This window comes from Lactuca virosa, chromosome 3 (assembly GCF_052849685.1).
Source record: "Lactuca virosa cultivar CGN04683 chromosome 3, Lactuca_virosa_CGN04683_v6, whole genome shotgun sequence".
Lineage (NCBI taxonomy): Eukaryota > Viridiplantae > Streptophyta > Magnoliopsida > Asterales > Asteraceae > Lactuca > Lactuca virosa.
This window is the reverse complement of record NC_136428.1, coordinates 435,944,778-436,016,866: the sequence shown is the minus strand read 5'-3', so window position 1 is coordinate 436,016,866 and position 72,089 is coordinate 435,944,778. Positions and strand designations below refer to the sequence as shown.

General features: G+C 41.6%; 2 long non-coding RNA genes across 2 annotated transcripts; both read left to right on the top strand.

The window, feature by feature from the left end:
* Positions 1-45,897: 45,897 nt before the first annotated feature.
* LOC145163235 (uncharacterized) lies at positions 45,898-47,314 on the top strand. Its single transcript, XR_013739664.1, has 4 exons — positions 45,898-45,954; positions 46,037-46,287; positions 46,445-46,525; positions 47,140-47,314. It is a non-coding gene; the product is annotated as an uncharacterized LOC145163235 (long non-coding RNA).
* Positions 47,315-47,753: 439 nt separating this feature from the next.
* LOC145163234 (uncharacterized) lies at positions 47,754-48,883 on the top strand. Its single transcript, XR_013739663.1, has 5 exons — positions 47,754-47,995; positions 48,084-48,148; positions 48,238-48,359; positions 48,483-48,598; positions 48,743-48,883. It is a non-coding gene; the product is annotated as an uncharacterized LOC145163234 (long non-coding RNA).
* The last annotated feature ends 23,206 nt before the right edge of the window (positions 48,884-72,089 follow it).

Here is a 72,089-nt window from a genome sequence, read left to right as displayed (position 1 = left end):
GGGTGGTTGGGATACATCTCATAAATCAGGAGCACGTGTGTATGGGTGTGTGTGTTTATTTGGCCGGAAAAAGTCGTTGCCGCTAAGCGCCACAGCCGGCCACCACGGTGTGGATGTGTGTGTGTGTGAATGTGTGTGATAGTTAGTGTGTGTGTGTGTGTTTATGTTTGGATTAAACATTGTAATTGTAATTAGCTTTGATTAATAATAAAAATAATATTAACCACCACTGTAAGGTGGTGGCCGCCGCCATGAGCCGCCATTGACCACCACAACCCGAGGTGGTAGTGGGTGGTGCCCCACAAGCAAAATCCTAATGGACCTAGAAAAACCCTAATGGGCTTAAAGATTAATTTTGGGCCTATTGGGCCATGGTTGGGTGGAAACCCTAATTAGGGTTTAGAAAACCCTAATTATGAGTAGTTGGGCCTTGGACTTATTGGACCCACTTTTGGGCCATTGAGATTGGATTGTGTATTAAGCCCAATTTCTCCATATCATTTATCTAGTAGAGTAAAGGACTTAATGGATTAAGTTCTTAATGGGTTAAGTAAGAAACACTTAACCCTAATCGTCATTTTATGTGAAACCCTAATTTCACATGGGCCGTAAGTTGGGCCTTTCTATTGGGCTTTGGTAATTGGTTTATTAATGGGCCATCCAAGAATAATCAAATGGACTAGAATAGTTAGTTGGGCTTAGGGTAACGCGCATATGAAGGATTTGGCCTAATTTGGAAAATTGGGCCATAGATGGGCCATAGTTTGGGCCTAGATGGTTGTATGATATTGGGCCCTTAGAATGAGACATGTTAGACTGGACTGAACAATTAGGCCTTAAGGGAAGTCCATGTAGAGGTTTGGGCCCAATTTGGAAAATTGGGCCATATGTTGGGCTTTAAGCCATAGTTGGACTTTTGAGCCTTTTGGATTGGGCCTTGGGTTTGAATCAAGCCAAGTTAGGGGTAGAGTAGTCTTTGACCCCCCAAGCATGGACTTATGATTTTTGTGTTGGGACCCAATTATTAATTGGGTGATGTTTGATATTGACAGTTCGAGAATCTGTCAACCAGCAGCTGGGATTATGTCTACGGGACTTCAGCAGTGTGAGGTGAGTTACCTTCCAGTAGCGATGGGTCTACGGCCACAATGTCGGTCCACCAGTAGGAGTTGTATTTTAGATGATTGTCCTTGTGATATTCATCTAGGTTTGCTGCAAGCTAATATGTTTTATGTTCTAGCATGTTATGATGTTATGTGATAGTGGTAGTAGGGGGTGAAATAGTCCCCGTTTACCGGTTGATAGGACCGAAGGGGTAGTTTAGTACCCAGCCATGCTAGCCAGATTATGATGTATGTGATATGATATTATGTGGTAGTAGTAGGGGTGAAATAGTCCCCGGTTACCGGTCGACAGGACCAAAGGGGTAGGCCAACACCCAAATATGCTAGGCAATATATGATTTATGTTTATATGCTAGGGTTTTATGTGGTAGTGGTAGGGGGTGAAATAGTCCCCTCTTACCGGTTGAAAGATACCGGGAGTCCAGCTCCTGGTTACCGGTTGAAAGATACCGAAGGGGTAGGCCAACACCCAGATATGCTAGGCAGTCACCGGTCGAGAGGACCGAAGGGGTAGGCCAGCACCCAGATATGCTAGGCAAGTTCACCGGTCGAGAGGACCGAAGGGGTTGGTCGGGCACCCAGATATGCGTGGAAGTATGTATGTTATATGATTGTATGATATGTGGTATGATGGGGGAACTCACTAAGCTTCGTGCTTACGGTTTACAGTTTTGGTTTCAGGTACTCGTTTTCAAAGGAAAGGAGTCGGCTTGATCGCAGCGCATCACACTATGTTTTCCGCACATGATATCTTTGGGATTACACTCTGATATGGTTTTATGATAATATGTTTTGATTATTGATACTTTGGTTTTGACATGAGATATTAATATGAATGTTTTTATACTGATGGTTCTATATAATAACTTAATTAAAACGAAATTTTTGGTCTTGAATTTTAGGATGTTACAAGTTGGTATCAGAGCCTTGGTTTGAGGGATTCGGGCACAATCTCGGGTGTGTCTGTACTCAAACTAAGGACTTGGTATGAAAATTTTCAAAAGTAAAACCATTTTATAAAAAGGAGTTTGAAAAGAATTTGTAAAGAGAAAAGGACTTTGAAAAGAACAAGGTGTGTGATGCGTGCAATCAGCCGAGCTCAAGTAAGTTTTCCCCAAGACACCCATACATGTTATGATGTGTTATGTTATGATATGATTATGAGAACTGCATGCTAGATTAGCGCTAAGGATCTAGGAAGGATGCCTTATGTGCCTATTGTATGTGCTTTTAGACTTGCATGCTAGTACTGATCAGTCAGTGATAGGATGACCTGTTTAGGTTATGCCTGATTGTATGAGCCTTTGAATTGCATGTACAGATTCCTGATTAGAGGATAGAAAGTTTGATTGGAATATGATGGTTAAATTTTCCATTGTCTGAATGTTGCTTGTTTTGTGCTTTGTGGGACTCTTAGTAATGTGATTTAGCTATTAAGTGAATATGCTAAGTCACATGTGGCACAGGCTGGATAATCTTAGAGTGATAGATTTGACCCTATTGCGCAGCTCTTGTTTGAGTCCAACCGTTCTAGGGATGAGTCTTTTACTCGAAGGATTATCTGATCTCTGTTGCATGTGGCTATATTCATAAGGTAGCTAGTTGACACTACTGGGAATCTTTCAGCAGTTGAGGACTGGGAGAGTACGGGAACCCAGGAAAGCCTAGGATATGTTTCAGTGGGTTAGTAATGAGGCTCAGTGAGACTTAGGAGTACCAGTTGAGGAAGTGACTTGGAGGATCCGAGAGGATTGCTGAGGAAAGTATGGATAGGTGTGGAAGGTAGTATTGGGCTCGTACTACTGAAAGCACAGGATACATACTCGAATCGGTGAGAGTCTTGGAGAATCTGAGAAGCTTCGGGGAGAATTTTGTGACCCGGTTTGGGGACATAAGATGTCCTAGTTGTTGCAGCTTAGCCATTGGCAAGTGAGCTAGTGAGCATGGCAGGGTGTCAGGCCCTGAAGGATATGATTTCCAAGAAGTTGCAGATGCGAGATCGATTTGGAGAACACTGGAAAGAGAGGTTCATGCCAGGTGCGTATAGTAGAGGGTCCCGAGAAGAGACCCATGACTTCTGATCATCGGGTGAAAGGACAGCATGGCCGGAGTCAGTGCAACGGGTACAGGAAGGTGCACAAGGGAGTTTGTCACTCCAAGGGTTTAGGCTGCTATAGATGTGGCAGGGTTGATCATGTCAGCTGAAGGTGATCTGTATTCCTCCAGATATTACGGGTATGTCATCTTCAACTGCTACTAGATGGATGTAGGGAATACGTATCTCTTTGGAATTGCGAGTGAGTTTGGATAAGTCAGACCTTAGGTCGGTTTCCTGCTAGTGTTCGGGTTATCAAGGATCATATATGCCATCATGCAAGCCGAAAGGTCCTTGATGAACCCATAGAGGGCTGCATCTAGCGGAGTGGATTCCGCGTGTACCGTCATCATTTCGGATCTTTGTCGAGATCTGTGCAGGAGTATTATTTAGAGGATACTCGTTCAGGTTTAGAGTGATAGTTCTCCAGTGAAGTCAGCGTTCATGGGTTCTATCATTGTTCAGGTGTGGTGGACAATTGTCTATGGATGAACTTTGGAGTTCAAGGCACTACCGTTGCTAGGACAGGACTGGTAACATAAAGATAGTGGAGTCAGTTGCGAGTGTTAGACGCATGGGTGTTCGGTTGTTTGATGTGTAAGAGAATTTCATTTCTCGCGTGGGCTATGTTCGGTTAGAGTTCAGTGGTGCTGCAAAATTGGAAGTTGGAACGAGGATTCGTCAGCCAGAGTGAAGATTAAGGCCTCCAGTTGTTAACATGGGAGGCAGATTGAGGTGTCAGACTGGATCAGATTTCAAGAGTACACATAAAGACTTCCAAGGATGGGAGATCTCAAGGTTTAATCGGTGATTAAACGCTAGCATTGGCAGGCACAAGTTGTCATCAGTGGGGTATTAGAAAGCGAGAAGGATTGGGAATCCTTCAATTCTCATGTACTGTGAAGAATTAGTTGAATCTAAGTGGGGGAGAGACTTTTTATAAAGTTCTCCAACTGTGAGTTCTGGTTGCGCAAGGTGCAATCTCTTGGGCACCTTGTCAACCAGAAGGGTATTCTGGTCGATCCGGCTAAGATAGAGGTCGTGATGCAGTGGGAGATTCCTAGATCTCCAACTGAGATTCGAAGTTCCCTGAGTCTAGCAGGTTATTATTGGATATTTATGCGGGACTTCTCCGAGATTGAGGTTCCTTGACTCTACTGACCAAGAAGTCGGTGGCCTTTTACTGGAGGCCGAGCAGCGAGCAGCCTTCGATACTCTCAGATAGTGGTTGTGCGAGGCACCGATTCTCACCCTGCCAGAGGGTGTAGATGATTTCGTGGTTTACTGTGACGCTTCGATCACGGGCATGGGTGCGGTACTGATGCAGCGGGGTCACATGATAGCAGGTTTCAGGAACCAGGTTAGAGCTCCAGTTAGGACTCAAGTTTAGTTATGTGTTAGGTCGAGTGTGTATTCGGCCGTTATGGAAGTGTTGTAAGACTGCGGGTGTAGCCGTAGCATTCACTAGCGATCAGATAGTATGGAAAGTGTTGTAAGACTACGGGATAAATGTAGCATTCACTAGCAGGCAGTTAGCATGGAAAGTGTTGTAAGACTACGGGGGTAGCCGTAGCATTCACTAGCGGTCAGATAGTGATAGAATGTTGTAAGACTGCGGGTGTAGCCGTAGCATTCATGAGGTTGGCAGACAGTGATAGAGTGTCGTGAGACTGCGGGTGTAGGCGTAACATTCACTAGGTTGGTAGATGGCATGAACGTGTTGTTAGAATGCGGAAGGAACAGTAGTACCCACCAGTTAGGGTTTAGCAGCGAGGATATGGAAATCCACGGATTGGATTACGGAATTACCCAGAGGGATTAGCTCTGGTTGAGCCAGCGATAGGACCGTTAAAACGCCACTACAGATATGAAATCAGGGAAGCAATGGACCGTATGAGGTCGTTTGTGATCTAAGGCTACCATTGGTCAGGTAGCAATCACTTTTAGCCTTGGATTTGGTGACGCCAGGGTTTGACGCATGGACCCGACCGGTTAGATCAGGATGTTGCTAGAGCCATAGTGGTAAGATAACTAATGGCAACCATTGACAGACAAGGATTTCATTCAGAAGTCGCATGGAGCGACTGCGTGTGAGTCTTTTGACTCCGCAATCAGGCTGGAACCCGGTATTTCAAATGATTGGCGAGCGAATTAAGACCTAGGAGGTCTCGGTAGCTTTTGGAAAGCGGCCATGAGGCAACATACTGCTTCAGATAGTTCGGTGTTCGGGCAGTTTCAGCGTTTAGGCAGTGTTAGTATTTGTGTAGCAGGTTGCAAGTACAAACGGAATAGTTGGTTGATTGGGAAGTGACAAGTCAATCACAACGGGATTATCTGAATTTGGTCAAGTATAAGTGATCTGCAGGGATAATTGGGTATGTGACCCTGATTTATAGTGGGAACCTCGAGTTATTGGAAGTTGAGTAGCCGGTTGAAGGATAAAGTGGACTAGATTCAACAATAATGATTCAGTATGAGTGTACTATCAGGAATCAGACCATCTCAAGACAGCAGATTTCAGACGGAGTAAATGTGAACTTATTGCAAGGAATTCGTTCATCTGTGGATTTTAGGGCATTACGAGGATTGGTCATGGCTACCCTGGGAAGGCTAGGGTGTGCCCAGGATGGTGACCATGTTACTAGAATGATTGGGTGTGTAAGTAATGGTAAGGAATGATTTCGAGGACGAAATCTAATTTAAGTGGGGGAGAGTTGTAACACCCTGTTTATTTAATAAATAAGTAGATAAAATTTATGAAAGAGTAGTAGCCCTAAAATCCATATTATTCAGTGAGATGTTGGTTTTGGGAGCTAACTGTTATAATTTTAGAACTTGGGGGTTAAAAGTGTAAGTTCGGGACTAAATTGAAAAGGATTTCGGAGGTCAGGGTGCGTTCGGTAATTTATGGACTTAAATTGAAAAGATTTGAAGACTTATATGTTTATTGGTAATTTAGGGATCTATTATGAAAGAAATTTATGGGATCAGGGCTTAAAAGGTAAGTTTTGGATTCAGTTGTAAAGATTTCTGAAGGCATGGTTAAAAGTGTAAAATATGGATTAGTTTGAAAGAAAGGAGGGGCTTAACTTGTCATTATGGGGCAAAGTTTCGTGAGTCAGGTATATAACCCAACATCACCGGGTGCCAAACCCTAACCCTAAAGATATGATGTCGGCTGTCACCCCACTCCCTTTCATCCTCCAGCCGCCAACCTTATGACTCCCACCGGTGCCACCATACTTCCTCCACCACCGCCGCTAAGGCCTCAAACCTCCGAGCCCGACCACCTTGCTTCCTCCTACTGCCGGGAGGTCCATTGGCGAGTAAGTCGGAGCAAGGAATGCCAACGAGAGGGCTGTGGATCTCCTCAGTCACCGCCCAGCCGAGTTCATCCGTCGCTGCGCCGCCAAGCCCGCTGCCGCCTCCATCTATGTTGGAAACAGAAGACTGACGACTTCAGGGGCTGTTATAGGCCATAGTCGAGTCATTCACTGTTGCATCGCCCTTTCATGCTCATCACCGTAGACGCCGTTGTTGCCGCTAGCACAACCATTTCCGGCGCCGCCTTGCGGTTGTTTCACCGGAAGCCGCTGCCAAACCCTAGTCGTCACCTCTGCCGCCTTCTCATGTCGTTGTACCACTGTAGGACGTCATGCTGCTGTCGGACCTCCGTGAACCACCAGGTGGGTGGTTGGGATACATCTTGTAAATCAGGAGCACGTGTGTATGGGTGTGTGTGTTTATTTGGCCGGAAAAAGTCGTTGCCGCTAAGCGCCACAGCCGGCCACCACGGTGTGGATGTGTGTGTGTGTGTGAATGTGTGTGATAGTTAGTGTGTGTGTGTGTTTATGTTTGGATTAAACATTGTAATTGTAATTAGCTTTGATTAATAATAAAAATAATATTAACCACCACTGTAAGGTGGTGGCCGCCGCCATGAGCCGCCATTGACCACCACAACCCGAGGTGGTAGTGGGTGGTGCCCCACAAGCAAAACCCTAATGGACCTAGAAAAACCCTAATGGGCTTAAAGATTAATTTTGGGCCTATTGGGCCATGGTTGGGTGGAAACCCTAATTAGGGTTTAGAAAACCCTAATTATGAGTAGTTGGGCCTTGGACTTATTGGACCCACTTTTGGGCCATTGAGATTGGATTGTGTATTAAGCCCTATTTCTCCATATCATTTATCTAGTAGAGTAAAGGACTTAATGGATTAAGTTCTTAATGGGTTAAGTAAGAAACACTTAACCCTAATCGTCATTTTATGTGAAACCCTAATTTCACATGGGCCGTAAGTTGGGCCTTTCTATTGGGCTTTGGTAATTGGTTTATTAATGGGCCATCCAAGAATAATCAAATGGACTAGAATAGTTAGTTGGGTTTAGGGTAACGCGCATATGAAGGATTGGGCCTAATTTAGAAAATTGGGCCATAGACGGGCCATAGTTTGGGCCTAGATGGTTGTATGATATTGGGCCCTTAGAATGAGACATGTTAGACTGGACTGAACAATTAGGCCTTAAGGGAAGTCCATGTAGAGGTTTGGGCCCAATTTGGAAAATTGGGCCATATGTTGGGCTTTAAGCCATAGTTGGACTTTTGAGCCTTTTGGATTGGGCCTTGGGTTTGAATCAAGCCAAGTTAGGGGTAGAGTAGTCTTTGACCCCCCAAGCATGGACTTATGATTTTTGTGTTGGGACCCAATTATTAATTGGGTGATGTTTGATATTGACAGTTCGAGAATCTGTCAACCAGCAGCTGGGATTATGTCTACGGGACTTCAGCAGTGTGAGGTGAGTTACCTTCCAGTAGCGATGGGTCTACGGCCACAATGTCGGTCCACCAGTAGGAGTTGTATTTTAGATGATTGTCCTTGTGATATTCATCTAGGTTTGCTGCAAGCTAATATGTTTTATGTTCTAGCATGTTATGATGTTATGTGATAGTGGTAGTTGGGGGTGAAATAGTCCCCGTTTACCGGTTGATAGGACCGAAGGGGTAGTTTAGTACCCAGCCATGCTAGCCAGATTATGATGTATGTGATATGATATTATGTGGTAGTAGTAGGGGTGAAATAGTCCCCGGTTACCGGTCGACAGGACCAAAGGGGTAGGCCAACACCCAAATATGCTAGGCAATATATGATTTATGTTTATATGCTAGGGTTTTATGTGGTAGTGGTAGGGGTGAAATAGTCCCCTCTTACCGGTTGAAAGATACCGGGAGTCCAGCTCCTGGTTACCGGTTGAAAGATACCGAAGGGGTAGGCCAACACCCAGATATGCTAGGCAGTCACCGGTCGAGAGGACCGAAGGGGTAGGCCAGCACCCAGATATGCTAGGCAAGTTCACCGGTCGAGAGGACCGAAGGGGTTGGTCGGGCACCCAGATATGCGTGGAAGTATGTATGTTATATGACTGTATGATATGTGGTATGATGGGGGAACTCACTAAGCTTCGTGCTTACGGTTTACAGTTTTGGTTTCAGGTACTCGTTTTCAAAGGAAAGGAGTCGGCTTGATCGCAGCGCATCACACTATGTTTTCCGCACATGATATCTTTGGGATTACACTCTGATATGGTTTTATGATAATATTTTTTGATTATTGATACTTTGGTTTTGACATGAGATATTAATATGAATGTTTTTATACTGATGGTTCTATATAATAACTTAATTAAAACGAAATTTTTGGTCTTGAATTTTAGGATGTTACAAGTTGGTATCAGAGCCTTGGTTTGAGGGATTCGGGCACAATCTCGGGTGTGTCTGTACTCAAACTAAGGACTTGGTATGAAAATTTTCAAAAGTAAAACCATTTTATAAAAAGGAGTTTGAAAAGAATTTGTAAAGAGAAAAGGACTTTGAAAAGAACAAGGTGTGTGATGCGTGCAATCAGCCGAGCTCAAGTAAGTTTTCCCCAAGACACCCATACATGTTATGATGTGTTATGTTATGATATGATTATGAGAACTGCATGCTAGATTAGCGCTAAGGATCTAGGAAGGATGCCTTATGTGCCTATTGTATGTGCTTTTAGACTTGCATGCTAGTACTGATCAGTCAGTGATAGGATGACCTGTTTAGGTTATGCCTGATTGTATGAGCCTTTGAATTGCATGTACAGATTCCTGATTAGAGGATAGAAAGTTTGATTGGAATATGATGGTTAAATTTTCCATTGTCTGAATGTTGCTTGTTTTGTGCTTTGTGGGACTCTTAGTAATGTGATTTAGCTATTAAGTGAATATGCTAAGTCACATGTGGCACAGGCTGGATAATCTTAGAGTGATAGATTTGACCCTATTGCGCAGCTCTTGTTTGAGTCCAACCGTTCTAGGGATGAGTCTTTTACTCGAAGGATTATCTGATCTCTGTTGCATGTGGCTATATTCATAAGGTAGCTAGTTGACACTACTGGGAATCTTTCAGCAGTTGAGGACTGGGAGAGTACGGGAACCCAAGAAAGCCTAGGATATGTTTCAGTGGGTTAGTAATGAGGCTCAGTGAGACTTAGGAGTACCAGTTGAGGAAGTGACTTGGAGGATCCGGGAGGATTGCTGAGGAAAGTATGGATAGGTGTGGAAGGTAGTATTGGGCTCGTACTACTGAAAGCACAGGATACATACTCGAATCGGTGAGAGTCTTGGAGAATCTGAGAAGCTTCGGGGAGAATTTTGTGACCCGGTTTGGGGACATAAGATGTCCTAGTTGTTGCAGCTTAGCCATTGGCAAGTGAGCTAGTGAGCGTGGCAGGGTGTCAGGCCCTGAAGGATATGATTTCCAAGAAGTTGCAGATGCGAGATCGATTTGGAGAACACTGGAAAGAGAGGTTCATGCCAGGTGCGTATAGTAGAGGGTCCCGAGAAGAGACCCATGACTTCTGATCATCGGGTGAAAGGACAGCAGGGCCGGAGTCAGTGCAACGGGTACAGGAAGGTGCACAAGGGAGTTTGTCACTCCAAGGGTTTAGGCTGCTATAGATGTGGCAGGGTTGATCATGTCAGCTGAAGGTGATCTGTATTCCTCCAGATATTGCGGGTATGTCATCTTCAACTGCTACTAGATGGATGTAGGGAATACGTATCTCTTTGGAATTGCGAGTGAATTTGGATAAGTCAGACTTTAGGTCGGTTTCCTGCTAGTGTTTGGGTTATCAAGGATCATATATGCCATCCTGCAAGCCGAAAGGTCCTTGATGAACCCATAGAGGGCTGCATCTTGCGGAGTGGATTCCGCGTGTACCGTCATCATTTCGGATCTTTGTCGAGATCTGTGCAGGAGTATTATTTAGAGGATACTCGTTCAGGGTTAGAGTGATAGTTCTCCAGTGAAGTCAGCGTTCAGGGGTTCTATCATTGTTCAGGTGTGGTCGACAATTGTCTATGGATGAACTTTGGAGTTCAAGGCACTACCGTTGCTAGGACAGGACTGGTAGCATAAAGATAGTGGAGTCAGTTGCGAGTGTTAGACGCATGGGTGTTCGGTCGTTTGATGTGTAAGAGAATTTCATTTCTCGCGTGGGCTATGTTCGGTTAGAGTTCAGTGGTGCTGCAAAATTGGAAGTTGGAACAAGGATTCGTCAGCCAGAGTGAAGATTAAGGCCTCCAGTTGTTAACATGGGAGGCAGATTGAGGTGTCAGACTGGATCAGATTTCAAGAGTACTCATAAAGACTTCCAAGGATGGGAGATCTCAAGGTTTAATCGGTGATTAAACGCTAGCATTGGCAGGCACAAGTTGTCATCAGTGGGGTATTAGAAAGCGAGAAGGATTGGGAATCCTTCAATTCTCATGTACTGTGAAGAATTAGTTGAATCTAAGTGGGGGAGAGACTTTTTATAAAGTTCTCCAACTGTGAGTTCTGGTTGCGCAAGGTGCAATCTCTTGGGCACCTTGTCAACCAGAAGGGTATTCTGGTCGATCCGGCTAAGATAGAGGTCGTGATGCAGTGGGAGATTCCGAGATCTCCAACTAAGATTCGGAGTTCCCTGAGTCTAGCAGGTTATTATTGGAGATTTATGCGGGACTTCTCCGAGATTGAGGTTCCTTGACTCTACTGACCAAGAAGTCGGTGGCCTTTTACTGGAGGCCGAGCAGCGAGCAGCCTTCGATACTCTCAGATAGTGGTTGTGCGAGGCACCGATTCTCACCCTGCCAGAGGGTGTAGATGATTTCGTGGTTTACTGTGACGCTTCGATCACGGGCATGGGTGCGGTACTGATGCAGCGGTGTCACATGATAGCAGGTTTCAGGAACCAGGTTAGAGGTCCAGTTAGGACTCAAGTTTAGTTATGTGTTAGGTCGAGTGTGTATTCGGCCGTTATGGAAGTGTTGTAAGACTGCGGGTGTAGCCGTAGCATTCACTAGCGATCAGATAGTATGGAAAGTGTTGTAAGACTACGGGATAAATGTAACATTCACTAGCAGGCAGTTAGCATGGAAAGTGTTGTAAGACTACGGGGGTAGCCGTAGCATTCACTAGCGGTCAGATAGTGATAGAATGTTGTAAGACTGCGGGTGTAGCCGTAGCATTCATGAGGTTGGTAGACAGTGATAGAGTGTCGTGAGACTGCGGGTGTAGCCGTAACATTCACTAGGTTGGTAGATGGCATGAACGTGTTGTTAGAATGCGGAAGGAACAGTAGTACCCACCAGTTAGGGTTTAGCAGCGAGGATATGAAAATCCACGGATTGGATTACGGAATTACCCAGAGGGATTAGCTCTGGTTGAGCCAGCGATAGGACCGTTAAAACGCCACTACAGATATGAAATCAGGGAAGCAATGGACCGTATGAGGTCGTTTGTGATCTAAGGCTACCATTGCTTAGGTAGCAATCACTTTTAGCCTTGGATTTGGTGACGCCAGGGTTTGACGCATGGACCCGACCGGTTAGATCAGGATGTTGCTAGAGCCATAGTGGTAAGATAACTAATGGCAACCATTGACAGACAAGGATTTCATTCAGAAGTCGCATGGAGCGACTGCGTGTGAGTCTTTTGACTCCGCAATCAGGCTGGAACCCGGTATTTCAAATGATTGGCGAGCGAATTAAGACCTAGGAGGTCTCGGTAGCTTTTGGAAAGCGGCCATGAGGCAACATACTGCTTCAGATAGTTCGGTGTTCGGGCAGTTTCAGCGTTTAGGCAGTGTTAGTATTTGTGTAGCAGGTTGCAAGTACGAACGGAATAGTTGGTTGATTGGGAAGTGACAAGTCAATCACAACGGGATTATCTGAATTTAGTCAAGTATAAGTGATCTGCAGGGATAATTGGGTATGTGACCCTGATTTATAGTGGGAACCTCGAGTTATTGGAAGTTGAGTAGCCGGTTGAAGGATAAAGTGGACTAGATTCAACAATAATGATTCAGTATGAGTGTACTATCAGGGATCAGACCATCTCAAGACAGCATATTTCAGACGGAGTAAATGTGAACTTATTGCAAGGAATTCGTTTATCTGTGGATTTTAGGGCATTACGAGGATTGGTCATGGCTACCCTGGGAAGGCTAGGGTGTGCCCAGGATGGTGACCATGTTACTAGAATGATTGGGTGTGTAAGTAATGGTAAGGAATGATTTTGAGGACGAAATCTAATTTAAGTGGGGGAGAGTTGTAACACCATGTTTATTTAATAAATAAGTAGATAAAATTTATGAAAGAGTAGTAGCCCTAAAATCCATATTATTCAGTGAGATGTTGGTTTTGGGAGCTAACTGTTATAATTTTAGAACTTGGGGGTTAAAAGTGTAAGTTCGGGACTAAATTGAAAAGGATTTCGGAGGTCAGGGTGCGTTCGGTAATTTATGGACTTAAATTGAAAAGATTTGAAGACTTATATGTTTATTGGTAATTTAGGGATCTATTATGAAAGAAACTTATGGGATCAGGGCTTAAAAGGTAAGTTTTGGATTCAGTTGTAAAGATTTCTGAAGGCATGGTTAAAAGTGTAAAATATGGATTAGTTTGAAAGAAAGGAGGGGCTTAACTTGTCATTATGGGGCAAAGTTTCGTGAGTCAGGTATATAACCCAACATCACCGGGTGCCAAACCCTAACCCTAAAGATATGATGTCGGCTGTCACCCCACTCCCTTTCATCCTCCAGCCGCCAACCTTATGACTCCCACCGGTGCCGCCATACTTCCTCCACCACCGCCGTTAAGGCCTCAAACCTCCGAGCCCGACCACCTTGCTTCCTCCTACTGCCGGGAGGTCCATTGGGGACTAAGTCGGAGCAAGGAATGCCAACGAGAGGGCTGTGGATCTCCTCAGTCACCGCCCAGCCGAGTTCATCCGTCGCTGCGCCGCCAAGCCCGCTGCCACCTCCATCTATGTTGGAAACAGAAGACTGACGACTTCAGGGGCTGTTATAGGCCATAGTCGAGTCATTCACTGTTGCATCGCCCTTTCATGCTCATCACCGTAGACGCCGTTGTTGCCGCTAGCACAACCATTTCCGGCGCCGCCTTGCGGTTGTTTCACCGGAAGCCGCTGCCAAACCCTAGTCGTCACCTCTGCCGCCTTCTCATGTCGTTGTACCACTGTAGGACGTCATGCTGCTGTCGGACCTCCGTGAACCACCAGGTGGGTGGTTGGGATACATCTCGTAAATCAGGAGCACGTGTATATAGGTGTGTGTGTTTATTTGGCCGGAAAAAGTCGTTGCCGCTAAGCGCCACAGCCGGCCACCACGGTGTGGATGTGTGTGTGTGTGTGAATGTGTGTGATAGTTAGTGTGTGTGTGTGTGTGTGTGTTTATGTTTGGATTAAACATTGTAATTGTAATTAGCTTTGATTAATAATAAAAATAATATTAACCACCACTGTAAGGTGGTGGCCGCCACCATGAGCCGCCATTGACCACCACAACCCGAGGTGGTAGTGGGTGGTGCCCCACAAGCAAAACCCTAATGGACCTAGAAAAACCCTAATGGGCTTAAAGATTAATTTTGGGCCTATTGGGCCATGGTTGGGTGGAAACCCTAATTAGGGTTTAGAAAACCCTAATTATGAGTAGTTGGGCCTTGGACTTATTGGACCCACTTTTGGGCCATTGAGATTGGATTGTGTATTAAGCCCAATTTCTCCATATCATTTATCTAGTAGAGTAAAGGACTTAATGGATTAAGTTCTTAATGGGTTAAGTAAGAAACACTTAACCCTAATCGTTATTTTATGTGAAACCCTAATTTCACATGGGCCGTAAGTTGGGCCTTTCTATTGGGCTTTGGTAATTGGTTTATTAATGGGCCATCCAAGAATAATCAAATGGACTAGAATAGTTAGTTGGGCTTAGGGTAACGCGCATATGAAGGATTGGGCCTAATTTGGAAAATTGGGCCATAGACGGGCCATAGTTTGGGCCTAGATGGTTGTATGATATTGGGCCCTTAGAATGAGACATGTTAGACTGGACTGAACAATTAGGCCTTAAGGGAAGTCCATGTAGAGGTTTGGGCCCAATTTGGAAAATTGGGCCATATGTTGGGCTTTAAGCCATAGTTGGACTTTTGAGCCTTTTGGATTGGGCCTTGGGTTTGAATCAAGCCAAGTTAGGGGTAGAGTAGTCTTTGACCCCCCAAGCATGGACTTATGATTTTTGTGTTGGGACCCAATTATTAATTGGGTGATGTTTGATATTGACAGTTCGAGAATCTGTCAACCAGCAGCTGGGATTATGTCTACGGGACTTCAGCAGTGTGAGGTGAGTTACCTTCCAGTAGCGATGGGTCTACGGCCACAATGTCGGTCCACCAGTAGGAGTTGTATTTTAGATGATTGTCCTTGTGATATTCATCTAGGTTTGCTGCAAGCTAATATGTTTTATGTTCTAGCATGTTATGATGTTATGTGATAGTGGTAGTAGGGGGTGAAATAGTCCCCGTTTACCGGTTGATAGGACCGAAGGGGTAGTTTAGTACCCAGCCATGCTAGCCAGATTATGATGTATGTGATATGATATTATGTGGTAGTAGTAGGGGTGAAATAGTCCCCGGTTACCGGTCGACAGGACCAAAGGGGTAGGCCAACACCCAAATATGCTAGGCAATATATGATTTATGTTTATATGCTAGGGTTTTATGTGGTAGTGGTAGGGGGTGAAATAGTCCCCTCTTACCGGTTGAAAGATACCGGGAGTCCAGCTCCTGGTTACCGGTTGAAAGATACCGAAGGGGTAGGCCAACACCCAGATATGTTAGGCAGTCACCGGTCGAGAGGACCGAAGGGGTAGGCCAGCACCCAGATATGCTAGGCAAGTTCACCGGTCGAGAGGACCGAAGGGGTTGGTCGGGCACCCAGATATGCGTGGAAGTATGTATGTTATATGACTGTATGATATGTGGTATGATGGGGGAACTCACTAAGCTTCGTGCTTACGGTTTACAGTTTTGGTTTCAGGTACTCGTTTTCAAAGGAAAGGAGTCGGCTTGATCGCAGCGCATCACACTATGTTTTCCGCACATGATATCTTTGGGATTACACTCTGATATGGTTTTATGATAATATGTTTTGATTATTGATACTTTGGTTTTGACATGAGATATTAATATGAATGTTTTTATACTGATGGTTCTATATAATAACTTAATTAAAACGAAATTTTTGGTCTTGAATTTTAGGATGTTACAAGTTGGTATCAGAGCCTTGGTTTGAGGGATTCGGGCACAATCTCGGGTGTGTCTGTACTCAAACTAAGGACTTGGTATGAAAATTTTCAAAAGTAAAACCATTTTATAAAAAGGAGTTTGAAAAGAATTTGTAAAGAGAAAAGGACTTTGAAAAGAACAAGGTGTGTGATGCGTGCAATCAGCCGAGCTCAAGTAAGTTTTCCCCAAGACACCCATACATGTTATGATGTGTTATGTTATGATATGATTATGAGAACTGCATGCTAGATTAGCGCTAAGGATCTAGGAAGGATGCCTTATGTGCCTATTGTATGTGCTTTTAGACTTGCATGCTAGTACTGATCAGTCAGTGATAGGATGACCTGTTTAGGTTATGCCTGATTGTATGAGCCTTTGAATTGCATGTACAGATTCCTGATTAGAGGATAGAAAGTTTGATTGGAATATGATGGTTAAATTTTCCATTGTCTGAATGTTGCTTGCTTTGTGCTTTGTGGGACTCTTAGTAATGTGATTTAGCTATTAAGTGAATATGCTAAGTCACATGTGGCACAGGCTGGATAATCTTAGAGTGATAGATTTGACCCTATTGCGCAGCTCTTGTTTGAGTCCAACCGTTCTAGGGATGAGTCTTTTACTCGAAGGATTATCTGATCTCTGTTGCATGTGGCTATATTCATAAGGTAGCTAGTTGACACTACTGGGAATCTTTCAGCAGTTGAGGACTGGGAGAGTACGGGAACCCAGGAAAGCCTAGGATATGTTTCAGTGGGTTAGTAATGAGGCTCAGTGAGACTTAGGAGTACCAGTTGAGGAAGTGACTTGGAGGATCCGGGAGGATTGCTGAGGAAAGTATGGATAGGTGTGGAAGGTAGTATTGGGCTCGTACTACTGAAAGCACAGGATACATACTCGAATCGGTGAGAGTCTTGGAGAATCTGAGAAGCTTCGGGGAGAATTTTGTGACCCGGTTTGGGGACATAAGATGTCCTAGTTGTTGCAGCTTAGCCATTGGCAAGTGAGCTAGTGAGCGTGGCAGGGTGTCAGGCCCTGAAGGATATGATTTCCAAGAAGTTGCAGATGCGAGATCGATTTGGAGAACACTGGAAAGAGAGGTTCATGCCAGGTGCGTATAGTAGAGGGTCCCGAGAAGAGACCCATGACTTCTGATCATCGGGTGAAAGGACAGCAGGGTCGGAGTCAGTGCAACGGGTACAGGAAGGTGCACAAGGGAGTTTGTCACTCCAAGGGTTTAGGCTGCTATAGATGTGGCAGGGTTGATCATGTCAGCTGAAGGTGATCTGTATTCCTCCAGATATTGTGGTTATGTCATCTTCAACTGCTACTAGATGGATGTAGGGAATACGTATATCTTTGGAATTGCGAGTGAGTTTGGATAAGTCAGACCTTAGGTCGGTTTCCTGCTAGTGTTCAGGTTATCAAGGATCATATATGCCATCCTGCAAGCCGAAAGGTCCTTGATGAACCCATAGAGGGCTGCATCTTGCGGAGTGGATTCCGCGTGTACCGTCATCATTTCGGATCTTTGTCGAGATCTGTGCAGGAGTATTATTTAGAGGATACTCGTTCAGGGTTAGAGTGATAGTTCTCCAGTGAAGTCAGCGTTCAGGGGTTCTATCATTGTTCAGGTGTGGTCGACAATTGTCTATGGATGAACTTTGGAGTTCAAGGCACTACCGTTGCTAGGACAGGACTGGTAGCATAAAGATAGTGGAGTCAGTTGCGAGTGTTAGACGCATGGGTGTTCGGTCGTTTGATGTGTAAGAGAATTTCATTTCTCGTGTGGGCTATGTTCGGTTAGAGTTCAGTGGTGCTGCAAAATTGGAAGTTGGAACGAGGATTCGTCAGTCAGAGTGAAGATTAAGGCCTCCAGTTGTTAACATGGGAGGCAGATTGAGGTGTCAGACTGGATCAGATTTCAAGAGTACTCATAAAGACTTCCAAGGATGGGAGATCTCAAGGTTTAATCGGTGGTTAAACGCTAGCATTGGCAGGCACAAGTTGTCATCAGTGGGGTATTAGAAAGCGAGAAGGATTGGGAATCCCTCAATTCTCATGTACTGTGAAGAATTAGTTGAATCTAAGTGGGGGAGAGACTTTTTATAAAGTTCTCCAACTGTGAGTTCTGGTTGCCCAAGGTGCAATCTCTTGGGCACCTTGTCAACCAGAAGGGTATTCTGGTCGATCCGGCTAAGATAGAGGTCGTGATGCAGTGGGAGATTCCGAGATCTCCAACTGAGATTCGGAGTTCCCTGAGTCTAGCAGGTTATTATTAGAGATTTATGCGGGACTTCTCCGAGATTGAGGTTCCTTGACTCTACTGACCAAGAAGTCGGTGGCCTTTTACTGGAGGCCGAGCAGGGAGCAGCCTTCGATACTCTCAGATAGTGGTTGTGCGAGGCACCGATTCTCACCCTGCCAGAGGGTGTAGATGATTTCGTGGTTTACTGTGACGCTTCGATCACGGGCATGGGTGCGGTACTGATGCAGCGGGGTCACATGATAGCAGGTTTCAGGAACCAGGTTAGAGCTCCAGTTAGGACTCAAGTTTAGTTATGTGTTAGGTCGAGTGTGTATTCGGCCGTTATGGAAGTGTTGTAAGACTGCGGGTGTAGCCGTAGCATTCACTAGCGATCAGATAGTATGGAAAGTGTTGTAAGACTACGGGATAAATGTAGCATTCACTAGCAGGCAGTTAGCATGGAAAGTGTTGTAAAACTACGGGGGTAGCCGTAGCATTCACTAGCGGTCAGATAGTGATAGAATGTTGTAAGACTGCGGGTGTAGCCGTAGCATTCATGAGGTTGGCAGACAGTGATAGAGTGTCGTGAGACTGCGGGTGTAGCCGTAACATTCACTAGGTTGGTAGATGGCATGAACGTGTTGTTAGAATGCGGAAGGAACAGTAGTACCCACCAGTTAGGGTTTAGCAGCGAGGATATGGAAATCCACGGATTGGATTACAGAATTACCCAGAGGGATTAGCTCTGGTTGAGCCAGCGATAGGACCGTTAAAACGCCACTACAGATATGAAATCAGGGAAGCAATGGACCGTATGAGGTCGTTTGTGATCTAAGGCTACCATTGGTCAGGTAGCAATCACTTTTAGCCTTGGATTTGGTGACGCCAGGGTTTTACGCATGGACCCGACCGGTTAGATCAGGATGTTGCTAGAGCCATAATGGTAAGATAACTAATGGCAACCATTGACAGACAAGGATTTCATTCAGAAGTCGCATGGAGTGACTGCGTGTGAGTCTTTTGACTCCGCAATCAGGCTGGAACCCGGTATTTCAAATGATTGGCGAGCGAATTAAGACCTAGGAGGTCTCGGTAGCTTTTGGAAAGCGGCCATGAGGCAACATACTGCTTCAGATAGTTCGGTGTTTGGGCAGTTTCAGCGTTTAGGCAGTGTTAGTATTTGTGTAGCAGGTTGCAAGTACGAACGGAATAGTTGGTTGATTGGGAAGTGACAAGTCAATCACAACGGGATTATCTGAATTTGGTCAAGTATAAGTGATCTGCAGGGATAATTGGGTATGTGATCCTGATTTATAGTGGGAACCTCGAGTTATTGGAAGTTGAGTAGCCGGTTGAAGGATAAAGTGGACTAGATTCAACAATAATGATTCAGTATGAGTGTACTATCAGGGATCAGACCATCTCAAGACAGCATATTTCAGACGGAGTAAATGTGAACTTATTGCAAGGAATTCGTTCATCTGTGGATTTTAGGGCATTACGAGGATTGGTCATGGCTACCCTGGGAAGGCTAGGGTGTGCCCAGGATGGTGACCATGTTACTAGAATGATTGGGTGTGTAAGTAATGGTAAGGAATGATTTCGAGGACGAAATCTAATTTAAGTGGGGGAGAGTTGTAACACCATGTTTATTTAATAAATAAGTAGATAAAATTTATGAAAGAGTAGTAGCCCTAAAATCCATATTATTCAGTGAGATGTTGGTTTTGGGAGCTAACTGTTATAATTTTAGAACTTGGGGGTTAAAAGCGTAAGTTCGGGACTAAATTGAAAAGGATTTCGGAGGTCAGGGTGCGTTCGGTAATTTATGGACTTAAATTGAAAAGATTTGAAGACTTATATGTTTATTGGTAATTTAGGGATCTATTATGAAAGAAATTTATGGGATCAGGGCTTAAAAGGTAAGTTTTGGATTCAGTTGTAAAGATTTCTGAAGGCATGGTTAAAAGTGTAAAATATGGATTAGTTTGAAAGAAAGGAGGGGCTTAACTTGTCATTATGGGGCAAAGTTTCGTGAGTCAGGTATATAACCCAACATCACCGGGTGCCAAACCCTAACCCTAAAGATATGATGTCGGCTGTCACCCCACTCCCTTTCATCCTCCAGCCGCCAACCTTATGACTCCCACCGGTGCCGCCATACTTCCTCCACCACCGCCGCTAAGGCCTCAAACCTCCGAGCCCGACCACCTTGCTTCCTCCTACTGCCGGGAGGTCCATTGGCGACTAAGTCGGAGCAAGGAATGCCAACGAGAGGGCTGTGGATCTCCTCAGTCACCGCCCAGTCGAGTTCATCCGTCGCTGCGCCGCCAAGCCCGCTGCCGCCTCCATCTATGTTGGAAACAGAAGACTGACGACTTCAGGGGCTGTTATAGGCCATAGTCGAGTCATTCACTATTGCATCGCCCTTTCATGCTCATCACCGTAGATGCCGTTGTTGCCGCTAGCACAACCATTTCCGGCGCCGCCTTGCGGTTATTTCACCGGAAGCCGCTGCCAAACCCTAGTCGTCACCTCTGCCGCCTTCTCATGTCGTTATACCACTGTGGGACGTCATGCTGCTGCCGGACCTCCGTGAACCACTAGGTGGGTGGTTGGGATACATCTCATAAATCAGGAGCACGTGTGTGTGGATGTGTGTGTTTATTTGGCCGGAAAAAGTCGTTGCCGCCAAGCACCACCGTCGGCCACCACGGTGTGGTTGTGTGTGTGTGTGTGTGTAAATGTGTGTGATAGTTAGTGTGTGTGTGTTTATGTTTGGATTAAACATTGTAATGGTAATTAGCTTTGATTAATAATAAAAATAATATTAACCACCACCGTAAGGTGGTGGCCGCCGCCGTGAGCCGCCATTGACCACCACTACCCGAGGTGGTAGTGGGTGGTGCCCCACAAGCAAAACCCTAATGGACATAGCAAAACCCTAATGGGCTTAAATATTAATTTTGGGTCTAATGGGCCATGGTTGGGTGGAAACCCTAATTAGGGTTTAGAAAACCCTAATTGTGAGTAGTTGGGCCTTGGACTTATTGGACCCACTTTTGGGCCATTGAGATTGGATTGTGTATTAAGCCCAATTTCTCCATATCATTTATCTAGTAGAGTAAAGGACTTAATGGATTAAGTTCTTAATGGGTTAAGTAAGAAACACTTAACCCTAATCGTCATTTTAAGTGAAACCCTAATTTCACTTGGGCCTTGAGTTGGGCCTTTCGATTGGGCTTTGGTAATTGGTTTATTAATGGGCCATCCAAGAATAATCAAATGGACTAGAATAATTAGTTGGGCTTAGGGTAAGTCCCATATGAAGGATTGGGCCCAATTTGGAAAATTGGGCCATAGATGGGCCATAGTTTGGGCCTAGATAGTTGTATGATATTGGGCCCAGAGAATGAGACATGTTGGACTGGACTGAACAATTGGGCCTTAAGGGAAGTCCATGTAGAGGTTTGGGCCCAATTTGGAAAATTGGGCCACATGTGGGCTTTAAGCCATAGTTGGACTTTTGGGCCTTTTGGATTGGGCCTTGGGCTTGAATCAAGCCAAGTTAGGGGTAGAGTAGTCTTTTACCCCCCAAGCATGGACTTATGATTTTTGTGTTGGGACCCAATTATTAATTGGGTGATCTTTGATATTGACAGTTCGAGAATCTGTCAACCAGCAGCTGGGATTATGTCTACGGGACTTCAACAGTGTGAGGTGAGTTACCTTCCAGTAGCGGTGGGTCTACGGCCACAATGCCAGCCCACCAGTAGGAGTTGTATGTTAGATGATTGTGCTTGTGATATTCATCTAGGTTTGCTGCAAGCTAATATGTTTTATGTTCTAGCATGTTATGATGTTATGTGATAGTGGTAGTAGGGGGTGAAATAGTCCCCGGTTACCGGTCGATAGGACCGAAGGGGTAGTTTAGTACCCAACCATGCTAGCCAGATTATGATGTATGTGATATGATATTATGTGGTAGTAGTAGGGGGTGAAATAGTCCCCGGTTACCGGTCGACAGGACCGAAGGGGTAGGCCAGCACCCAAATATGCTAGACAATATTAGACTTATGTTTATATGTTAGGGTTTTATGTGGTAGCGGTAGGGGTGAAATAGTCCCCGGTTACCGGTTGAAAGATACCGAAGGGGAGGCCAGCTCCCGGTTACCGGTTGAAAGATACCGAAGGGGTATGCCAGCACCCAGATATGATGGGCAGTCACCGGTCGAGAGGACCAAAGGGGTAGGCCAGCACCCAGATATGCTAGGCAAGTTCACCGGTCGAGAGGACCGAAGGGGTAGGTCGGGCACCCAGATATGCCTGGCAGTATGTATGTTATATGACGGTATGGTATGTGGTATAATGGGGGGACTCACTAAGCTTCGTTCTTACGGTTTACAGTTTTGGTTTCAGGTACTCGTTTTCAAAGGAAAGGAGCCGGCTTGATCGCAACGCATCACACTATGTTTTCCGCACATGGGATCTTTGGGAGTACACTCTGATATGGTTTTATGATAATATGTTTTGATTATTGATACTTTGGTTTTGACATGAGATATTAATATGAATGTTTTTATAATGATGGTTCTATATAATAACTTAATTAAAACAAAATTTTTGGTCTTGAATTTTGGGATGTTACAATGAGTGTGGGTTTAATCCAATACTCAAATCCCCATTTCAAGATTACTCATGAACGTTGCAGCAAATCATTGCTATGTCTAAACACTTAGACAATCTACAAGCCAATTCATGAAAGTCTTGATTTACTACTTACTTCCAAAGTATGATTTCCTAATTAAAATATCTATCTAATCACTAAAACTAATATTATCCTTCAGACCAATGCTCCTCGCATGTTGAACATGCTTAATCCTACCCAGACCCTTTGTGAGGGAATCAGCAGGATTCTCTTCTGATAATACCATCTTGGCGACGAGGAGTCCTTCTTCTTGATGTGTTTGAGCCATAAGAACTTTCCTATGTGCACATGCAAACCCTAATTGCTTGGATCTAGGTTTCTCTAATTGAACATGCATTGAATCCAAGACTTGCAATGCTAGATCTAATGTAATATATTGAATCTAATCATGTGAAATCAGATCTGAAAGAATATCTTGAATTACTTGCTTGATACTTCTTCTTCTTGGAGCTTAGAGTCACAATTGTCACTCCTCTAATGGCTTACAAACACCAACTAGCAAGAAGATGATCTTGATAGAGAGGGAGGAGGGATAGAAATCGGCCCTAGGGTTCCTTGGCTTGCAAGAGTGCCGATTTCTCCACCCCAAGGGTTCTATTTATACTATGAGCTATTAGGGTTTCTCCTTTAACCCTAATTGAATGACTTAGGCCCTAAGCAATCCAAGATCCTTCTAGATACAAGGCTTGGACGAATTTAAGGTTCCCAAACCCTAAATTTCGTCCACCCCAATATCCATAAGGATACATAGCCCAAAAATACAACTATCACACATTTGACAGTTTATGCCCTTTATTCAATTAACCTCTTTAAGTCACCAAATTAATTCTCAATTAATATATGACTTATATTAATCAAATAATATTATTATTCCTTAAATATATATTATTCTCATAATATATTAATAATATCTCTTCTCTCTTAACAAATCATCTTGTCAAGTTGCTATGGTGAAGGCAACCCAAAAGGACCATGCATAACCGGGTCAAGTACTTACCAAATATAGTTACAGCCTTAGACACTAATCCAACAGTCTCCCACTTGGATAAGTCTAGTAACTATATATGCAAACACAATCCGATTAGCAATCGTAGCTCTCAAAGACGCTGTCAACTCTGATCTTATCAGTATCCTGTCCTTTAGATAAGGGATCGTATAATCCTCTGTTCTAGATATCGTGCGGACAATTACATGGAACATGGTCATACTTATTGTCCTGCAATTTGTTTCTCGATCTCAGATTCATTTGACATAGAACTTAATCGAACACATCAATTTAGTTCTGACCGGGCCCGGCACATAAGTCAAATCAAATCATCGAGGGGCCCTGATATCACTTTTACCCTCTTAGTAAGCGGATCTGCTGGGTTTAAGACTATATGATATTACCATCTTGTGATCAAATTACACACAAAAATACGTTTATTATCCACTAATCAAATTACACACAACAATACGTTTTATAACATCAAGTTACTAATGCGTTTGCGTATTATCAATGCATAACCAATTAACAAACAATAAACTATATATCTTGGTTTTAAGACTATATGATATTACCATCTTGTGATCACTCGTGATAAAATGCATGAAGTGATTCCAACAAGTGCGGGTTTATTCCAATGCTCAAATCACGTTCATAAGCACTCATGAACGTTGCAGCAAACCTTTGCAATGTCTAATACACTTTAGACAATCTACACACCAATTCATGACAGTCTTCATTCATACCTACTTCCAACATATGAACGACTGTGGACTATTCAAATAATTCGATTATTATCAAATAATTAATTACTCAGGAAGTCAAAACATGCAAAATGAAACAATAGTTAAACAATTAACATAAGACAGTAGCTTTACTTATAAATAATACTCCTTTATTTAATCATCAAATGTCAATTACATTTATCTATTACACGTTTCCAAACTATCTAATCTAAACTAATATCGTCCTTTAGCCCAATGCCCCTAGCGTGCTGCAAATGCTTAACCCTGCTAAGTCCCTTCGTAAGCGGATCTGCTGGGTTATCCTCTGACGATACCCTCTTTACCACGAGGTGTCCTTCTTCTACTTGATGTCGAATAAAATGATATTTTCTGTCGATATGTCGAGATCTACCATGATCCCTCGGTTCCTTGGTCAAGGCAACCGCTCCTTCATTATCACAGAAAATTTCCATAAGCTCCTTTATGGTATGCACAACTCTAAGATCACCAATGAAGTTCTTCAACCACATAGCCTCCTTTGACGCTTCGCTCGCTGCAATGTACTCTGATTCGCACGTTGAATCAGCTAATGTTTCTTGCTTGGAACTTTTCCAAGTCACCGCTCCCCCATTAAGGGTAAAGACCCAGCCCGACTGCGAACGGTAGTTGTCCCTGTCGGTCTGAAAGCTGGCGTCACTATACCCTCGTACCTTTAAGTCATCACTCCCTCCGAGGACTAAAAACCATTCCTTGGTCCTCCGAAGGTACTTAAGTATATTCTTGACTGCAATCCAATGAGCTCTACCTGGGTTCCCCTGATATCTACTGACCATGCTCAAAGCAAAGGCCACATCAGGGCGAGTACAAGTCATAGCATACATGATTGAGCCAACTGCGGAAGCATAGGGTATTCGGCTCATCTTAGCTATCTCGGCTTCTGTACTCGGGCTTTGAGTCTTACTCAATTTGGCATTACTCTGTATCGGTAGTTCTCCCTTTTTCGAGTTTTCCATACTAAAACGTTTTAGTACCTTATCCAAGTAAGTATTCTGACTAAGTCCTATTAGTCTCTTACTTCGTTCTCTCACTATCCTTATTCCTAAAATATAGGAAGCCTCTCCGAGGTCCTTCACAGCGAAACACTTCCTGAGCCAGGACTTAACCTCCTGCAGAGTCGGGATGTTGTTTCCTATGAGCAGTATGTCATCGACATACAAAACGAGAAAGCTAACTATACTCCCACTGGCCTTGACATATACACATGATTCATCTTTACTTCGTACAAATCCAAACTCTTTGACTTTCTCATCGAAGCAAAGATTCCATCTGCGAGACGCTTGCTTAAGCCCATAAATGGACTTCTCAAGCTTACACACTCTATTGGGATGCTTTGGATCGACAAAACCCTCTGGCTGAGCCATGTAAACATCCTCAGCCAACTTCCCATTAAGGAAAGCGGTTTTTACATCCATTTGCCATATTTCATAGTCATGAAATGCAGCAATGGCTAGCATCACCCTAATAGTCTTTATCTTCGCAACTGGTGAGAAGGTTTCGTCGTAGTCAACTCCAGGAGTCTGAGTGAAACCCTTCGCAACCAATCGCGCCTTATAAGTGTGCACGTTCCCATCCACGTCGGTCTTCTTTTTGAAGATCCATTTGCACCCGACCGTCTTACGACCTGGTACATTGTCAACCAAATTCCAAACTTGGTTGTCATACATGGACTGAATCTCACTGTCCATCGCCTCTTTCCATTTTACAGACTCTGGGCCTGCCATGGCTTCCTTATAGCTATTAGGTTCATCTATATTTATTAGTGTACCATCACTAATATATGTGTCCCCTTCGGTAGTAATATGAAAACCATAAAACTGGGGTTGAACTCTAACTCTTTCGGAACGGCTAAGAGGTAAGGACTCGTCAATTTGTTCAACTGGAGTTTCCTCCTCGGGTTGAGCACCATTGTTAGAGGTTCCTTCATCGCTAGATTCTTGAATCTCTTCAAGATCGACTTGCCTCCCACTGTCTCCTTGGCTTATGAGTTCTCGCTCTCGGAAAACCCCTATCCTCGCAACGAAGACACCATTGTCACTCGGCCTATAGACGAGATATCCAAAGGATTTCTGTGGGTAGCCGATGAATATACATCGCTCACTACGAGGTTCGAGATTGTCGTGAGTTTCTTGTCTTACGAAAACTTCACAGCCCCAAACCTTGATATGTGCCAACGAGGGAGCTTTCCCTGTCCACATCTCGTGAGGTGTTTTGGCAACCTTCTTTGTGGGTACTAAATTAAGGATATGGGCGGCAGTCTCTAAGGCATACCCCCATAATGAGATAGGTAGTGAAGCACGACTCATCATGGAACGAACCATGTCTAGCAAGGTTCGATTACGCCTCTCAGCTACACCATTCAATTGTGGTGTCCTAGGTGGCGTCAATTGTGAAACTATTCCACATTCCTTGAGGTAGTCGTGGAATTCAAGCCTTAGGTACTCTCCACCTCGATCAGATCGAACCATCTTGATTTTCCTGCCCAATTGATTCTCCACTTCTTGTTTAAACTCTTTGAACTTTTCAAAGGTTTCTGACTTGTGCTTGATTAAGTAGATATACCCATATCTGCTATAATCATCTGTGAAAGTCACATAGAAGCGATTTGCATCCCTTGTGGCGGATCTAAAGGGTCCACATACATCTGTATGTATGAGATCCAATAAACCCTCACCCCTCGCACAAGTGCCAGTGAAGGGTGACTTTGTCATCTTTCCAAGTAAACAAGATTCGCACGTGTCATCTTCCCTAAGGTCGAACGACTCCAACACTCCATCCTTTTGGAGTTGGGCTATGCGCTTCTTGTTGACATGTCCAAGACGACAATGCCACAAGGATGCTTTATCCATACCATTGGAAGAATCCATACACAACACATCATTTCCTAGGTTATCTACAACCATAACAGTTTCATAAATTCCATTACAAGGCATTGCTTCAAAATATAAAACACCATTTAGATAAGCATAAATCGAACCATTCTCATTATTAAACGAATATCTAAATCCTTGTTTAAATAAACCATGAAAAGAAATGATGTTTCTTGCCATATCTGGCGAGTAGCAACAATTATTTAATTCTAAATTCAAACCATTCCTAAGCTCTAAAGAATACACTCCAATCTTGGTAACAGGCGACGTTCTTCTGTTTCCCATGATCAGATTTATTCTTCCAAGCTCTACATCCCTATTTCTTCCTAGTCCCTGCAAATCAGAACAAATGTGGTAACCACACCCTGTATCAAGAACCCAAGAAATAGCATGAGATGAATCATTAGATTTAATTGTGTAAATACCAAAGAAAGATGGCTTGATCTTCCCATCCTTGATGGCTTGCAGATATTCCGGGCAGCTTCTCTTCCAATGCCCTATTTTGTGGCAATGGTGGTACTCTGCCTCCTTTGGGTTTGGGTTGGGCTTAGCAGGACCAACCTTGGTCCCACTAGAAGAGGAACCATTTTGGGACTTTCCTTTGTGGTGGTTCTTTGAAAAAGCCTTCCTCTTCTTGCCCCTTCCCTGTCCAATAGCCAAAACAGGAGCAACGGGTGGATTGGGAGTTGGTGCAACAGACTTGTCCTTGAGGTTGCTCTCAGCAGTCCTCAGGAGCCCTTGGAGTTTGTTTAGCGTGACCTCTTCTTTGTTCATGTGGTAGGTCATCCTGAATTGGTTGTAGCATGAGGGCAAGGAGTGAAGAACAATGTCGATAGCCAAATCTTCCCCAAAGTTGACATTCAACTTGCGAAGACGATCAACATACCTTTGCATCTTTTGCAAGTGCACAGTAAGAGACTCTCCACTTCCCATTTTAGCAGTAATCATATTCGTTATGATCTCATAGCATTTTTGCCTCGCGCTTTGGTGATACCTCTCCATCAAGTCTAGATGCATCTCATAAGGATACATGTCCTCATAGGACTTTTGGAATTCTGAGTTCATAGTGGATATCATGATGCAATGGACTTTCGTTGCATCACGTTCATGGTTCTCAAAGACAGGCATTTCTTCAGTAGTAGCAGTTTCTGGATTGACCTTCTCGAGCTTCTCATCGAGAACATACTCTTTGTCCTCGTAACGTGCGATCGTGCGAATGTATCTTATCCATTCGCTAAAGTTCGTTCCATCGAAAGTCACTTTTTGACAAAGGCTCATTAGGGGAAATGAGCTAGCAGTAGCGTTGTTTGCGTTAGACATCTACAAATAGAAAGGAACAAAGTTTGATTAGAATAAGTCCCTAATTAACACCCAAAAAGAAAATTAGGGCTAGGACCCAACAACATTATTTACATATTAGAAAAGGGATGCCGTAATCCAACATGCAAATAATTTGGAGGTAAGTGAATGACAATTCACTAATTCTTCACCATGAAAAACATAAGCTTTAAGTTTTAAATGTATTAAGAATTCCTAGATTTCTTTGAGATTCATTGAACCTTTCAATGGCATGTTTAAATCTCGATATGCCCCTCTTGTTTGTGACTGGGATGCCGAGGATCACAAAGTGGGTGTGAATAACCATGCAAATGTACATGGTGCCCTTATTGTTACAGTTACCTATTCAATATGCTGGTTAACCACACACGCTCCATTGAACTTTAACAAACAATGAGTCACCCTTTGCCACCTTTTCTTAGAACCCAATTAATGTGTCGGTTAACCACACGCGCTCCATTAATGTCTTAGCAAGGGTACAAAGTGTAATTTCATGGGATTGCATCAATTCACTTTTCCTAAAGTAACTAAGAATAGGAATTTTATAAAACATGTTTAGTTACTTTATATAGATTCATTATACTTATTAATGAGAGGAGGTTTGCCCTATCCTACCCGTTCGGCTAACGACCCTCCACCAGTCAAGCAAGCGGTGGGTGTGAATGTACACCCATTAAGCGCCATTTTATAGGCAGCAACCTTATACCCACCTTATAGACCGGCTTCGTGAATGAGGCCTACTAACGGTAAGACTAGCATTTTAATTATACATATATATATATATATATTAAGCTTGTAATAATATCATAGTATAGAGTTGAATTTTAAACTTGTAAAATTCCAGGGATTGAAATTTAAATTATTCAAATTAAACATTTAATCACAAAATATAAATTTCAAAACTTGAGGACAAGTTTTGAACTTTTTCAAAACATAAGGATCAAATAGCAAATAATATAAATCAACAAATTATATTATCTCAATTTGATCTTATTTAACATTATTTGCATGACAATTTACCAATTCAATTCAAATAATCAATCAAAATCATATAAGGAAATTATTATTCAACTAATTGGCAATTATCTTTTATTTGGTCAAGAATATACTCATATATATGATTCAAATCGGATTTTAATGACCCAAAACAGTTGAGGCAAGTATCCTCAAGAAAACCAGCAAGAAATCCCGAAACTACCTCACTCTGACGCTCGAACTCGCCGAGTTCCTCTATGGACTCGCCGAGTTTGAGCTACTCGTCGAGTCCACGGTGGAACTCGCCGAGTACAGCAGTCAGAATCACAAAAATCGAATTTTGTAAGCAACAAGCAATCAACCAATGCATCAATTCAATAGAAATCAATCAAAGCTCTGATACCACTGATGGGTTTGAGCCATAAGAACTTTCCTATGTGCACATGCAAACCCTAATTGCTTGGATCTAGGTTTCTCTAATTGAACATGCATTGAATCCAAGACTTGCAATGCTAGATCTAATGTAATATATTGAATCTAATCATGTGAAATCAGATCTGAAAGAATACCTTGAATTACTTGCTTGATACTTCTTCTTCTTGGAGCTTAGAGTCACAATTGTCACTCCTCTAATGGCTTACAAACACCAACCAGCAAGAAGATGATCTTGATAGAGAGGGAGGAGGGATAGAAATCGGCCCTAGGGTTCCTTGGCTTGCAAGAGTGCCGATTTCTCCACCCCAAGGGTTCTATTTATACTATGAGCTATTAGGGTTTCTCCTTTAACCCTAATTGAATGACTTAGGCCCTAAGCAATCCAAGATCCTTCTAGATACAAGGCTTGGACGAATTTAAGGTTCCCAAACCCTAAATTTCGTCCACCCCAATATCCATAAGGATACATAGCCCAAAAATACAACTATCACACATTTGACAGTTTATGCCCTTTATTCAATTAACCTCTTTAAGTCACCAAATTAATTCTCAATTAGTATATGACTTATATTAATCAAATAATATTATTATTCCTTAAATATATATTATTCTCATAATATATTAATAATATCTCTTCTCTCTTAACAAATCATCATGTCAAGTTGCTATGGTGAAGGCAACCCAAAAGGACCATGCATAATCGGGTCAAGTACTTACCAAATATAGTTACAGCCGTAGACACTAATCCAACACTTCTACCCAATGTATGATGAAGTAGTATTTATGTCGATATGTCTGGATCTTCCATGATCCCTTGGTTCCTTGGTCAAGGCAACCGCTCATTCATTATCACAAAAAATCTTCATGGGCTCCTTTTGTTGGATTAGTGTCTAAGCCCGTAACCATATTTGGTAAGTACTTGACCCGGTTGTGCATGGTCCTTTTGGGTTGCCTTCACCAAAGCAACTTGACTGGAGAAATAATAAAGAAAGAGGTTATTATGGTTTATTAATATATTATATGAATAATATATTAAAAGAGAAATCATATTTATTTAGTTAGCATTGGTCGAGAATTAATTAGGAATTAATTTTGTGATCAAAAGAAGTTAATTGAACTAGGGGGACTGAACTATAATAATGTGATAGTTGAAAAGTAGGGCAAAGGATGCCCTATATGATAGGGTGGACGAATTCAAGGGGATAAGGCCTTAGAATTCGTCCATGATAAGGTTTCTAGGGTTATCCTTTGGGCTGCTTGGTGGCTAAGCAACCAGATAAGGATAAGGACTGAAACCCTAATTCCTACACCTATATAAAGACCCCTTGGCATAAGAAATTCAGCCACTTGAGACCTAGGGTTCCTAGAGCCGAATTTCATACCTCCCCTCTCTCTCTCTTACCTCTCCATTTGCTCTTGGTGTTTGTGAGCCATCAGAGGTACTACACTTCTGGTACTTGCTTTCAAAGACAAGAAATTCAAGATGCAAGTTGTTATTAAAACATAACGACAAGAGGTATGTATTCCATTCTCCTCATGATTTTCAAAATTACCTAGGAGCATGTTAGGTTTCTTTTGTGTTCATAATGTTGTATAACTAATAGTGAAAACATAGATCCGGATCTAGGGTTGCATGCACACATATGATTGTTTGTATAAACACATCAGTGGTATCAAAGCTTTTGGTTTTGTTTTCAAATAGATTTTATACAAAAGTATAAATTTGACATATTAGGGTTTATTGCAAATAAACCCTAGGGACTTGATTTTCGAAATTAGGGTTTCTAAACCCTAGATTTTGAAATTTTGATAGGGTTTCCCAAACCCTTTCCTTAGCCTCCAAGATTTCGAATTGAGGGTTATCCAACCCTAGGGTTTTCGAAATTGCCTCCTCCCCAAGATAAGATTCCTAAATTTAAGGGATTTTGATAATGTCATATCTTGTAATTATCCCTTTAATTGTTTAATATGGTAATTAAAGATTTTTTGAATTATCCCATCCCAATTTTCGAATTTTAGGGGATTTAAGGGATTATTTTAAATTAATTGTTAATTTAATAGATAATCTTTCAAGATTTGATATTTCAAATTAATTGTTTCATTTTGGGATAATTATTAAATCAAAGTTTTAAATATTTAAAGTTTTAAATTAAAAGTTTTAATTTTCAGAAATTTTAAATTTGATTAAAACCCTAATGGTTTGAAATGTTTCAAAACTTGTCCTCAAGTTTTGGAATTTAAATTTTAATTAAAAGTTTAATTTTAAAATGTTAAATTCTAAAACCCTAATTTGTGAAAAGTTTAAATTGCACCCTTATGGTTTTATTAAATTAATTAAGTGTATAATTAAAAGAGAGTTAATAAATCCATAATGATATGGTTTACATTTAATTAAAAGAGTAGATTGTTAAACTAAACCACATAGTATTTTAAAAGTGTAAAACACACCCTTATACTATATATAAAATTAAAAGTGTAATATTATATATATATATATATATATATATATATATATATATATATATATATATATATATATATATATATATATATATATATATAACTTAAAATGTCATTCTTACCGTTAGTAGGCCTCATTCACGAAGTTGGTCTATAAGGGGTGTTTAAGGAAGCGGCATGTAAAATGACCGTCATTGGGTATCCACTCTTACCCACCGCACTCTTGACTAGTGGAGGGTCGTTAGCCGAACGGGTAGAATAGGGCAAACCCTTTCCATTAAAAGTATAATGAATTATAAAGTAACTAAATGTTTTATAAAAATCCCAAATCTTAGTTACTTTAGGCAAAAGTGAATTTGATGCAATTCCATGAAATTACACTTTGTACCCTTGCTAAGACGTTAGTGGAGCGTGTGTGGTTAACCAGCACACTAAATGGGTTCTAAGCAAAGGTAGCGAAGGGTGACTCGATGTTTGTCATAGTTCGGTGGAGGGTGTGTGGTTAACCGGCACATCGAATAGGTGACTGTAACATTGGGGGCACCATGTAAGTGTGCATGGTTATAAACACCGTGTTTTATGATCCTCAGCATCCTAGTCACAAATCGAGGGGCATATCGAGATTTAAACATGCCATTGAAAAGTAAAATGAATCTCAAAGGATCTAGGAGTTTTCAATACATTTAAAACTTAATCTCCTTTTTCATTTTTCATGATGGAAAATTAGTGAATCGTCATTCACTTACCTTCAAATGTTCTGCAATTTGGGATACGTCATCCCTCTCCCAAGTTGTAGAGTATTGTGTTGGGTCCTAGCCTTAATATCTCATTTGGGTGTTTTATTAAGGACTTAATCAATCAACTAACTTGAATTTTCTCCCGTTTTGTAGATGTCAAAGTGTGACAACTATGGTCTTCCTAAATCCCTTGGAACAATCTTTCCACATGAAGATGATATTCCACGATTCGATCGAGGAGCAAGAGATCATGCTTCACTTCCTCTACCTCCTCCAATTCTTCTCCCTGACCCACAAGTTCAAAGGCTTGAAAAGTTCAAGCTCACTCAAGCCCTTTTCGCAAGTAAACATGAAGAAGGAAAGTCAGTGTGTGCACACGTCTTAGAGATGAAGTCACACATTGATAGGTTAAGAATGTTGGGAGTCGTTGTCTGTAAGAAGCTGGCTGTTGACTGGGTTCTTCAATCGCTTCCCAACTCATATAGTGAGTTCGTAAGAGAGTATTATATGATAGCCCACGACGTGACCCTCATCGATCTCACCTATTTGCTTGTTACCGCTGAATCAGCAATGATTTGGCGCACTGGAGAAGCAAAGTTGATTGGTGGATCTGCCTTCCAAACCTCCATGGACATAGGCAATGGCAACGAAAGGCATGCCATGGTCGAAAAGTTTGATCATAAGAGAAAGGCAAAGTCTGAGGTAGTTCCGTGTGCTGTTCCAAAAGAGTCAATTTGCTTTTATTGCCAAGAGAAGGGGCATTGGAGACGAAGATGTCGTGTCTACCTGAGAGATCTAAGAGATAGGAGAGTCAAGACATATGGCTCTACTTCAGGTAAAATCCATTAACTAACTCTATAAGTTTCTATTTTTGATTCTTGATACATTATGTGATAAGATTGCATTTTTGGATGTTTTGTAGAATCGAAGAAAAGAGAGGAAGCTTAAATGAAGAAGTGAGTTGAGTCTGATCGCGAAGAAATGGATTTCAATCGCATGATTCGATGATTGGATTTTTGGAGCTGCTACTCTTAGAGTTATGATAGATTGCTTATGAATATGTAATAGCGTAGTTTTCATTTGATTTGCATTTTAAGGACAAGTTTTTCCGCACATTTTATAAATAAAATAAATTTTGTTTTGTCTTATTTATATTTCCTTGCAATGGAAATTGTGAAAATTTATGTCTGTGTGTTTCGATTATAAGCAATATTAAATGGATATGATTCTTAGTTATGGTAATGTCATAATTTTCTAAGTAAGGAAAGATTCCCATCGCCCAAGTTTCAATTGGACAGAAGCTTGGAATCATATGATTTGAATCATGTGGTGTATGGAAATCTTGGTACTTAGAAATTTTAAGGCTAATTCCTTGGCAAAGAGTCAAGTGAAGGACTAGGAGATCGAGTTCACAATGTTGTACACTGGTCAAGTCCACCATAAATAACAATAACATTATTCGTCATGATTTACTAAAAGTCTAGTAAATGTGGTTATACTTACAAGATTAAGTGTAATTCTGAATCATTGAAAAATTTCAATGGATGGCAGAACGAATAAGTAGAATCAATGAAGGCAGAAAGATAAAAAGTTTATCCAATCTAAGAAGAAGGGAGAGTACTTTTGTATCATGTTTTATGATCATATTGGTAATCGTAGGAACCATATTACAATTCATCCTCTAAGGAGACCTTAGTGCACTAGTTTGGCTAAGAAGAGGAATCGAGAATTGTAGTAATGGTTAAGTCAATAATATGTCTCGTACTTCGTTCCAAAATCAAGTCTTACAGTCATACTCCAAGATTGTGAATATTTGATATAGACACACACTAACTCTTGAATATTTGTTTTGTCAAGAAATGTTTCTTGATAAAAGAATCTAATATGTCAAGAGGTCAATGAGAGTCTAAAGATCTTGAAAAGTTTCAAGAACTAATCGAGAGTAAACTTGCTGTTAATTACTAGCACACGACTTGAGCTTTTTAACCTATCGTGTTGACATATTTTATTTCTATGCCATTCCAGTAAAGTTACTTATGCATATGAGTTCTACGAGTTCTCAATCGATTGCATAAGGGCAAACACCTTGTTGAATGAAAGTACATTGACTAGCATAGGTGAGCTGCTAAATAACTTGGAAGCAATGGTGGGACCCTTGATGGCAAGAAATTAAGAATGAAAAAGTTATGTCCATAAGAGTTTGGATTTGTCACAAACATTATCTTATGATTATGGTTATAACAAATTCGCATGGATAAGAAAACATGCACCATAAAATCTAAGTATCATAAGGTTTCTCTCCTTCATGAAAATGATTGTGAGGAAACGCTTTCACTAAGAGAGATTTTAAGGAGATAGCGATTATGTAAATTGCATTCTCGAATTCGATTATGATTACATCATCCCTCTTCATAATTTGAATTGTGAGATTTGGCGATTAGTCTGAACATTCGGAACTTAGTAATATAAGTTCTGAATTAGTTTAGACACACATGTGAGCTATCTAAGGAAAGGTGTATGAGTTTGAGAAGCTTAGATAAAGGCTTATCGAAGCACATCATATTGGAAATATGAACTTTTGAAGTTAATAAGTATTGTCTTCCAGAAGTCCAACTGTTTTCTAATACATGTCAAAGCTAGTGGGAGCATAAATTTTATGCTGGAATGGATAAAATCATCATGTCAGTGGGAGCATGATTATTATTTTAAGTATTGCGAGTTGGCAATATTAATTATAGAAAAACAAAAGTTTCACTTTGCAAAGTTGCAGGGGTTGAAAAGTTGTTTTTGCTATAATTAAGGGAGAGAATGTTATACTTCGTTTCCAATCTAAAAGCTTAGATCGAGAAATTTTAATTGAATTTAGTCAAGGATATATTTATTGCATTCTCAAAGTTTGATTATGATTACGACATCCCTCTTCATTGTTCAAATTTTGAGAACACGGCAAATAGGAACATTATGACAATATTATAGCAAGAAGCTGATAAAGTATCACGTTTTTCATTATGAATCGTATCCCATACGCTTCGGGTATAGGATCGATTGCATATGCTGTAATATTCGATCGTTTTAAATTTTTTTCCAAATGTCTAGGGCATTTAAAGGGAAAAAGGGAATAGAACCGGATTTGACTAAAATAATTAAACAATTGTTAAGGACAATCTAAGGATTGGTCGCTTGCGGACAATTGGAAGTATAGTCATAGATAGACCATATTGTCATTATTATGAATAGATAAGATTTTATTTAGAATGAGTTGTCATATGGCAAATTTGGAAATGTTTCCTTATTGGGAGTTGGACGTTAAGAATCTATGTCTAGATTAGAAACTTCTATGCAAGAAGAATGTTCAAAGAAATGTACTTTGAATGTGAGACTTCATGACTATGGAATTGTCTTGTAACAATCTCCACTAGAGCACTTTGTAATTTCATTGGCAAAGTCTTGGTGACTTTAGCGCTGTGATATTACGAAAGGATTGTTGCATAAAATGTTGAAATCTAACATATTCTAGTAGTGGCGAGAATTTGTATTCTTACACTAATTGATTAGGATTAGGAACTGTGAAATGTGCATCATTGGAAATGTGTTAATTTGATCTATTTTATGAAGTTAGGACCATAGGAAAACATAGTGTGCATGCTAAGAGCATGGGACAACTATTATTGTGATTCAAGTAAGAAGTTGATTAACCGAAACAAAAAATAATGAGTAATCAATATGGTGATTAAATAAAAAGTGTTTTATTTATACTCAAAAGTTTGGGGCCATATGGGATTAGTATTATTCTTGTGTTTCACTTTGCATGTTTTGACTTCCCGAATAATAAGATTATTCAAACCCTCCACAGTCACTCATACTTTGGAAGTAAGTATGAAAGAAGACTGTCATGAATCCGTCTGTAGATTGACTAGAGCGTTTAGACATAGCACATGTTTGCTGCAGAGTTCATGAGTGCTGCTATAAGATTAGAGTATTGGATTAAACCCATGCTCACTTGGATCGCTTCATGGATTTTATCACGATTGATTGGTGAGACGGTTATATCTTATATTCTTGAAACCAAGATGTGTGAGTTGTATCTTGCGAGTCGGTTACACGTTGACAATATGTAAACGCACCAGTAACTTGGTGTTATAAAACGTATTGTTGTGTGTGATTCATTGAGTGAGTACAAGCGAGCATTGAGTCGAAGTTTATCCGTTGATTTTAACCAAAGTGGGATAAAAGCGATATCCGTGGGCCCCTCGATGATTTAGTGATGACACCCTAAGCGCTTGGCCAAGTCGGGACTAAGTTGATGTGTTCAACTGTAGTCTATTGTCAGTCATCATAAATCGGAAATCAGGAAACAACACGTGAAGAGAGAGTATGATTAAAATCCATGTCTCAGTTAATATGATATCTAGAATTGAGGAATATATGATCCCTTATCTAAAGGACAGGTTACTGATAAGATAAGAGTTCGACAGCGTCTTTGAGAGCTACGATTGCTAATCGGATTGTACTTGCATTTATAGTTACTAGACTTATCCAAGTGGGAGACTGTTGGATTAGTGTTTAAGCCCGTAACCATATTTGGTAAGTACTTGACCCGGTTGTGCATGGTCCTTTTGGGTTGCCTTCACCAAAGCAACTTGACTGGAGAAATAATAGAGAAAGAGGTTATTATGGTTTATTAATATATTATATGAATAATATATTAAAAGAGAAATCATATTTATTTAGTTAGCATTGGTTGAGAATTAATTAAGAATTAATTTTGTGATCAAAAGAAGTTAATTGAACTAGGGGGACTGAACTATAATTATGTGATAGTTGCAAAGTAGGGCAAAGGATGCCCTATATGATAGGGTGGACGAATTCAAGGGGATAAGGCCTTAGAATTCATCCATGATAAGGTTTCTAGGGTTATCCTTTGGGCTGCTTGGTGGCTAAGCAGCCAGATAAGGATAAGGACTGAAACCCTAATTCTTACACCTATATAAAGACCCCTTGGCATAAGAAATTCGGCCAATTGAGACCTAGGGTTCCTAGAGCCGAATTTCATACCTCCCATTTCTCTCTCTCTCTCTCTCTCTCTCTCTCTCTCTCTCTTACCTCTCCATTTGCTCTTGGTGTTTGTGAGCCATTAGAGGTACTACACTTGTGGTACTTGCTTTCAAAGACAAGAAATTCAAGATACAAGTTGTTATTACAACATAACGACAAGAGGTATGTATTCCATTCTCCTCATGATTTTCGAAATTACCTAGGAGCGTGTTAGGTTTCTTTTGTGTTCATAATGTTGTATAAATAATAGTAAAAACATAGATCCGGATCTAGGGTTGCATGCACACATAGGATTGTTTATATAAACCCATCACCTTTATGGCTGGCACAACTCCAAGGTCTCCAATAAAGTTCTTCAACCATATAGCCTCCTTTTCCGCTTCGCTCACGGCTATATACTCTGACTCACATGTTGAATCAGTGATGGTCTCCTTCTTGGAACTTTTACAAGTTACTGCTCCTCCATTGAGTGTAAACACCCAACAAGACAGAGAACGAAAGTTGTCTCCGTCTGTCTAAAAATTGGCGTCACTATAACTAGTAACTCTCAAGTCATCATTGCCACCAAGTACAAGGACCCACTCCTTAGTCCTTCACAGATACTTAAGAATGTTCTTAACTGCTATCCAGTGAGCTTTACCCGGGTTCACTTGATATCGACTGACCATGCTCAAAGCAAAAGCCACATCAGGCCGAGTACATGTCATAACATACATGATCGAGCCAACGGCAGAAGCATATGGAACTCGACTCATTTCTGCCATCTCGACATCAGTACTCGGACTCTGAGTCTTACTCAGCTTGGTATTGCTCTGGATTGGTAACTCTCCCCTCTTGGAAGTCTCCATGCTAAAACGCTTCAACACTTTATCCAAGTAAGTACTTTGACTAAGTCGAATTAGTCTTCTACTCCTATTTCTCAAAATCCTTATTCCCATAATATAGGCAACCTCTCCTAGATCCTTCATGGCCAAACACTTTCCAAGCCATGGCTTAACTTCCTGCAAGGTTGGAACGTCGTTTCCTATGAGTAGTATGTCATCAACATACAGTACTAGAAAGCTAACTATACTCCCACTAGCTTTGACATATACACAGGAATCATCCTCACTCCTAGAGAAACCAAAGTCTTTGACTTTCTCATCGAAGCAAAGATTCCATCTGCGAGAAGCTTGCTTCAATCCATCGATTGATTTCTCAAGCTTATACACTCTATTGGGGTATTTAGCATCCACAAAACCCTCTGGCTGACTCATGTAAACATTTTTGGCCAAATTTCCATTAAAGAAAGCGGTTTTGACATCCATCTACCATATTTCATAATCATGAAACGCAGCTATGGCTAGCATAACCCTAATAGATTTGATCTTGGCTACTGGTGAGAAAGTCTCATCATAGTCAACCCATGGGGTTTGAGTAAAGCCCTTCGCAACCAGTCGTGCCTTGAAAGTTTGCACATTTCCATCCATGTCGGTCTTCTTCTTGAAGATCTATTTTCACCCAACTGTCTTTCGACTTGGTACATTGTCAACCAAGTTCCAAACTTGATTGTCATACATGGACTGGATCTCCCTATCCATTGCCTCTTTCCATTTAGTAGACTCAGGACTCGCCATGGCTTCCTTGTAGCAAGAAGGCTCATCCAAATTTACTACTGTACTATCACTGATAAACGTATCACTGTCCGTAGTAATATGAAAACCATAAACTCCGGTCCTATTCTAACTCGAGTGGAACGCCTAAGAGGTAAAAAATCGTCTATTGGTTCAACAAGAATTTCTTCCTCGGGTTGAGTGCTAGTTTTAGAGGTTCGTTTGTTGCTTGACTCTTGAATTTCTTCAAGACCAATTATACTCCTACTGTCCTCTTTGCATATGAGTTCCCTCTCACGGAAAACTCCCCTTCGTGCTACGAAGACCACGTTCTCACTACGTCTGTACAACAAGTATCCAAAGGACTTCTGTGGGTAGCCGATGAAAATACATCGCTCACTTCGAGGTTCAAGCTTGTCGTGAGTCTCTCGTCTAATGAAAACTTCACAACCCCAAGCCTTGATATGTGCCAACGAGGGAACCTTCCCTGTCCACATCTTGTGAGGCGTTTTGGCAACATTCTTTGTCGGGACTAGATTAAGGATACGGGCGACAGTCTCTAAGGCATACCCCTAGAACGATATCGGAAGTGAAGCTCGACTCATCATGTAACAAACCATGTCCAACAAGGTCCGATTACGCTTCTCAGCCATACCTTTAAGATGTGGTGTCCTAGGAAGTGTCAGTTGTGAAACAATTCCACATTCCTTGAGGTAGTCGTGGAACTCGATACTAAGATACTCACCACCCCTATCGGATCTGAGCATCTTGATCTTCCTGTCCAATTGATTTCCGACTTCATGTTTGAACTCTTTCAACTTTTCAAAGGTTTCTGACTTATGCTTGATTAAGTAGATATATCTGTATTTGCTATAATCATCGGTAAAAGTCACATAAAATTGATTCACATCCCTTGTGGTAGATCTGAAGGGCCCACACACATCGGTGTGTATGAGATCCAACAATCCCTCACCTCTTTCACACGAACCTATGAAACGTGATTTAGTCATCTTTCCAAGCAAACAAGACTCACATGTATCATCCAAACTTAGGTTAAATGATTCCAACACTCCATCCTTTTGGAGTTGGTAAATATGCTTCTTGTTGACATGTCCAAGACGACAATGCCACAAGCATGCTTTGTCCAAACCATTAGACGAATCAATGTGCAACACACTATTTCCTAAATTGTCTATAACCATCACAGTTTCGTATACACCATCACCAGGCAATGCTTCAAAATAAAATACACCAATATAATAAGCATTAATAGATCATTCTCATTATTAAAAGAATATATAAAACCTTGTTTATACAAACCATGAAAAGAAATAATATTCCTCGTCATTTCTAACGAGTAGCAACATATATTTAAGTCTAAACATAATCCACTACTAAGCTTTAAAGAATAAACGCCGATCTTGGTAACAAGTGATGATCTCCTATTGCCCATTATCAAGTTCATCTTCTGAAGCTCCACATTCCTACTTTCTCTTAGTCCCTACAAGTCAGAGCAAATGTGAAAACCACATCCTGTATCATGGACCCAAAAATTTGAATGCGATGAATTTTTAGACAAAATACTATAGATACCTATCGAGGCAGGCTTATTCTTGCCATCCTTAATGTCCTGCAGGTACTTGGGGAAGCTTCTCTTCCAATGCCCCTTGACTTGGCAGTAGAAGCACGTTGCATCCTTTGGATTTGAGGAAGGGGGAGCAGAATTGGTTTTTCCTTTGGATCCACTACTAGAAGACCCATCATGAGACTTTCCCTTCCAATTTTTCTTTGAGGGAGCTTTCCTCTTTTTCCCCTTTCCTTGTCCAATAGCCAGGACTGGAGCAACAACACTAGGAGTGGATTCAACACCTTTCCCTTTCAATCCACTTTCAGCGGTTCTCAGCAAGCCTTGAAGTTTACTCAATGAAACTTCCTCTTTGCTCAGATGATAAGTCATACTGAACTGATCATAGCAACGAGGCAATGAGTGCAAGACTATGTCAATAGCCAGCTCCTTATCAAAGTTCACATTCAGCTTGAGTAAACGATCCACATATCTCTGCATACGTTGCAGGTGGGTCGTGACTGACTCTCTATCCTTCATATTGGTGGTTATGAGTGACCTGACTATTTCATACCTTTCTTGACGCGCACTTTGATGGTATTTTTCCATCAAGTCCTGACACATCTCGTAGGGCCAATAGTCCTCATAAAAACGTTATAGCTCAGGAGTCATAGTCGCCACCATAATGCAAGATACTGTAGTAGCATCCTTGCATTGGGCCGTATACTCAGCTATTTCTTCAGGAGTAGCTTTGGTTTCATCTATCTCGTTCAACTATTTATCGATGACGTATTCATTGTCCTTGTAATGCAAGGCCATTCTGATGTTACGAATCCAATCATTGAAATTGGAACAATCGAACGTGACCCTCGCACAAATGTTCAAGAGCGAGAAAGAGTTTGAGGAGTTGTTGTTGGAGGAGCCAGAAGCATTGTTTGAGGTTGTCACACCCCGGCCGATGGCGGAAATACCGCGCTTGTGTGACGCCATCATGGTTCACAGTTATTGATTACATTGAACAGTATAACACAAATGTTATTTTTATATTACAAAATATATTACATATCGTACTAGGTTTTTAGAATACAAGAAACCAAAAATTACAAGTAATGCTTAACCAGATAAGTACAATATAGATAAAAAGTGCTCCGACGATCCCATGAAGATTTTCCCAAAAGATTGATTCTGCCGACTTTTATTTTCCTGAGAATACATGTGATTTTAAAATGTCAACATAAAGTTGGTGAGTTCACAGGTTTGTATATTTGTATTAACATACTTTTTACTCCAAATAATATTTTTATTGTATATAAGTATTTTCAAACTTATATTTGTATGTGTACTTTATTTCCAAAAGTACTTGTTCTATTGTATATAAGTATTTTCAACTTATATTACCTTTTAGGCGTGATTATCAATGTTACATGAGTTCCCATAATCGAGCTACGGACGAGTTGTTGCCCCTCACGACGCTTCATCGGACGTCGTAGTGTTTAGACAGTTATCACCCGTGACTTGACCGTCGATGGTTGTAGCTAGCAACCGCAGGTGGAGTGTCAGCCCGTATAGATCTATACATAACTCTTCCGCTCACTTAAGATTTAACGATTATAGGTAAGAGACTTTACTAAGTATTACACTTAGGTGATGAATGTGTCTCATGTAAACCCTTGAATGAGTAGCGCTAAAAGTTGTAGTCTTGTAACTTTACGTGTTTATGTTTATCGGTTTATGTTATATAATTATAAAAATATTTTTATAATTATATCATTAAATAGTTTTGTAAAACTTAAATATGCAGAGTAACAACAATATGTAATAATTTATTCACAGATTCACGACAATGCATAATAAAATTTTATATTATGTGAGTATAGTAACGACAATGCATAATATAATTTTATATTATGTGAGTATAGTAACGGCAATGCATAATATAATTTTATATTATGTGGACATAATAACGGCAATGCATAATATAATTATGTGGGCATAATAACGACAATGCATAATATAGTTTTATATTATGTGGGCATAGTAACAGAAATGCTTAATATAGTTTTATATTATGTGGGCAGTATAACGACAATGTTTACTAAATTTTATATATGTAAACGACTGTTTTAACGGTAAACTGTTATAACGATTATGTAACTAAATTTTTATATATGTAAACGAATTTGGTTAACACATGTATTGCTTCATAATTCTTATACATGCTTCGTGTCTTCCTTCATAAGTCTTATTCATGCCTACGTACACCCTTTTCTTTTTACTTCATTACTAAATAGTTTCCATATTATATATATATATATATATATATATATATATATATATAACTTAGGCTTCCAACATGAATAGTGAACTCTGCTACAGTTTGGCAAAAAGGCCCCCTATTTATGGGTTTCGCTGCAATCTGGGTTCGTTTTTTGTAAGCGGGCATTTTATGAAATTATATACATTCTTTATACACGTGTTGTTCATCTATCGTGGTCTCCATCCCTTCTGGATTCTTCTTCTCGGTATTGCGACTCATCTTTGAAATACGTCTCTTCCACCGATTTTGGTCTGTAATCGAATGCTTACACACTTGCTTCCACCGCCTTCAACTGCTTTCGTCTGCGTCTTCTGTGTTCCATCGTCGGATCCACTGTGGATCGTTTTGGGATTTTAGGGCTTTCAAAGGAAAAGGTTCCAGCAACAACGAATGTTAGGTTACGAGACCTCATACCTGTTTTCCATGCTTCTACAGGTTTGTTGCCAATTCTTTATTCATCACTTCCTCAATCACCATATATCGCTGATTTCGGTTCTGTTTGACATCCCACCTCCGGTAAGTCGTTCTTTTACTTTTCCTTTTGTGTTTTTCTGCGATACCCATCCCGATCATTAACTTTGACCCATGTCCAGCTGGTTTGCTTCTTTATTGTGAATCCCATCTGCAACCGTTGTATTACACAACATAAACCCTCACCCTTATTGAGAATATCGACTTTTAAGAGACACACTTTGAGTTTTCTAACCCTAGTCCTCTATTTTATCTTCTGCAGCTGAAAAGTGACGCATATTGAATCGTCTCTACGGCGATCGTTCGAAAATGGAGCAAGTTCTTCTGATATGGCACATGTGATGAAGCACGACAGCGACAACGACGTCGATTCCGATGACGTATTTGGCGGTCCTCCGACGCGGACGAGGTACAGTTTTCGTGGTCGAAGAATCAAGTCGTCAGAGGAGTCCACCAGTTCTCCGTCTGGCTTGGGTGAAAGACCGGTTTTCGGTGAGTCGTATAGTCGAATCAGGTAGTAATGATTTATTATTTCCATTCGAATATTAGGACAACCGACAACCCATTCCTTAATTGGGGATGAAATTGTTTGTTTGTGGTGTAGATTTGATGACTATGGAAAGAAAGGGGATTATTGTATGGATCTGATGGGTTACCATACCTGATATTAAGTGGAGATAAAAGGCATTGGGGTGAGTTTATTACACCAGGGATTCCGTTTCTGTATATTGGTGGATGGATTGTGTGGGTTAGAAGGAGTTATTTGATTGCTATTAGGGATGTGGTCTTTCACCTAGGTAATGCATATTTTTGCATTTTATGAAGGTTGTTATTGACTTTTTAATGTAATAGATATGACTGAAATTTGTTTTAACATATTGGCACAGGCTGCAGCTCTTAACTTTGGGGATTTCTACAATATGCAATATGTAAACATGTATAACATATTCATGGTCCAGTTGCAGGTATATGCAAATGTTGTACGAATCCATCTAGATTAACTAATTGTTTTATGTCATTACTGTGCATATGGTTATGTATAGTCATTTTTCTGATGTATTCTCAGACAACTCTCTTCGTGATCATCAGATTACATCTTCTTCCAATAGGGATGGGTAATGTTTTTTTCTCTTTGTTCTTACATTATTAAAGAATATGAAGGTAAAATAATCTCATAATTACAGAAAGGCGTTATCGGATAGATCATTGAAGTTGGTTTCTGGATCATGTTATGATGAACAAGCATAGGGGTGACAGATGGGGTAGGTGGGTGGGCTGATCTTCGTATTCATGCTAGGAAATATGCACATGAACTTATGTCAAATTCGCTAAGGTTTTGGAGAAAGCTTACACAAACACTAAAGCTAGAGGAATCTCAATTGCTTGCATTATTGAACTCTCAAATCAGGTAGTAATGATTGAATTTACAATAATTAATTAATCAACTATGATTAATATTGTTTTTGGGTGATTATGATTGTTGTTTTCTAGGGTGTTGATGCTATCAACTTCGCTTGAAAATCTACCATTTTCACTTCTTCTTAAAGTACATAGCTATTAAACTTAACAATTATAGTATCTTACTTTCATTTTATTTGATTTTAAAGGATTTCACTTTGATGATATAGATGGTGAACATGGTATGCTGGGTGGAATTATAACAACTAGGACGGATTATGAATTACCATGGCAGGATGATCTGATAAGACATGCTTTTGTGGGTGATGACGTGAACGAAGATCTTGAGATGTTAAACAACAGAATTTCAATGAAAAAAACCTGAAAACTAAAAAGCCTACGATAAGGGCGATGGACGCACAGACAAAAAAAGAGAGGCTTGCTTTTTGTTTCTTTACGATTTATAGATATGCTTTTTCTGGTACGAGGATTTATGTCATGAACATACACGTTATGATAAAGCTCTTTCTGTTGTTATTTATGAATTATGTGTGATTTAATTAAACATCCTCCTGATTTAGCATATTATTTATGTATACAAATTCATCACTTGCTTTTTGTTTCTTTTGGATTTATAGATATGCTCCGTTATTGGTGGTAGCATCTGGGCAGGCTACAACCTAAATCTGAAGTTCAATTAAACGGTTAGCTTCTACTAGGTACGTCTTGAAGGCATAAGGGTAAATTGGTAATTCTTTATTTAACATCCTTTTTAGCATCACGGATAGAGAACATTGATAATTTAAAAGCATGTTACATGACTGAATTCAATCAGGGACCAAATGCAATTGCTTTAGCATTGTTGACTTTCAATTATAATTTGGTGCAAATTTTGATTTATTTTTAATATATTTTTTCCTTACCAATATTTTGATTTTGATACCAGATTTGGTATGATGTTAACATTAGTAAAGAGGACAAATTCTTTTAAACAGTTGACAAGGCCAAATACATCTATATTGCTGCCGTTTTCCTTATGATGACTCCAGAATCAATACGTCTTAAAGTATTTGGCCTTTTCAACTGTTCAAATGAAGTTTGATTCTTTTGGATTTCTAAAATGATTATAGATCAATGGCGATTCTGAAGATATGAATGTAAAATGATTTTTCTAAATAAGGTGAAGGTAGCTAGAGAGTTTAAGATCCATGGCAATAATGGAGTAGATAGTTCATGTAAACACATGGATTTATTTATTATGCAGTTGTGAATTGACACCATTGTTTTTGGATGCACTTCTTTTTAATCCGTGTTTTTGTTCATGTAAACACAGGGATTTATTAATTAGCTAATTGGCTACCAGGTGAATGGAGTGTGGAACTGAAGAATAAAAACTTTGCCCTTGATTTGGTGTTGTAACTAACAGAAGGAATCATTGACCCCTCTTTGATGGCTTTAGCTATGAAATACAAACAATAGAAGAGCATTTGTTGCAGGTCACTTATTTTTGTCAATTCTATTGTTAGCCATGAATATGATGTTAACATGTTAACTTACCCCCAAATATATACACTTATAACTTTACGTTTTTTACAATATTGATACCACAAACAACCACACATGACTTCTCGGCTACACAACACACATAACCGACGATGAGCCCGTTACATGCGATCAAGAAAAATTCATTCAGCCCAGAAAAGATAAGAACCCTTTATGCATACAACAACTCAAGAAGCAAACCCTTAGTTGAGCATGTTGTATGTATATGAGTTTTTTTTACTTGGTTCACAAAAGATGCACTTTTTTATGTCATTAATCCAAATTCATGTTAAGGCATATTCTGTTAACCTGATTGATATCAATAACAACGTGAAAGCAATAATCAAACCCACTTAAAGAGGCTTTTCAACAACCATTGTTTTTATTGATATCAATAACAATGTGCAAGCAATAATCTATTTTCTGTGATTATATCTTAGCAGGTTAGCGTCTTTTCTTAAATGAGCTAATGAAGGGCAAAATTTACATTTGTTTGTATTGAATCGTACATACTTTTTTTATTACCGGTGCAATTTGTTGCTGATAAAGATATATTAGAACACATTTGTTATCATTTTGCTGATACTCAAATGATGTAGTTGTTGACACCATCAGTAGAAGAAACATTTGTGATACGAAACCAACAAGTAAGATCACTTGGAAGCAAATTCTAGCCTTATGATTTCTAAATTAAATGATTAATCTTTTATGTTTTTTTCCTTTCTTCTATTGCAGGTGGCACTAGATTACATTGGGAAAAAACGTCCCACTGTTGGTGTCATGAAAGGGAATCGAATAAAGTATGCTTTTTGTTCATGGCATTTTAATAATTAATATCTTCCTTTTTGTTATCATATTATCTATATTTACAATAATTGTTGATTAACAGGTATGCCCGTGATATTCTTCAAAAACAAATGCTTCCTCATGTGCGTGTTGGAGAGTATTGTGAAACAAAGAAACCATACTACAAAAATTGGGGTTTTGGGTCATGACACTTCAATTGGTCATGTATAAGAAACATTTGTTTTTTGTCGGAGAAATAACTACACATTTTCTTTTTTTCTTTTACTTTGGTTTAATAGAAACTTACACCTGCTAATCAAACATTAGTCAACTTTTTTTTTCCAACAGGGTTGATGTTGCTGGTGTTGTCGCATGCTTAAAATGTTGTAATGATCGATCATTTACCGTTGCAAATTCAGTGGATGGATGTTATTGAGCATATGGATTATTATACAACGCTTTATGTAAGTTTTTTTAACTAATACATCACCTGTGGCTAATTTAGTTTTAATTTAACCAGGATTTGATGCAGATTTGTTATACTAACTGTCAACAATCATAAAGTTGTCTTTTAGACTATAATTTTTCTTATTTGTATTTTTGAGCAGGTATCGGTGATATGCTTTCAGCTTTTTTAAAAGGCATGTCTTAACGATTCATTTGGTTATAATAAAATTAAACGTGTGCGCCGACGAAAGGATCCGGACAGCAAAAGTGTAGAGTTTTTGTCCAAACTGACACTACATACCCTTTTTTTGTTAAAAAATAGTGATTTTAACAGTTTTTGTCGAAAGTGACTATGCATACTGTTTTTCTGATTAAAAAAAATAATGATTTTTACACATACCGTCCTTTTGGTAAAAAATAGTGACTTTAATATTTTTTTGTCCAAAATGCACCTGTATACTTTTTTTTTTTGATAAAAGAAATAATGATTTCAATAGTTTACACAAAACTGCTCCTACATACTTTTTTTTTGGTAAAAAAGAAAAGTTATTTTAAGAGTTTTTTTGGGTAAAAAATTAATGATTTAATAGTTTTTGACCAAGCTGCCCATGTATACGGTTTTTTTTTTGGTAAAAGTTAGTGATTTTAAGAGATTTTGATGAAAATTTCCCGTGTATACTGTTTAACAGGTTTCACCCTATATGTTCTATTCCGGTTAAAATTGAATGTCATTTTCGCAAGTTTATTGCTTTTGAGACCATTTACTGCTGGAAATCTATCAAATTTCTTACATAGACTGTATTATTTGTTGCTATAAACAGTCAAAAGAACTAAAAGTCTACACTTAAGATGAATGAAACAGATACCTGTTAAAATGATTTTTGCACACCTTCTGTTCCGATTCCAGTTTAAATGTGTGATCTTTTAACAATGGACACTCCTGTGTAACAGGTTTGACCACATATGTTGTATTCCGGTTAAAATTGAATCTCATTTCCGCAACTTTATTACTTTTAAGACCATTTACTGTTGGAGATCTATCAAATTTGTTACATAGACTGTATTATTTGTTGCTATAAATAGTCAAAACAACTAGAGTCATACTACAACATATATTTATTATTATGTATTTGTAAATGAGCGAATTGTAGACAATAGCAACATACTTTACTGCTCTTAACCAAACCCTGCGAAGCGGGGTTTCCTAGCTAGTTTATCATTTATGTGTATATATTTATTTATTATATGTATTATCCATTTTATAATTAATTTAATTCAAAGAAAATATGTATATTTGAACGTAACTTACAAAAAGAAATAATCAATTTAAAATATAAGACACATAATAATACTTACTGAAACAATATTATTTCATGACACGTCAAAATATATAGACGTATTTTCCAATTTAATAAATTCCAAACTTAAAACTTTTATCAAAATATTTAACAAATGTGTAATACATTGTTTTATCACTCGTCTAGATTTAATAAATAAAACTTATATAAAGAATATCGGAACAAAATGTATTTGGAAATTTTTAGTCGAAAATACGAATTTATAATTCATAATTTTCTTCTTACAAATTTAGATTTAGATGAAAATAAAAATACAAATTTTGTATTTTCATTAAAAGTTGTTTAAACGTTACAAATTAAGCCTATTACATTTGACTTACGTCGCGTTCGTAAGTCACTCCCGTTAACTTAGTTTGACTGTTGTCACATTCTCCCCATGTTAAAAGAATTTCGTCCCGAAATTTAGCTAGTAGACGGAACATTGTTGAATAGTTGGGGGTACTTTCTTTTCATTTGATCCTCACGTTCCCAAGTAAACTCTGGTCCTCGTCTAGAGTTCCATCAAACTTTTTACTATGGGGATGCGACTTTGTTTGAGTTTCTTGATTTCTCGATCCATGATCTCGACGGGTTCTTCTACGAAATTAAGTTTGGCGTTGATTTGGATTTCGTCAAGTGGAATTGCAAGAGCATCATCGGATAAGCACTTCTTGAGGTTGGATACATGGAAAACGTCGTGTACATTGTTGAGTTCATGAGGTAATTTGAGTTGGTAGGCTACATGACCAATTTTTGCAAGAATATCAAAAGGTCCTATGTATCTTGGATTAAGCTTTCCTCGTTTTCCGAACCTTATGACGCCCTTCCAAGTAGAGAGTTTTAGCATAACTCGATCTCCGACTTGAAATTCTAGAGGTTTACGTCTCTTGTCGGCATAACTTTTGTGACGCTCTTGTGCAGCCTTAATTCTATCATGTATCTGGACGATTTTCTCAGCCGTTTCATGTACGATTTCTGGACCAGTAAGTAGTGTATCGCCTGCATGTTTCTTTGCTAGTTGGGTATCACCTAATTCTGCCCAACATATTGGTGATCGACACTTGCGTTCGTATATGACTTCAAGTGGTGCAACTTTAATGCTGGTGTGATAACTATTATTGTATGAAAACTCAATCAGAGGAAGATGAGTATCCCATGTGCTTCCAAAGTCTATCACACACGCTCGGAGAATGTCTTCCAATGTCTGAATGGTACTTTCACTTTGACCATCTGTTTGTGGATGGTAAGTTGTGCTCATGTCAAGGCGTGTTCCCAAGGACTTATGTAATGATTGCCAAAATTGTGAGGTGAATCTACTATCTCTATCAGAGATGATAGAAATTGGCACCCCATGTAATTTGACAATTTCCTTGAGATAAGTTCGGGTCAACTTTTCCATCTTATCAGTTTCTTTGATTGGCAGGAAGTGGGCAGACTTAGTCAATCGATCAACTACAGCCTAAATAGTGTCATAACCACTGGGTGTCTTTGGTAGTTTTGTTTTGAAGTCCATTGTAATTTGTTCCCACTTCCACTCGGGTATTTCTGGCTGTTGTAATAATCCGGAGGGTTTTTTGTACTCTACTTTGACTTTAGCACAAGTCAAGCATTTGCTCACGTAAGTGGCAATCTCTGTTTTCATTTTTGGCCACCAATATTGCTTCTTCAAGTCTAGGTACATCTTGTCGGAGCCTTTATGAAAGGAATACCTTGACTTGTGAGCCTCATCCATGACTAAGCTTCTGATGTCACCAAATTTTGGCGTCCAAATTCGGTCCATGAAACATCGTGTACCGTTATCCCTAAGCTTGAATTGTTTGTCCATTCCTCGCAGGCATTCATTAGTAATGTTTTCTTCTTCTAGAGCCCCTAGCCGAGCCTCTCTGATTTGAGCAGCCAGGCTCGACTGGATTGTAACTGTTAGTGCCTTGACCTTCTGAGGCTTTATTCGTTCCTTCCTACTTAAGGCATCTGCTACAACGTTTGCCTTGCTAGGATGTTAACGAATTTTGACATTCATAGTCATTCAACAACTCAATCCATCTTCGTTGTCTCATGTTGAGTTCTTTCTGATTAAAGATGTGTTGAAGACTCTTGTGATCTGTGTAAATGATACACTTGGTGCCATAGAGATAGTGTCGCCAAATCTTCAAGGCAAAAACTACAGCTCCTAGTTCTAGATCGTGGGTAGTATAGGTGTTCTCATGTACCTTGAGTTGACGAGAAGCGTATGCAATAACTTTGTCTCTTTGCATCAATACACATCCCAACCCTTCGTGTGATGCATCGCAGTATACGACAAAATCACATGTCCTATCTGGGAGGGATAGGATTGGTGCACTACACAACATTTTCTTCAGTGTCTGGAACGCGAATTCTTGTTTGTCTCCCCAATCAAACTTCATGTCTTTTTGTGTTAATGTTGTAAGTGGCTTGGCTATTCTGGAGAAGTTTTCTATGAATCTCCGATAGTAGCCTGCAAGTCCTAGGAATTGGCGCACCTCTGTTGCCGTCTTAGGTGCTCCCCAATTCTTGATTGCCTCTATCTTGGTAGGATCGATATTAATTCCTTTGTTGCTAACCACATGCCCTAGAAAGTTTACTTCTCTAATCCAAAATTCACATTTAGAGAATTTGGCGTACAACTTTTCCTTTCGTAGGAGTTCCAGAATTAGTTGAAGGTGTTGCTCGTGTTCCTCCTTGGTTTGTGAGTATATCAATATATCATCGATGAATACAATCACAAATTTGTCCAAGTAGGGCTTGCAAACACGGTTCATGAGATCCATAAAAACTACTGGGGCATTGGTCAATCCAAATGGCATAACTAGGAATTCATAGTGGCCGTAGCGAGTTCTGAATGCCGTCTTTGGAATGTCTCCAGCTAGGACTCGAAGTTGGTGGTATCCTGACCTTAAGTCAATCTTCGAGAAGTAATTGGACCCTTGCAGTTGATCAAATAGATCATCGATTCTTGGGAGCGGATATCAATTCTTGATGGTCAGCTTATTTAGCTCCCGATAGTCGATGCACATCCGGAAGGATCCATCATTCTTCTTAACAAACAGAATTGGTGCTCCCCAGGGTGAGAAGCTTGGTTTGATAAAACCCTTGTCAAGAAGTTCTTGTAGTTGGCTAGAGAGTTCTTGCATTTCAAACGGTGCCAGCCTATACAGAGATTTTGCCACTGGTGCTGCTCCTGGGACCAAGTCGATTTGGAATTCGACTTGTCGAACTAGTGGCAATCCGGGTAAATCTTCATGGAATACATGAGGATAATTACACACTTGAGGTATATCCTTGATTTCTTTCCCTCTACTCTTTTTATCCACAATGTAGGTGTAACATCCCAAAAATACCAGCTAAAAATTTCATTTTTAAATTAGGTTAATACATAAAAACATCGTTACAAAACATTCATAATATTAATTCATGTCTGAAAACCGGTAACATCATAGTAAAATATTCAGAGTACATCCCAGAAAATCCATAGTGCGGAAACAAGAGTGTGTGTGATATGCCGCTACCGCGCCGGCTCCTTTCCCCTAGCTGAAGAGGTACCTGAAAACAAAACTATAAAACGTAAGCACGAAGATTAGTGAGTTCCCCCAACGAACCTCATACCATACAATCACATAGCATACATGTCTGCCGGGCATTTCTGGGTGCCCGACCTTCCCCTTCGGTCCTGTCGACCGGATACTGCCTAGCATATCTGGGTGTTGGCCTACCCCTTCGGTCCTGTCGACCGGATCGGGGAATGTTTCACCCCCTACTACTACTACCACATAATAACATATCACATAACCCATACATCATAATCTGCTAGCACATAAAGCATATAAGGTAGTAACAAACCTAGATGATTATCACACAGACAGTCATCTATCATACAACTCCTACTAGTGGGCCGACATTGTGGCCTTAGACCCACTTTTACTGGAAGGTAACTCACCTCGAGGGTAGTTGCTAAAAACCCGCTCAACCTACGCCTGGCTGCCGCACCGGTAACCCTCCGGCTATAAATCTGTAATCATGGATTAGGTACTCATAAATACCCCTTAGGTCAAATGACTGGTCAAAGTCAACTTCTTGATCAAAGTCAACTCTCTGATTGACTGGACTCGCTGAGTCCATATAGCGACTCGCCGAGTCCTTCTACGTCTAGCCCGACTCTGACTCATCGGGTCCCTGTTCCCACTCACTGAGTCAGCCTGACTCACTAAACGGGGACAACTAACAAACCCGCGACTGGACTCGCCGAGTCCAAGGGGGGACTCGCCGAGTCCGACGAACAGATCTCACAATTCGCTCCAATCTTCCATCAGAACATCAACCTTGGAGATTTGGAGATTCTGGGACTATAGCTACACGTTAAATTGCTAATTCCACGTGCGACTACGAATGGTTGGACCTCCTACACATAAACCCTTCTTATCCTAGTGACAGTTCATATGACTCGCCGAGTTTGAAGAACAACTTGCCGAGTTCAAGGCTATATTCAAGGGACTCGCCGAGTTTGAAGAACGACTCGCCGAGTACCAGGAAATCTTCATAGGACTCGCCGAGTTGTTCATCCAACTCGTCGAGTCTAAGGCCATCTTTATGGAACTCGCCGAGTGCACTTTGGCACTCGCCGAGTTCCCTTCGACTCTTCACCCAATCTGGCCAAATCTGAGACATGCAACTGATCCAACTCATGGGTCTCAGTTCCTAGGGTCTGGTTATCACATATACACACGAAATCTGGGGGTTTTAAGGCTTGAAGATCAACCATTGGGGACAAAAAGGAACCTAAGAGCTAATGAGCAAAGTGAGGGTTTTATTACCTGATTTGATGCCTTCCCCAGAGTAGATTTCGGATCTACCTTCACTTCTGGAACACTCCAATTTCCTCCTTCTTCTTCTAAGCTCCAAAACCTTCTTTGGAAGATCAAAATCACTCAAGAACACTAAAGGGGCTAGGGTTGTTCTCTACTGCTCTCTGGGAGGAAAATGGGACGAAATGGGTGTTTTAGAATGGGTAAAATAGGGTGCAATGTCTGAAAATAGAGTTTTATCCAGACAGGTGGACTCGCCGAGTCCATATGTCGACTCGCCGAGTTACCCGCTTAAATCCCGTGTCCACCTCGCTGCTACTCGGCGAGTCGGGACGCAGACTCGCCGAGTTCATGGCAAAAATTTAAGAAAATACTTAAATAAAATCGTACCAGGAATCCGGTGTTACAAATCTCCCCCACTTATTTTAGACTTCGTCCTCGAAGTCTGCCGCTCCCTCCCGGAATAGCTCCGGATAATGCTCCACCATCTCATCCGCGGGATCCCAAGTCCATTCCGAGCCCTTCCGGTGCTGCCATTGCACCTTCACCAGCTCCACCCTCTTGTTCCTCAGTTCCTTCGACTTCTGGTCTAGGATAGCCACATGCCGCTCGATATAATTCAGGCTGTCATCAACCTGGATGTCCTCCAAAGGTACCACCGCTGAGTCGTCCACCTGGCACTTCCGCAGCTGGGAGACATGGAAAGTGCTGTTGATCTGACTGAGTTCGGCTGGCAGATCCAGCCGGTATGCCACCTCGCCCACTCGGGCTGCAACCCTAAACGGTCCAATATACCTGGGACCCAACTTGCCCCGCTTCCTGAATCGGATGACGCCCTTCCAAGGCGACACTTTCAGGAGAACCATATCCCCGACCTGGAACTCCAGGTCTGATCGGCGCCTATAGGCATAACTCTTCTGCCGACTCTGAGCAGTCTGAAGCCTGCTCCGGACCTGCTGAATCTTCTCTGTCATCTTGAGCACTACTTCGGTGCTCCCCATGACTCTCTGTCCAACCTCGCCCCAACATATCGGGGTCCTGCACTTCCTCCCGTACAACATCTCGAAGGGAGGACAGTCAATACTCGCGTGATAGCTGTTATTGTATGAAAACTCGGCTAAAGGAAGATAGGTATCCCAACTACCACCGAAGACTAAAACGCACGCCCGCAGCATGTCCTCCAGAGTCTGGATGGTCCGCTCGCTCTGCCCATCCGTCTGCGGGTGGAAGGCTGTACTAAAATGCAGACGAGTACCCAGCTCGTCATGAAACTTCTTCCAGAACCTGGAAGTGAACCGCACATCCCTATCCGAAATCACTGAAACTGGCACCCCATGCCGTGCCACTACCTCTCTGATATAGATATCGGCCAATTTCTCGGCCGAGATGCTCTCCTGAATCGGGATAAAGTGGGCGCTCTTGGTCAACCGATCGACGATGACCCATATCGAATCCACTCCCAACGCGGTCCTGGGAAGCTTGGTGATGAAATCCATCGTGATGTCTTCCCATTTCCACAACAGGATATCCAACGGCTGCATCTTGCCGTGCGGTCTCTGGTGTTCGGCCTTGACCTTCCTGCAGGTCAGGCACCGCTCAACGTACCATGCCACATCCCGCTTCATGCAGGGCCACCAATAGTCCAGACGAAGATCCCTATACATCTTCGTTGCCCCTGGATGAATGGAGAATCGGGATTTGTGCGCCTCCTCCATCAGAACCTGGCGCACGCCTCCGAGGTATGGAACCCACACCCTGCGGTGTAATGTCAATAATCCCCTGCTGTCATGGTCGAAGGAGGAAACCTGTCCCACAATCCGCTCACTCTTCCGATGTTCCTCCTTCATAGCCTCCTGCTGAGCCTCCCGGATCCGCTCCAGAAGCGGAGTCACCACCGTCATCCTCAAACAGATATCCCTGATCGGTGCTGCCTTGCGGCTAAGCGCATCGGCCACGACATTGGCCTTCCCTGGGTGGTAGAGGATCTCACAATCGTAATCCTTTACCACATCAAGCCACCGACGCTGCCTCATATTCAGATTTGGCTGGTCCATGAGGTACCTCAAACTCTTGTGGTCCGTGTAAATCGTACAGCGAACCCCATAGAGGTAATGACGCCAAATCTTGAGGGTGAACACAACGGCCCCCAACTCCAAATCATGCGTCGGGTAGTTCGCCTCGTGAGGCTTCAGCTGCCTCGACGCGTAGGCGATGACATGCCCTCTCTGCATCAATACTGCGCCCAAACCTGAGGTGGACGCATCGCAGTATACAACAAAATCCTCCATGCCCTCCGGGAAGGCTAAGATTGGCGCCTCGCACAATCTCTGTCTCAGTGTATCGAATGCTGCCTGCTGCTCAGGCCCCCAACGAAAGACCACGGCCTTCCTCGTTAACCTGGTCAGGGGTAATGCTATCTTGGAGAAATCCTGGATGAATCTCCGATAGTAGCCAGCCAATCCCAGGAAACTCCGAATCTCAGATGGAGATTTCGGAACCTCCCATCTCATCACGGCCTCCACCTTGGCCGGATCCACCGAAATCCCGTTCTGGTTGACAAGGTGCCCAAGAAACTGCACCTCGCGCAACCAGAACTCACACTTGGAGAACTTGGCATACAAGTTCTCCCTCTTCAAGGTCTCTAGAACCTCTCGCAAATGCTCCTCATGCTGCTCTCGCGTCTTGGAGTAAACCAAGATATCATCAATAAATACTATCACCGACCGGTCTAACATCGGTCTACACACGCGGTTCATGAGGTCCATGAACTCGGGAGGAGCATTGGTGAGCCCGAAAGGCATCACCACGAACTCATAGTGGCCATAACGTGTCCGAAATGCCGTCTTCTGCACATCCTCCTCTCTGACCCTCACCTGGTGATACCCTGAACGCAAATCTATCTTGGAGAACCAAGATGCTCCCTGAAGCTGGTCAAAGAGGTCGTCAATTCTCGGGAGTGGGTAGCGGTTCTTCACCGTTACCTTATTCAGCTCCCTATAATCGATACACATCCGATGCGATCCGTCCTTCTTCTTCACAAACAGAATCGGGGCTCCCCAGGGTGAACTGCTCGGTCGAATGAAACCCCTGTCTAACAGCTCCTGAAGCTGTGTAGACAACTCCTGCATATCAGGAGGAGCCAAACGATACGGTGCCTTGGCTATCGGAGCCGCACCAGGGACTAGGTCGATCCTGAACTCCACCTGTCGCTCCGGAGGTATCCGAGGCAGCTCCTCGGGGAATACATCCGCGAACTCCCGTACTACGGGCACATCGCCCACCGTCGCCTTACCCGCCTCCCGGGTGTCCATGACATATGCGACATATCCTGCGCAACCCTGCTGAAGGTAACGCCTTGCCCTCACTGCCGAACAGAAGGCTGGCCCTCGCTGTGATCTCTCACCCTGAATTACTAACTCTCCCCCACTTGGGGCTCTGACTCGTACTAACTGTTGCGCGCAATCTATCACTGCCCCATTGGGACTCAGCCAATCCATACCAATAATGACCTTGTTTCCCCGCAATGGAATGGGAACTAGGTCAACCAAATACCGCTCTTCGAACAACCTCAATACACAATCTCGGAAGACCTCTGATGCTCGCACCGACCGGTCGTCCGCAATCTCGACCTTTAAAGGGCAATCCAACATGCCCGAGGACTCAGGAAACTTCTTGCTAAGTGCAAGAGAAACAAAGGATCGGGTAGCCCCCAAATCAAACAACACCTGGACTGGAATACCGTTCACATGGAACGATCCCGTCACCACATCGGGTGCAGCGCGTGCCTCCTCGGCTGTCAGCTGAAATGCCCGGCTCCTCACCACCGGGGCCTCTGCCTTGCCCTGTCAGCCATCCGTAATCCGCAGGGTCGCTGGAGCTGGCGCCTATACTGGCACTGCTGGTGTCAACTGAGGGCAATTGGCCCTCTTGTGGCCCCTCTGGTTGCGGTGGAAACACAGCAACTCAGACGTCTGAAATACCAGAGTAGGAGCAGTACAATCCCTGCTAAAGTGCCCCGTCTTGCCGCACTTGTAGCATCCTGACGATCCTAACCTGCATGGTCCCTCATGCGACTTGCCGCATTTCCTGCAGCGGCTACGACTCAGTGGGCCTCTTGGGCCCGGATCTGATCCCTTGGGCTTCTTCCCCGAAGCCCCAGTCATCTGTCCCTCCTCAGCCTTTCTCTTCAGAATGTGACCCAGATCAATCTCCCTCTCCCTTGCCCTGGCAATCATGGACTCCAGGGTAGGGCAAGCTGAAAAACTGACATGCTCCCGGATGTCGGAGCATGTCGTGGTAGCAGGTCCTCCTCATGTCCTCATCACCCGCGTACTGAGGTACCAGTAACGCCCTCTCCCGGAACTTGGCGGTGATCTCCGCCACTGTCTTTGTCGTCTGCCTCATATCCAAGAACTCCCGTGCCAACTGCTGGAGCTCCACCGCAGGCGTGAACTCCGTCCTGAATCGTGTCACAAAGTCCGACCATGTCATAGCCTCAATGGCCGCGGCTCCCAAAGAGTCACAAACCGACTCCCACCAATCTCTAGCTCTGTCATGTAGACACCCTGCTGCAAATCGTACCTTCGACCCCCTCGGGGCAGAAGCTGATCAGCTGTGCAGACTCAAGGTCTGTAATCCATCGTCTGGCAGCAATGGGGTCCTTCGCCCCATGGAAATCTGATGCACCACTGCCCCTGAAGTCCTTAAAGCACAGTGTGCATGGTCCTGACTGGCTAGCCGCCATATCACTCCTGAACGCCCTGAGACGATCCTCTATCAACTCTACAATACCCTCCTTGATCGACCCGAAGATGATGGGATTCGACTCAAGGATGCCCCTGGTAATCTCTGACGCGATGAACTCGCGTAGACCCTCATCAACTGGTTCGGACCCTGAACCCGAGCCCGATCCTGATCCTGAGCCTCCCGCTCCCTGTCGTGTGGTCACCATACTGTAAAACATAGCATAACCACCATCAAACTATATTCCACTAACGAGGCTCACATACATATCACAAGTCCCCGGTCTCGTCTCGGCCCTTTTTGAATCGAGTACGGATCCTCCGCTTTCAGTAGTACAGGCCCATACTACCTTCCACGTCTATCCGTACTTTCCTCAAGAATTGCCTCAACTCAACCAAGTCCTTTCTACTAATACTGCGGTTCTCGTGCTACTCTCGCCCTAGGATTGCCCTAAGTAATCGCCATCCCACTCTCTGTCATCAGCTGCACAAGAAGTCCCTGCTTTCTTTCCCTAACTAGCTCGCGAATACTATTACATATTACTCAGACTAGATAATTCTTCGAATGAGAGGTCCTACCCTACAACGGTTGGACTCAGACAAGAGCTGCGAAGCAGGGCTAGACCCAACCTTCTGAAATTATTTAGTCCTTGCAATATGTAACGTAACATATTCGTTTACTAGTTAGTGAGAGACAACTAGAACTCCTAAAAGCACATAGCAAGCAGCATTCGTGCATTGAGTACACATAATCAAGTATATACTATTCTGGCTATCATACTGACTGATTTGTACTAGCATGCAATTCTCATAAAGCTGGAACACATAAAGCAGGCACATAAGGCATCATTCCTAGATCCTTAGTCCTATTCTAGCATGCTGTTCTACTGAAACTTGAACTGATAATCATAACAATAACTTGTATGGGTACTTTGGGGAAAACTTACTTGAGCTCGGCCGGTCGCGCACATCACACACCTTGTTCTTTCTTTCTCGAAACTCTTTTACTTAGTCTTTAGAAAAATCATTTCTTTATAAAAATATTTTAATCCCTCGATTTGAGTCCAGACACCCCCGAAGGTGTGTCCGAATGCCTCAAACCAGGGCTCTGATACCAACTTGTAACATCCCGAAAATACCAGCTAAAAATTTCATTTTTAAATTAGGTTAATACATAAAAACATCGTTACAAAACATTCATAATATTAATTCATGTCTGAAAACCGGTAACATCATAGTAAAATATTCAGAGTACATCCCAGAAAATCCATAGTGCGGAAACAAGAGTGTGTGTGATATGCCGCTACCGCGCCGGCTCCTTTCCCCTAGCTGAAGAGGTACCTGAAAACAAAACTATAAAACGTAAGCACGAAGCTTAGTGAGTTCCCCCAACGAACCTCATACCATACAATCACATAGCATACATGTCTGCCGGGCATTTCTGGGTGCCCGACCTTCCCCTTCGGTCATGTCGACCAGATACTGCCTAGCATATCTGGGTGCTGGCCTACCCCTTCGGTCCTGTCGACCGGATCGGGGACTGTTTCACCCCCTACTACTACTACCACATAATAACATATCACATAACCCATACATCATAATCTGCTAGCACATAAAGCATATCAGGTAGTAACAAACCTAGATGATTATCACACAGACAGTCATCTATCAGACGACTCCTACTAGTGGGCCGGCATTGTGGCCTTAGACCCACTTTTACTGGAAGGTAACTCACCTCGAGGGTAGTAGCTGAAAACTCGCTCAACCTACGCCTGGCTGCCGCACCGGTAACCCTCCGGCTATAAATCTGTAATCATGGATTAGGTACTCATAAATACCCCTTAGGTCAAATGACTGGTCAAAGTCAACTTCTTGGTCAAAGTCAACTCTCTGATTGACTGGACTCGCCGAGTCCATATAGCGACTCGCCGTGTCCTTCTACGTCTAGCCCGACTCTGACTCATCGGGTCCCTGTTCCCACTCACTGAGTCAGCCTGACTCACTAAACGGGGACAACTACCAAACCCGCGACTGGACTCGCCGAGTCCAAGGGGGGACTCGCCGAGTCCGACAAACAGATCTCACAATTCGCTCCAATCTTCCATCAGAACATCAACCTTGGAGATTTGGAGATTCTGGGACTATAGCTACACGTTAAATTGCTAATTCCACGTGCGACTACAAATGGTTGGACCTCCTACACTTAAACCCTTCTTATGCTAGTGACAGTTCATATGACTCGCCGAGTTTGAAGAACAACTCGCCGAGTTCAAGGCTATATTCAAGGGACTCGCCGAGTTTGAAGAACGACTCGCCGAGTACCAGGCAATCTTCATAGGACTCGCTGAGTTGTTCATCCAACTCGTCGAGTCTAAGGCCATCTTTATGGAACTCGCCGAGTGCACTTTGACACTCGCCGAGTTCCCTTCGACTCTTCACCCAATCTGGCCAAATCTGAGACATGCAACTGATCCAACTCATGGGTCTCAGTTCCTAGGGTCTGGTTATCACATATAAACACGAAATCTGGGGGTTTTAAGGCTTGAAGATCAACCATTGGGGACAAAAAGGAATCTAAGAGCTAATGAGCAAAGTGAGGGTTTTATTACCTGATTTGATGCCTTCCCCAGAGTAGATTTCGGATCTACCTTCACTTTTGGAACACTCCAACTTCCTCCTTCTTCTTCTAAGCTCCAAAACCTTCTTTGGAAGATCAAAATCACTCAAGAACACTAAAGGGGCTAGGGTTGTTCTCTACTGCTCTCTGGGAGGAAAATGGGACGAAATGGGTGTTTTAGAATGGGTAAAATAGGGTGCAATGTCTGAAAATAGAGTTTCATCCAGACAGGTGGACTCGCCGAGTCCATATGTCGACTCGCCGAGTTCCCCGCTTAAATCTCGTGTCCACCTCGCTGCTACTCGGCGAGTCGGGACGCAGACTCGCCGAGTTCATGGCGAAAATTTAAGAAAATACTTAAATAAAATCGTACCAGGAATCCGGTGTTACAGTAGGCTAAGAAAGAGTAGTACTTCTTGTGAAGGTACTTATGCGCTTTCATACATGAGATGATTCAATGGTTTTGACCGGACTTATCCCCGTAAATAATTAGGGATTCTCCTTTGGGTAAAGGGAGTCGTACTGCTTTTTCATAACACAAAATTTCAGCACGATGAGGGGATAACCAATCCATGCCAATTATTACATCGAAGCTTCCGATAATCATTGGCATAAGGTTAACATGAAAGGCGTGATTGTTTAGAGTTAATGTGCAATTTTATAGTATTTCTTGGGTACTACCGGATTCACCATTAGCCATTTCTACCACATAAGTTTCATTTAGTTTACTAGATTTATGATTAAGTATTTGTCTAAACTTAGGGGTAATAAAGCTTCTTTCAGCACCCGAATCAAATAGTATAGTTGCATATACGTTGTTAACAAGGAACGTACTAGTCACCACTGATGGATCCCGAATAGCGTCCCTTGCTCCAATCACGAATGCCTTACCTCTAGCATTCCCTTGTTGATTATTCATCTTTGGGCAGTCCTTTTTGAAGTGCCCAACCTCTCCACATTCAGAATAGGCTCGGGTTGCAGCAGTGAAAGTTCCTGTGTTTTTTGCAGGTATTGTTACCGATGCTGGGATTCTGCAATACTGGGCGGTGTGGCCCTTCTTCTTATATTTGTCACAAAATCTGCAGTTACCAATATAATGATAATTGCACTTATCACATTTTGGGTATTTTCCAACATATTGTTTTTGATGGGTGGGTGTCGTTGTTGTTGTGGTTGCATATGCTTTCACTGTCTCCTTCTTCTTCTCAGCAGATTGCCTCGGATTTCCCTTGTACCCTTTACCAAACTTGCGCTTATTGTTTTCCGAATTTGGAAGGTCAGCCTTCTGAACCATAGTACCTTGGTGTATCTCTTTGTTAGTCAAGTTAAATGCTAACCGTTTGGCACTGTCGTACGTAGCCGGTCTTGAAGCGGTAACTAAACCTTGAATGGGTGAACCAAACCCCATATGTATCTTTCTACCTTCTTATATTCTGGTGTCACAAAACTAGGGCAGAGAGTAACAAGATCATTGAATCGGTTGGTGTAGGTTGCAATGTCAGCATCCTTCATGGTAAGGTTCCACAACTCTTGCCCTAATTTTTGCATTTCGTCTCTTGGGCAATATTCGTCAATCAACAACTGCTTCAGTTCACTCCATGACATGACATTGGCATTGCTGATGCCTTGTGTTTTGGCATGACTGTTCCACCATGTTAAGGCTGCATCAGCAAACGTACATGCAGCAAGTCTTACTTTACAGTTTTCATCACAAAAGTTTATTTCAAACACTGACTCCATCTTCTCGATCCACCGGGTTAGTCCAACGACTCCTTCATTTCCATAAAAAGTCTTCGGCTTGCAGTTCATGAAGTCTTTAAAAGTATATGCTCTGTGGCCTCCTCCATTGTTGACATTAGAGTTACTTCCACCTCCATTTCCATTTCCATCACCGTTTCCGAATCCAGTGTTCCTGTGGGCTTCGTAGTTAGCCAGAGCGTCCGCGACGCGTTGAGCAACTAAGGCTTCAATGGTCGTTGAGTCCGTTACTGGCGTAGGATCTGGGGTAGGTGTTGGTGCTCTAGGATTGCGTCTGGTAACTCGTCTCGGAGGCATGCTTTAGTTCTATTAGAGATATTTTAAAGAAAATGTTAGTCATTTGAAGCTTTTTCCTAAGTTATACATATGTGTATAATAATGACTATTTCATTCGCAAGAGTTAATGTAAATTTGTAAAAATCCTTTATAGATTAATATATTGTAATTTACAATACTCTAATAGTTCTTTATTCATAAAATAATTTAGGCAATAATTAGATAAGTTTGTTTGATCATATAAGTTTATTGAATGTCATTGTAATTATTTCCAGAATATTTACCGATTCCTAAGTTGTTTATGATCAAGAGTCAACTTACAACATTTAATATACACATTGTTTTTAGTAATAATACTTGCTTCATATATAAACATTTCTTTGTACATATACATTGGTTTTTCCCAAAATTTGGTTACAAGAACCACAAAATTTTATGTGGTTATGGGTGGAAAAATTTGATATACTATCATACAAAAGGTGATACCCAAAAGTACGTAGCTAGGTTACTATAAACCAACTTTTCCCCCATACCCCTAACCCAAAAATATCCCAGGGCACAACCCGCCCGGGTGAGTCTACCATAAACCTAGAAAAGTACCTAGGACAGTAACTAGGTGGGTTAGTTGTTGTTGTACGGATTCGGCCCTCATATCAGCCGCATAAGCTCTGGCCTTAGATGCCATCACCCTATGCTCCATAACCTGTGCCATAAGCTCCATTCCTGAAATTTGAGCTTCCTGAGTCAGCAGATGTACCTGGAGAGAACCCAGATGATCGAAAATAAGTTGTATGGCTTCCTCATCTAGACTTCGATCCTCTTCTAAGCTTTGAATTTTATCATGATGCGAACTTGATGAACGAGGCGTGATATGCGAGAAACTAAGATGGGTATAGCAGGATCGGAAGATGCCTCATGGGGAGGGGTGGGTTGTCGAGCTCGTGATGACTCTCCGACCTCGAACTAAGATGGTATTTCATCCTCAACTCTCGATTCTTGTAGATGTGTTACCCAGGCTGGAGTAGGAGCTACCCTTTTTGGGGCTACTGGAGATGCTAGTGGTGGATTACTTCGCTTCTGTTTATGAATAGGTATGGATTTTCGTGGAGTGTATGACACAAAAGGACCATTATAAGTATGTCGGTATATCTGGAAGGCTGGTAGGGGTGGGTGGGGGGGGGGCTTGTTGCTCAATGGCTGGTTCAGGCTCCTTGGTTGTCTCTCTTTCTTCCTCGGGCTCTTCATCCTCCCACTCAGAGAAATCAACTTCTTCCTCCGTGGGGTCTATCTCCTCATCAACCGACTCAGTCACTACATCAACAAACTCAGTCTCCTCCTCAACAGGCTCAGTCTCTACATCTACAGGCTCATCAGAACCTCCATCTTGGTCTGAGGGATCGTCCTCCTCATAGGGTTCCTCGTCCGAGGTCAAAGGGGACAGTGGTACTGGAACCTCAGGAAGAGGAGAATCTTCGGGCTCAGGCGAGTGGGGCACTACCTGATCCTCCTCTGCCCATGGTATCGTCGTCCAATCTACTGGGTCTGCAATGATCCTGTATAAGACATCAAACATGATAGATGTTTATGAGAAATAGCGTGATGATCTATATACAAATAATCTTCAATTATAAGTATATAATAGATATTACTGGTATTTCCAGTGAATCCCCACAAATTATATGTCGTATATGTGACTCAGAACTATGTCTCTAATCCAAACAATTCTCAAGAATTTAGATTGCCAACTAGAGTATCAAAGTATAGTCGTGTGTCGGTCAGCCCATAATAAAAGTTAGGTGCGTAAGCTAAGTCTAGTTATGGTTTGGTCGTTGTACTGTACCAACTTAGATAATGTATTTAGCCTAAAATCTTGAGTTTATGTTCCTATGGATTTTTGTTGTATGTTAAATCTATAAGTATAAGTGTTTTCATCGAGGGTTTGAGTTTATAAATAGCTCTTATATCTGAAGTTTGTTTGTGTGTTTTATTAATTTTTATTTGGTACTTTAAGATTATCAAGTAAGGATAAGTCAATCAAGAAAAGTCAGAGGGCGGGATTATTTCAGCGTATAGCTTTTCTGAAATCCAACAACCCATGACGACAAATCCATTTTAGACATTTTTCCCGTAACTAGTTTACAGTAGTGTAATTAATACTTTTATTATTATGTTTAAGGGTTAAACTTAATCAGATTAGTGAGTCTAAAGCTATAGTCGTAATTTCCAAAGAAAATACTAGTTCGCTATAGCCAATAACTCTGATACCAATCTGTCACACCCCGGCCGATGGCGGAAATACCGCGCTTGTGTGACGCCATCATGGTTCACAGTTATTGATTACATTGAACAGTATAACACAAATGTTATTTTTATATTACAAAATATATTACATATTGTACTAGGTTTTTAATCAGATAAATACAATATAGATAAAAAGTGCTCCGACGATCCCATGAAGATTTTCCCAAAAGATTGATACTACCGACTTTTATTTTCCTGAGAATACATGTGATTTTAAAATGTCAACATAAAGTTGGTGAGTTCACAGGTTTGTATATTTGTATTAACATACTTTTTACTCCAAATAATATTTTTATTGTATATAAGTATTTTCAAACTTATATTTATATGTGTACTTTGTTTCCAAAAGTACTTGTTCTATCGTATATAAGTATTTTCAACTTATATTAGCTTTTAGGCGTGATTATCAATGTTACATGAGTTCCCATAATCGAGCTACAGACGAGTTGTTGCCCCTCACGACGTTTCATCGGACGTCGTAGTGTTTAGACAGTTATCACCCGTGACTTGACCGTCGATGGTTGTAGCTAGCAACCGCAGGTGGGGTGTCAGCCCGTATAGATCTATACATAACTCTCCCGCTGTCACACCCCGAAACCGATGGCGGAAACGTCCCGGGGCGGAGTGACGTCATGTAGAGTATCACAACCAATGTACATAGCAAGCATAGTAAACACAACCATTACATTACATGAGAAAGTTTTACATTTGTTTGAAAATAAAGTACTACAAGTTTTCTTAGATACATTGGTTAGAACAAAAGTAAAGACGAGTCTTCTATATGCTCCGTCTTCTTCAAAAAGTTAGTAGGAGTACCTGTCTATGGATGCCCTGAGAATACAAGCAGTTTTAAAATATCAGCATAAAGCTGGTGAGTTCATAAGCGGTTTGTTTTCTAGGAAACGATTCAGTTTCCTTTAGTTTCATTAACAGTTGATATCCAAGAAAATCCCGTATTTTCTTATAAAAGTAGTTTGGTTATCCCTTTGTTACACAATTTGAATTAAGAAAATCCTGCAAGTTTCCTTATGAAAATGTGATTTGATTTCTCGTTAGACGTACCATACAACCTTGTTTATGAAAAGTTACGTTATCCCAAGAAAACCCTATGTTTTCTTATGAAAAATATTCGTTGGTTATCGATTCTGAAATGATGTGTACAAGTATCTACCATACTTGTATCGATTAAGTGAAGCATACTGAATGACTAGTATCCCGTGGTAAGCGTGTTAGTTTTGACACGTACACAAAACTAATAAGTAAGTAGTGAACTAGTAGTAATCAAAGACAGTCATTACTAGAAGGTTAGTTCACTAGGTTCGTTATTACTTTATCAGTAAATCTCCATTATCTAAGTTGCGAGTTCCATAACCATACGATAGACTAGATATGGAAATAAGAAGTCCATCATCATTTTATGACTTTTGTCACCCATGGACCTGACGATCCAACTGTAGCTAGCAACAGGGTGCGGGGTAGTCAGCCCCGTATAGATCTATACACTCAAGTCATGCTCTCCCTCCAAGAGATTCTGGTTACGGGAGTAGTCCTCCACTCTCGTATCCATGTGGAGTGTTACCGAGGACGTGTCTCCAATCATAAGAATAATGAACTTTACAAGTAATAGTATAGAAAATCTCGGTTTATGAAATGACATGAAATCCTTTTCGAAATGTAAAAATGAAACATTTTATAATGAGTTTCACAATTGGTTTTGAAAACTAACTCCACGAGTTAGACGGTTGGTTAGTACGGATTTCAATGTTTAAAACATATTGAACATGTAGTTATGTTATACAAAATAATAGATTTGAGTACAAGTTTCCTTGTACTTTTGCTTGTATTCCCCCCCTGAAAACATGAAAAACACAGAAAATGGTGTAGGGGTATAAACTCACCTGACGAGAATGTGCCGATTTAGATGCTAAGTATTAGTTTAGGGCTTGAACACGCGTGAGGTTCCTATGTAACATGAAGAGATACATAATTGTATCTAATTAGACTTTGATTTACTAAGATAGCAGGATAATACACTCCGAGGCACGAAACACTTCAATTCAAGTGTTAGGGATGGTACGGGTTGTATCTAAGGAGTGTAGGGCCTAGATATGGTGTTTACTCTTCAAGTGTAAACCCTTAGGGGAGTTTACGGTCCAAAGACCACATCCCCCATGAGTTTACGGCCGTAAACTCATGGGTGACGTGTTCTTGGTTGATCAATGACCTTATCTTGCACACGGGAAGGTTCTAAGGTTGATTCCATGGCTTAGGAAGTGATCGGGACATGAAATGGCCTAGGAATTAGGGTTTACGGTCCTTGGACCACCCTTGGGGAGCTTACGGTCGTAAACTCATGGGCTTACGGCCGTAAACCCACCCTTGTCCATGTTTGTCCATTTTCCATGTGTTTTGGTGGTTTGTAGGCCATTCATGCAAGTTCTAGACTCAAATACAAGCCATGCAAAGTGTTTGGAGCATTAAAACACCCTTGGAAGGTGTTTACGGTTTTGGGAGATGTTCCCAAACCGTAAACTCAAGTTTATGCTCATTTGGACATGTTTTAGGGTTCTAAGATCATCCAAGCAAGTTTTAAGGCCATTAGACATGCATTGGAGGGGTTAAGGAACATCAAAAACCCCCTGAAAGGGTGTTTACGGTTCTTGAACATTCAAGAACCGTAAATTCATGTTCATGGCCAAAAATTTATGATCTTGTGGTTCTAACTCCATGCATGTAAGGATCTAAGCATTAGAAGAGGTTTGGAAGGGTTTTGGGGCTTCAAAACCCCCATTGAAGGAGTTTACGGTTTTTGGGAGGCTCCCCCAAACCGTAAACACAAGTTTTTGATGCATTTGAGAGTTTAAGTCATGGATTTGCATGCATGTTAGGATAAACAACTAGTTAGGAAGGATCACTTACCAAATTGGAGCTTGAAAGTGAAGATTTCTTGAGAGGATTCGATTTCTAGAGAGAGAGTAGAGAGAGAAAGTTCAAGTGTGGGAAAAGCTCAAATGGTGGTCACTCCACCCTTTTATGTGCCTAGAGTTAGTGACCCGGTGGGAATACACCCAATACGGACATTAAACGGAGCTTAATATTTTTACCCGGGTAAATGACCATTACCCGCACTAGTCATAGTCTAGAAATTTTCAGAAGATCATTTAGAGTGTTTTCACTCAAAATATTTTGTTTCAACACATAGGAAATTATAATAATAATTCTAAATGAATTATTAAATTTGAAAGTGAACGGAAAAACCCAAAATAAAATAAATTTTATTAACGGCATGGGTTATGTTAACGGAATATCTTTCGGGTTGCCACATTATCCCCCCGTTAGAGGAAATTTCGTCCCGAAATTTAGAATTTAGATACAAATCATGGAATTGGAAAGAGATGCGGGTATTTCGTTTTCATCGAGTCTTCGCGTTCTCAAGTGAATTCGGGTCCCCGCTTGGCATTCCAGCGAACCTTCACTATCGGGATGCGGCTTTGTTTCGTTCGTTTGATCTCTCTATCCATGATTTCGATGGGCTCTTCCACAAAGTTCAGGTTTTCGTTGATTTCGATCTCATCCAGAGGAATCACAAGGGTCTCATCAGAAAGACACTTTTTAAGGTTTGAGACGTGGAAGACAGGGTGAATATTGCTAAGTTTATGAGGTAATCGGAGTCTGTAAGCCACGGGACCAATCCTGGCTAGGATTTCGAAAGGTCCTATGTACCTTGGGTTAAGTTTTCCACGCTTTCCGAAGCGTATCATGCCCTTCCAGGGTGAGACTTTCAACAAGACACGGTCTCCAACCTGGAATTCCAAGGGTTTTCGTCGTTTATCGGCGTAGCTCTTTTGTCTATCTCGGGAAGCCTTGAGTCGTTCTCGGATTTGTACGATCTTTTCAGTGGTTTCGCGGATGATTTCTGGACCAGTGAGAGTGCTGTCAGGGACTTGTCCCTTGACCAGCTGCGTGTCACCCACCTCAGCCCAGCACAGAGGGGATCTGCACTTGCGGCCATAGAGGGCTTCGAACGGCACAGCCTTGATGCTGGTATGGTAGCTGTTGTTATAAGAAAATTCAACCAAAGGAAGATGAGTATCCCATGACGCGCCGAAGTCGATGACGCAGGCTCACAACATGTCTTCCAAGGTTTGGATGGTTCTCTCACTCTGTCCATCTGTTTTAGGATGGTAAGCTTTGCTCATATCCAGCTTAGTTCCAAGAGCCTTCTGTAGTGACTGCCAGAACCTAGAAGTGAACCTGCTATCCCGATCGGAAATGATGGACACAGGTACACCGTGCAGTCGGACCACCTCTTGGATGTAGATTCGCGTGAGTCTTCCCATTTTGAAGTTTTCCTTGATAGGAAGGAAGTGAGCAGATTTGGTCAGTCGGTCGATAATTACCCAAATGTTGTCGTACCCACGCGGAGATTTGGGTAACTTGGTAATGAAATCCATAGTAATCATTTCCCATTTCCATTCAGGTATTTCGGGTTGTTGGAGTAGACCGGAGGGTTTTTGAAATTCGACCTTCACATTGGCGCAAGTCAGGCACTTGCCCACGAAGGTAGCGATTTCGGCCTTCATATTTGGCCACCAATACAGTTTCTTGAGATCCAGGTACATCTTATCCGAACCTGGGTGTACAGAGTATTTAGTATTATGAGCTTCGTTCATGACAACCTCCCTGAAACCCCCGAACTTTGGGGTCCAGATTCGGTCCATGAAACAATAGACTCCGTCGCTTCTGATCTCAAGATTCTTATCCATTCCTCTCAGGGCTTCGCCTGACACGTTTTCTGGTCTTAAGGCTTCCAGCTGAGCCTCTTTCATTTGCGCGGATAAGTGGGAATGGATAGTCATAGTCAGTGCCTTCACCTTACGACCTGAGTATTCTTTCCGGCTGAGGGCATCTGCCACCACATTGGCCTTGCCGGGATGGTAGCGGATTTCACACTCGTAGTCGTTGAGTAGTTCAACCCATCGCCGTTGTCTCATGTTCAGCTCCTTTTGGTCGAGGATGTGCTGTAGACTTTTATGGTCAGTGAAGATAGTGCACTTAGTTCCGTAGAGATAATGTCTCCAGATTTTTAATGCGAAGACCACTGCTCCCAATTCTAGGTCGTGAGTCGTGTAGTTGACTTCGTGTACTTTCAGTTGTCTGGAGGCGTAGGCGATGACCTTGCCTCATTGCATTAGGACACAACCGAGACCTTGATTGGACGCATCGCAGTAGACAACGAAGTCTTCCGTCCCATCGGGAAGGGACAGGATAGGTGCGCTGCACAAGGCTCGCTTCAGCGTTTGGAACGCAGCGTCTTGCTTTTCGCTCCAACAAAGGGGTACACCTTTCTGAGTTAGAGTGGTTAAGGGTTTGACAATTTTAGAGAAATTTTGGATAAATCTGCGATAGTAGCCAGCGAGACCCATGAATTGACGGATTTCGGTGGGTGTCTTCGGTGCTGACCAGTTTTCTATCGCTTTGATCTTGGAAGGATCTACGTGTATGCCCTCCTTGCTTACCACATGACCAAGGAAAGTAACCTTCCGGATCCAGAATTCACATTTGGAGAATTTCGCATACAGTTGCTCCGATCTAAGAGTTTCCAACACTAGCCTCAAGTGTTGTTTGTGATCCTCTTCGCTTTTGGAATAGACAAG